The sequence below is a fragment of the Lagenorhynchus albirostris genome, chromosome 1, assembly GCF_949774975.1.
Source record: "Lagenorhynchus albirostris chromosome 1, mLagAlb1.1, whole genome shotgun sequence".
NCBI lineage: Eukaryota > Metazoa > Chordata > Mammalia > Artiodactyla > Delphinidae > Lagenorhynchus > Lagenorhynchus albirostris.
Window position 1 is genome coordinate 148,105,831 of NC_083095.1, and position 72,089 is coordinate 148,177,919.

Below are 72,089 nucleotides of genomic sequence, written 5' to 3' on the forward strand. Positions count from 1 at the left end.
CTAACACAGCAAGATTTGTATTAATAATCCCATTCCCCAAATGCATGAACCCAAATTCCTTTTAGATATTCAGGTTGTTGATAGAAATTTTGTTTGAATTTAAAATGCATTACAAAGCAAGGCCCCCTTTGCCCTCTTATCAGAAAGCGTCTCTAGAGTGGTTTGGATTCTCTGAGTTTCATTAATGGGTGTTTTATATGTCAGAAAGGCAAATATTCTTAATGTAAGTAATTATTCTTTTTTCATCCATCAGCTAAGCAACTCACTTCCAAACATTTCTTTTGCTTGTACATGTGTGTGCCTCTCTCCATCTACTTGAAGAATGTGGGGTTAGGTGATAAGGGAGGAGCAATTTCTTTCTCAGTATAATTAATCAGTCTGCCCCAGGGACCTCTAATGGGTTAGGTTATATCGGACTTTAAAGCATATTTCTCTTCTGTTCTCAGTGGGCATTTCATTTTTATAGAGAGTGAGTTGGACCATTGTTTCCATCCCAATGACACTCAGTGTGAAGTCATTATGTTTTCAAGAGATACATAGGATTGCCTTTCAGGAATCCTTAGGGAGGGGATGTCAAGTAAAATATCAAACAAGTAATGAGAATTTCACAATAAAGTACTGCCCAAGGGGGGAAAATATTTAAAATGGAGTGCTGTCATTGACCCTGTTCTAGTGGTCCAGGCCAAGGGAGACAGTGCTCAGATTTACGGAACCACTCCCAATTGCTCAGAACTAAATATCACGAGGTATTTATTCAGGGATCTTAGCTATGGATATATTTCTTCAGAACATCCACTTCCCTTTTATCTAGTTCTTGGTGCAATGAGCAAGTATCTGACTTACTATTTTATCTCCTGGGTTGACTTACTAGGAGAAAAGTTTCCTTGAGCAAATGATTCAGGCCAGTTATCTTCATAGTTACATCCTCCAGTGTAAGTTAAGGTATACTCTTTTGATGTATTCATGAACATTGTGCTTAGATTCATAGCAACAAGGTCTGAGCCTAATAAATGCAGGGTGAACTGGTAAAATAGTTTTCTTAGCCAATAAATCAGTGAGCCAAACCTGAACCTTGGGCCTTCATCCACGAGTAGCAGAATCCCTTGGAATTTAGATCCAAGCAATCATGGTTTGAGTTCTGTTTATCACTTGGCAGAAAGTTATTTAATCTCAGGATTCTGAATTTTCTCATTTAACAAATGGGGATAATATCAGCACTGAAAGTTTCATATAAGATTAGAGGTAATGTCCTGAAACCATAAAACTCCTAGAGAAAAACTTAGGCGATAAGCTCCTTGACATTTTTCTTAGCAATGATTTTTTGGATTTGACACCAAAAGCAAAAGCAACACAAAAATCAACAAGTGGTACCACCTCAGACTAAAATGCTTCTTCACAGCAAAGGAAACCATCAACAAAATGAAAAGGTGACCTACTGAATGGGAGAAAATATTTGCTAATCATATATCTGATGAGAGATTAATATCCAAAATGTATAAACAACTCAATGGCCCCCAAAAAGGCAGCTTGATTAGAAATGGGCAATGATCTGAATACATATTTTTCCAAAGAAGACACATAGATGGCCAACAGTGACATGAAAAGACGTTCAACATTATTAATCATCAGGCAAATGCAAATCAAAACCACAACGAGATATCTCCTCACACCTGTTAGAATGGCTATTATCAAAAAGACAAGAAACAAGGCTTCCCTGGTGGTGCAGTGGTTGAGAATCTGCCTGCTAATGCAGGGGACACGGGTTCGAGCCCTGGTCTGGGAAGATCCCACATGCCGCAGAGCAACTAGGCCCATGAGCCACAACTACTGAGCCTGCACATCTGGAGCCTGTGCTCCGCAACAAGAGAGGCTGTGATAGTGAGAGGTCTGCGCACCGCGATGAAGGGTGGCCCCCGCTCGCTGCAACTAGAGAAAGCCCTCGCACAGAAACGAAGACCCAACACAGCAAAACTAAATAAATAAATTACTAAACTCCTACCCCCAACATCTTCTTAAAAAAGACAAGAAATAAGTGTTGATGAGGCTATGGAGAAAAGGAAACCTTTGCACACTGTTGCTAGGAATGTAAATTGGTGCAGGCACTATGAAAAACAATGTGTAGATTCCTCAAAAAATTAAAAATAGAACTATCATATGATACAGCAATTCTACTTTGGGTATTTATCCAAAGCAAATGAAAACATTAACTTAAAATGATATATGCACCCCCATGTTCATTGAGGCATTATTTACAATAGTCCAAGATATGGAAACATCCTAAATGTCTGACAGATGAATAGATCAAGAAAATGTGAGATACACACACACAGGAATATTATTCAGCCATAAAAAAGAATGAAATTTTGCCTCTTGCAGCAACATGCATGCACTTAGAGAATATTATGCTTAGTGAAATAAGTCAGAAATACTAATACTGTGCTATCTCACTTATATGTGGAATCTAAAAACAAAACAAAACAAAAACAAGCTCATTAGAAAACAGATTGGTGGTTGCCAGAGGCTGGGGTGTGGGAGGTGGGTGAAGTCAGAAGGTACAAACTTCTAGTTATAAAGTAAATGTTATGGGGACGTACTGTACGACATGACAACTATAGTTAATAGTACTGTATTGCATATTTAAAAGTTGCTAAGAAAGTATCTCTTAAAATTCTCATCACAGGAAAAAAATTCTCTAACTATGTATGGTGACAAATGTTAATTACACTTATCATGATCATTTCACAGTATATACAAATATAGAATCATTATGTTGTACACATGAAATATAATGATATAATGTTGTATGTCAAATATACCTCAATAAAAATATTTTCTAAGAAAATAAAAGATTAGAGGTAATGTATATGAACTATCTGGTATGAGTATTATCAGTCTCTTAATTGTAATATTGTTATGCAATCTATCAAGGAATATCTCTGCTCAGAGTAGAGTCCCCGTCTGCACAGCCAACTTGTATTTCTCTTTTTCACAGCTCTTCTTCTACAACTGAAGTGTAATAATGTATCATTCCTTTCCCTAAAAGTGTCAGTCTGGGTCTTAAAGCAGCAGCAGCAATGGCCACAGAAACTTACATCCCAAGATTTAGGAATGCACACTGTCTCCTAACCAATCTGCTAGACAGTCCTCTGGGCATGTTGGTGTCATTGTATTTTAAAAGGGAAAAAAAATGTGTAGAGACACTTGTGGCAGAAGCCAGTGCAGGAGGCACTGAAGCCATGTTTTCTACTCTGAATTGTCATTGGTTTCTTGAAGGTGGTCCCATACAGTCTGGAAACTAAGAAATTTCAGTTAAAAACTCCTGGATTGAGTAAAATATGTCTTTCTTTGATTAAGCATCTCCTAGATGTGAACCAAAGTGGGTCACTATGTTTGTAAGCTATGGCTCTCTACAGGCTGAAAGTTCCATGCATAAGAGATAGGCTGAACCAACTGGGGAGTGTCAGTAGGGAAAAAATGGGGATAATTTCATAGGCTAATTGTAGACGAGGCAGTTTGCAGCCTATTTTATGGTATCCATTCCCTTAGACCGAGCAACCACTTTTCCAGTTCTGTTGTACATCTTCTGGAGACCATCACAAAGCAGGTGGGATAAAGTTTGATTAGAAAGGTAAATTTCATTTCAATTATTTTTTAGCAGAAATTCAGGTCTGTCATGTGAAAATTGATCTTGTCAAACAGATGTCCTTGCTGATGTGAGCACAGATGTACTCAGAAAATGTAACAGGACTGTTATGGAGTGAATTGTGTTCCCCCCAATTTATGCATTGAAGTTCTAGCCCTCAATGTGACTCAGTTTGGAGGCAGGACCCTTAAAGGTAATTAAGGTTTAGTGAGGTCATAAGCGTTGGGCTGTAATTCACTAGGATTGGTGTCATGATAAGAAGAGGAAAAGCCACCATGAATGCACGTGCATATAAAGAAAAGGCCATACAAGGACATGGGGAGAAGGTGGCCATCTACAAGCCAGGAAGAGAGGTCTCACAGAAAGCAGTCTAAACAAGCATGTGTAGAGTGCTTTTCTGTGTCTCACCACTAGATGATAAAACTTTGTAGGGTAAAGAACAATACCCTTGTGTCATTTCTTTTTTCTTTAAATTGAAGTAGAGTTGATTTACAATTTTGTTAGTTTCATGTATACAGCAAAGTTATACATACATACATATGTATGTATATACATATATGCATTTTATATATATAATATATTTCATATTCTTTTCCCTTATAGGTTATTACAAAATATTGAGTAGAGTTCCCTGTGCTATACAGTAGGTCCTTGTTTATCTATTTTATATACAGTAGTGTGTATATGTTAATCCCAAACTAATTTATTCCTCCCCCACCTTTCCCCTTTGGTAACCATAAGTTTGCTTTCTATGTCTGTGAGTCTATTTCTGTTTTGTAAATAAGTTCATTGGTATTGTTTTTTAGATTCCACATATAAGTGATATCCTATGGTACTTGCCTTTCTCTGTCTGACTGACTTCACTTCCTGTGATAATCTCTAGATCCATCCGTATTGCTGCAAATGGCATTATTTCATTCTTTTTTATAGCTGAGAAGTAATTCATTGTATATATGCACCACATCTTCTTTATCCATTCCTCTGTCGATGGACATTTAGGTTGCTTCCATGTCTTGGCTAATGGAAATAATGCTGCAATGAACGTTGCGGGTGAAGAGCAATCTGATCTTGTGTCCTTTCATGAGACTTGCTTCATAACAGGTGGCTGGGGCTGCTTCATGTTCCCTGGACCCTGTCTCCAAGCCCTTCCTCTTCTCAGTTGTCCTTCGCTGACCTCCTCCTGTCATGATATCTATGTGCTAGGAACTGTGCTAAAGGTTTTCTACATAATACGTCATCTTTTGAATCCTCACAGCTCCATGAGACAATTATTATTATGCTCACATTCTCTCATGTCCTTCCCCTTTCACTTCTAACCTTAAAGGAAAGCACTTAATTTTGGCTCAGAGAGAAGCAGGAGGCTATGAGTTTGAGTGCAAGTCAGAATGCTATCTGCTTTTGGAGCCACTCCACTGGAAATGCTGACAAGAGAAGCCCCTCTCTAGACAAATATGGGGCTGTCTGCATTGTCTCAATTTCCACTTATTTCTTCAGCTCCTCAGGACCAGGTGGGCATTGGCAGAGGTAAGAAGTACCTGACTTTTCTTTCCTAGGCTCAGGAAAGGCAATTATAAGTTGCTTTTGACAGGTTTAAGCAGTTCAGAGGAGCTCTTCTCAGATTTGGGGAATTCCTAAATGTTTTTTTTCTTCTTCTCATTTTTAAACTATGTAAAGTATCCTCAAATTCCCACTTTTCAGGGCTCTGTTCATATAGAATATTTTATCCTGATGTTATATCAGAAGCTGGAAATTTTAAGGCTTATACCGTTCTGTCAGGGCACTCTGAGTAGAACTTAAAAGCTTGGCTTGGAAGTTCTGACATGGATTTGAGAGTTTTCACCCAGTTAATCTATGGAAAGGTGTTCTGCAAAGAGGATTCTGTGATCCCTCAAATGTAGAGTTGCCAGATAAAATACAAGATGTTCAGTTAAATCTGAATTTCAGGTAAACTTCTTGTAATTTTTAGTATAAGTATGGTCCATGTAAGTTGGGACATGCTTATGCTAGAAAATCACTTGTTTTTCTGAAATTCAAATTTAATTGAGCTTTCTGTATTTTTCTTTGTTAAAGCTGTCAAACCGGGCTTCCCTGGTGTCGCAGTGGTTGAGAGCCCGCCTGCCGATGCAGGGGACACAGGTTCGTGCCCCGGTCTGGGAAGATCCCACATGCCGCAGAGCGGCTAGGCCCGTGAGCCATGGCCACTGAGCCTGTGCGTCCGGAGCCTGTGCTCCGCAACGGGAGAGGCCACAACAGTGAGAGGCCCGCATACCGCAAAAAAAAAAAAAAAAAAAAAAGCTGTCTAACCTACCCAAATACTTATGATTAACTGCACAGGTGAAAACTCCAAATGAAGAAAGTGACTTAATATTTTCCAAGGACTATGTTAATATAGTTTCACTGAATCCTTATAATCTAAATAGACATTTCTCCAAAGAAGACATACATATGGCCAAAAAGCACATGAAAAGATGCTCAACATTGTTAATCATTAGAGAAATGCAAATCAAAACTACAGTAAGGTATCACCTCACACTGGTCAGAATGGCCATCATCAAAAAGTCTACAAACAATAAATGCTGGAGAGGGTATGGAGGAAAGGTAACCCTCTTGCACTGTTGGTGGGAATGTAGATTGGTACAGCCACTATAGAGGACAGTATGGAGGTTCCTTAAAAAACTGAAAATAGGACAACCACATCATCCAACATTCCCACTCCTGGGCAAATATCTAGAGAAAACCGTAACTTGAAAAGATACACACACCACAATGTTCATTGCAGCACTCTTTACAATAGCCAAGATATGGAAGCAATCTAAATGACCATTAACAGATGAATGGATAAAAAAGATATGGTGCATATATACAGTAGAATATTACTCAGCAATTAAAAAATGAAATAATGCCGTTTGCAGCAACATGGATGGAACTACAGATTACCATACTAGGTGAATGAAGTCAGACAGAGAAAGATAAATATCATATATCACTTATATGTGGAATCTAAAAACTGATACAAGTGAGCTTATTTACAAAACAGAAAAACAGACTCACAAACTTTGAAAACAAACATGGTTACCAAAGCAGAAAGGTTGGAGAGAGGGATAAATTAGGAGTTTGTGATTAACATATACACACTACTATATATAAAATAGATAATCAACAAGGACCTACTGTATAGCACAGGGAACTCTACTCAATGCTCTGTAATATGTATAACTGAATCACTTTGCTGTACACCTGAAAGTAACATAAGATTGTAAATCAACTATGCTCCAATATAAAATTTAAAAAAACATAATAATCCCTATTTAATAGAAATGAGAAATTAGCCTCAGAGAGTTTAAGAATCTTTCCCCAAATCTCACTACCAGTCAGTGGCAGAGCTGTGAGTGAAAGACAGGTCACCTGGGACTTCCCTGGCAGTCCAGTGGTTGAGACTCTGCGCTCCCACTGCAGGGGCCATGGGTTCTATTCCTGCTCCGGGAATTAAGATCCCACATGCCAAGTGGCAAGAAAGAAAGAGAGAAAGAGAGAAAGAAAGAAAGACAGGTCACCTGACTCCAAAACCCACTGTCATTGCAACACATCTAAGGCATTTAAAATGTGTTAGGAACATGCAGTGACCCTCCCATCTCGATGGAGGGAGCAAATACCTAGAAAGCTGACCTCAGGTGCAGTTCACAAGGTAATTATGGCATTCGAAGCAGACGTAAGCCTCATCATACCAAGTAAGCCTATCAGGTTCTCCAGGGAGGCTGCTCCAAGCCCAGGATTTCATGAATAGCTCTGAAAACAGGCATTGTCTCTTCACTTAGTGAAGAGAGAGTGAAGAAGTCTCAGGACAAAAGGAGGCGGTGGGTTGATGCCACCAAGGGGCCACTTTTGAGGGCTGACCGCACCTGCTTACGTGACCCTGGAAAAGATTGTCAGGCTCACTGCACGGTACTGTAGAGGAAATGGCATCCATTTTATTGAATATTTCATGGCACTCCTCCCAAAACAGAGAGGCAACTGTTTGTTGTACTGTGTTTTGTTTGGTCCTTCTCACCTCATTAATGATGAGTCTATTTAAAAAGAATTTATTACCCTTTCCAAAAGTGGTAGAATTGGCTCTGATTCAAGTCTGTTTTCTCCCTTCTTGTTAACCCAGGGCACAAACTATCTGATCAAAAAGAAAATAATTCAGATAGCACTGGTTGAATGACCTTTCAGCAGAGTTTTACATTCTAAGTGGTCTTACGGCTAAAGCAACCCCAAACAGTACATCATTGGCACCCCTCTCACCACCAGCATCATCACTGGCCCCTGCAACCCCTCTAAGGATAGCATGTGGAGAATATACCATGGTGTTGTCAAATGTTATTGCTGATCTTCTCTCTCTGAAACTTATTTTTCTTAGGTTATGAGGGCTGACACTGAAAACATCTTCAACAGGAAGTAGCTTGCCAATTAGCCACACAGATGAGAATTATCTGGTAACCTTTTGGTTCCTGACAAAACCAACAGACACGATGAGCACTAAATATCTGCCAGGCATTATTCAGCTTCCCTTTTATCTCATTTGATCCTTGCTAGAGATCAGTGGGCAGCAAAATATAGCCTCCTAGCCAAATCTAGCCTGTGACCTGTTTTAGCTCCTAAGATTTTTTTTTTTACACTTTTTAAAGGTCGAAAGAAAAAGGAAAAGAAAGCGAGAGGGAGGAGAAGGAAGAGAAGAAGACTATGTGACAGAGACCATATGTAGTGGCAAGCTTAAAATAGCCGTGATCTGGCCCTTTACAGAATAAGTTTGCTCACTCCTGCTGCAGATCTTACCTGGATCAGAAATCATACAAGTAAATATTCTCAGTATTGGCTATAGTGTGTTGTTATGGGTTGGATTATGTTCCCCACAAAGATATGTTAAAATTCTAACCCTTGATACCTGTGACTGTGATCTTACTTGGAAATGGGGTCATTGCAGATGTGATCAAGCTAAGATGAGGTCATACTGAATTAGGGTGGATCCTAATCCAGTAAGACGACTGTCCTTTATAAGAAGCAGCGAAGAGACACAAACACAGGCACACAGTGGTACCCAGGATTTGTTTCAATCAGCTATGGCAAGACACACAAACATGGAAATGACCATCATAAAGAAAGACATTTATACACACAGTTCCACAGAAGTAGGAGACACAGGATGCCCTACATGTGGAAGCACCTGGATTGTTATGAGATAGAAGGAGCGAGAGAAAAATGTGGGTAGGAGCCTTTATTGTGGTTTCTATAAGAAAGAATGGGTGAGACATGATAACCAGTTTAGGATTAGCTAGTTTCAATAGTTTTAGGGGACTGTTCAGCACAGGGACGGTCCCTAATTGTCTGGTAGCTGGAGCTGGGGTGATTTTGATTAAGGCAGGTAGATAGCGGATTAGTGTGTGGAAGCCCCATACAGGAGGGGCAGTCCCTGCAGGGCTGGCAAGCCCCGCCCCCCGCCGATGTCAAAGCATCAGATACAGAAAAATAAGACCCATTGTTAATATGTCATGTGATGACAGAGACAGAGATTGAAGTGATGCATCTACAAGCCAAGGGACACCTTTGATGTCTGGTAACCACGAGAAGCTAGGAAGAGACAAGGAAGGATTCTACACAGAATCTCAGGAGGTATGGTGCTACTGACATCTTGATTTTAGACTTTTAACCTCCAAACTGACAGAATAAATGTCTGTTGTTTAAGATACCTAATTTGTGGTGTGTTTTTTTTTTAATTTATTTATTAGTTTGTTTTTATTTTTGGCTGTATTGGGTCTTTGTTGCTGCTCATGGGCTTTCTCTAGTTGAGGCAAGCGGGGGCTACTCTTCGTTGCGGTACGTGGGCTTCTCACTGTCTTGGCCTCTCCCACTGCAGAGCACAGGCTCTAGAGCGCAGGCTCAGTTGCTCCGTGGCATGTGGGATCTTCCCAGACCAGGGCCCGAACCCGTGTCCCCTGCATCGACAGGCAGACTCCCAACCACTGCGCCACCAGGGAAGCCCCTTGTGGTGTGTTTTATGGCAGTCCTAGGAAAATAATACGACCATTGAACATAATGTCAGATTTATCTTAGCATGTGAATGTTTACTAACAGGGGACTTTTAAGTGTGTTTGAACTTAGAAATACTTGAAAATAATTTTAAAGACCCTCTGTGACTTTCCAGCTCATGTGAGGTTCACTAGTGTAGCGGAAAGAGAAGTAGAACCCTGGACTTGGCCCCAGGATTTTTGTTTCTAGTAGATCCAGCAGCTGTTATGTACAAGTCTGGCACCATCTGGGCACCCAATTTAATGGATTTTACTTTCTGTAAAATAAAGGGGTTAGATTGGATGAACCTGAGGATCTAGAGAAGTGTATCATTTTATAAGACATAAAAAGATTCCTAGACATAGCCCAAGGCAGAGTGTGGATGGATGTCTTGGTCTGCATTCTCCATGGAGCCTGCGGCCAAGACTTCCCCAGCATCTCTTTATTAGGAAGGAGGAGTGAGGGATGAGGCAGCGAGGCAGCAAGGAGGGCGAGCCAAACTGAGGGTGGGGCACTGGACTAGTAGCCACTAACTGCTCTATCCTGTGATACTGTCATCTTAGAAGTATCCTGTGATACTTGGTCTTAGAACCAAGTCTTGGACAGTGTTAAGGGGGGAAGAAAGGGGAAAAATTCATCTCCTAGCTGCTGCCTCCCAATGAGCAGAACTTCACCCATTAGAGTGCTATGTCCTTGCAGTTCTGAGTTGTAGATGCACCTGAACTGGTGTCACTAGTTGTGGTGCCAAAGGGGCAGCTCTGGCAGAGGAGGCTGGAGGAACAAGGGGAGCACCACCCAAGGTGAAGTCAGCTTGTGCCTGTGGGAAACAAGTTGGGGCCCATGAAAGTCTGGTCACTAGAGCAATGATTGGAACAGGGGACATGTGGGGTGGCTGAAAATGTTGACTAAGTATAAAGGACATATCTGACAATGTGGCTCCTGGAAAACTTAGAGTTAGTATGCTGACTCAGTTACAGCTACTATTATGAATAACAAGCATAACAAACAGCATTTATTGAGCATTTACCATGGGCCGGGAACTGTGCTATGTCTTTTGGATCAATGCTTCTCAAACTGTGGTCAAGGACCAAGTCTATTGCTTTTTGTCCCCAATTCTTTTGTAAAATACAATAAAAATGAATGGCTAAAAATTAGCTGAAATAAAAAGCAAGCATTCAAAATACATGTTCCTTTGAAAAATTATTTGATTCAACAAACATAAAATTTCTTTGTCAAATTTCCATAAAAGTTTATGAGCACTCTCAACCTTTGTATTCATTTCAACATGGACTGCTAAAAATCAGGCTGTGGATTACACTAAGGAATGCCCTTCTCTGTATGCAATATATTGTTTGATTTCTCCACAACCCTATGGGCAAAGTGCTATGATTATCCCCATTTCACAGGTGAGACAACTGAGGCTTATTCATTTTAAGTAACTTATCTAATGTCTCAAAGCTTGTAGGGGGTAAAACCAAGCCAGCCTAACTCTTAAGGCCACACTGTGAACCATTTTCCTGTGCTACCTTCTCCAACTGTTTGAAGAAGGAGAATGGTTTATAGTTTGTAGATTAAAACCTAAAGGGATTCTTTTGATTTTTACCTTTTAGTATTAGTTAACCAAAGTTTGAAGATATGTTTATATACGTTACAAGTACATATGTATACATACGTGTATATATGTATATATACATTTATAGATGAAGATAAATGATTAATACAACCAAACTAATTAACATATGTTCATATATGCATGCATATATATAGATATAGATAGATAGATAGATACACACATATATCCCCTCCTGCATTCATACCTTTTTGGAATATTAAAAATGCATATTTTTTACTTTGTTCTTTATTTCCTGGATAAGTAATACTTTGGAACCTGTGTGATTGTTTAAACTGCTGAGCATTCTGTCTCATACTAAGAGGGAGTTTCAACCCTCCTACATCCTGGGCTGTCCTTCTGAATTTATTTTAGTATGACGTTAGCATCCATCGTCACCACTAATTGCTATTTACTAAGGAATCACATGGTGCCATGTAATCAGAGACACTTGAGAGAGCTTATTCTTTGCTAGGAGGCAGGAGGCAGAAATATGAATTAGCTTCTTTTCATGCATGTGAAGATGCTTGACCATCCTTCCCTACCTCTCAGGAATACTGCCAGTGCAGAATGCCCTGAAACCCTGATCTATCAGTACCAAGTCACATTATAAAGCTGACGCGAATATAAATGATAGAGTACAGTTGACACCTCCTGGTATTAATGTCAAGAGTTCGTGTAGTCACAAAAAAACAAAGGACTAACCACTTCTCTTTTGGGAATCTTGTTCCATCACTCTTCATGCTAGCATTCACCTGCAGAAAAATGAGATTTGGAATTTAGGGTGTATGATTCCCTGGAGGGTGATCAGTACACAACAAAATGTCTTCCCTCTAGAAATCCCTAGATGTTCAGGGTTCAGTCAGTGCCCTTGATTGCTCTCACTCTCTCTGTTTGTTGGTTGGGGTTTTTTTTTGTTGTTGTTGTTCCTAATAATTCCGAGCCTTCTGGCCTTTTCAAATTGCACAGGTTTATCCTACAGGTAAAATGCATGCATATCTGAATGTATAATATATATTTATTGCAGAGTTGTCATCTGTTTAATGGAGTAATTCTTTCTTCTCCATCTTTATTAAGGTATAATTGACAAATAAAAATTGTATATATTTAAGGTATACAACTTGGTGTTTTAATATATGTATACATTGTTAAATGATTAACACAACCAAGCTAACTAACATATCCATTATCTGACTTAGCTACTTTTTTTGTGGTGAGAGCACTTAAGATCTATCCCTCTAGAAATTTCAAGTGTATAATACTGTATTAACTATAAGATCTCCAGAAATTAAGATCTCCAGAACTTATTCACCTTTGTGCCCCTGGAGTAATACTCCCCCCATTTCCTCCACCCCCAGACCCTGACAACCACCATTCTATACCCTACTTCTAAGAATTCGACTATTTTAGATTCCTCATGCAAATGGAATCAGGCAGTGTTTGCCTTTCCGTGTCTGGCTGTTTCACTTAGCATAATGTCTTCCAGGTTCATTCATATTGTCACAAAATGCATTATCTCCTTCTTGTTTAAGGCTAAATAATATTTCAGTGTGTGTGTGTCTGTGTCTGTGTGTATCACATTTTCTTTATTCTTAATTTTTCCAAACACCTTGACTGGATTCTCTTGAAGAGTGATGAAAAGTATCAGACTTAATATGGGGAAATACAGACCTTAGGCCCAATGTACAATGAACTCGTGGTACCATGCACAATGCACAGAAAAGTAAACACTCACAGCACCAGCCTTCATGACAATCATGATGGTAGCTGAAACTGGTTTAGGACTTGCTATGGCCATGCATGTGCTAGGGGCTTTGCATGGATTATCATCAATGGGACCACACACGGCCTCTGAGGTGCCTCAGAAATATAACCAGCCTCCCTTATTCAATGATATAATTACCAAACGTTTCTAGTGGGTGTGCAGTAGGCAACATAAACATTAGGAAATTGGAAAAATATCTTTAATTTATTTAGGTCATGAAGAAGTGTAAAATGAATAAGATTATGGTCTCTGGAGCCAGAGTACTTGGAATCACATTCCAGATCTAGCAAGCACTAGCTGTGTGACCTTGGGCAAGTAACTTAACTACTCTGCACCTGCTTTGCCACATCTATTAAATGGAGAAATAAATGTTTTGGGGGATAAAACAAATTAATAGATGCAAAACGTTTAGAACAATTCTTGGCTTATTGTCATTGCCAAATAAAAGTTAGCTTATAGCTGCATGTCAATGTTTTAGTAAAGAAATGTAGGTCAAATGGGAAATCTTGATTTTACATGTTACACTCTCCTTGCATTGCTGTAATAATCTCTATTTGACCGTTAAGCATTGTTTTTAAACGTACTGCTGCAATCTGTTAATAGTTATATTAACAAAAAATGTTAATATCAAGTATTATTTTTAAATGTACTGCTGCAAACTGTTAATAGTTATATTAACAAAAGATGCTAATATCACATATTTTATGATATTCTATGAAATTATATTTTACAGTGTGATATTTATAATAGTCATTAAAAAGTTGTTTCTGTATTTTTCTTTGTGTGTATAACCTTTATCAGGCTTTGGTAAAAATTAAATACTTATTTCATAAGAAGCATTTGGAACTTTTCCTTCACCTATGGCTATAGAATAATTTAAATAATGTTATTATGATCTACTCTTTAAAGGTTGGTATAATCCCCCTGATTTTTTCTCAGGGTAATTCTCTGATACATTTTATCTGTGTCTATTTTAGAAATTGGACTTATGTTTTATAGCCCTTCTGGAGTAAGATTTAGCAATTTCACTAAAAATATTCCATTTCATAATTATTTTAAAATCTGTTTGCATGAAGTTGCATAGTATCATTTTTATGATTCTTTTAATTTCTCCTTCTCTTGTTACCCCATATTATTTTTATTTTGTGTATTTTTTTGTCTTGATGGGTTAGTGGATAATCTATTGAAATCATCTTGTGCATTGCTAGTTTTACTTCTTTTTAAGACTGATTTCTAAAGTTTTAATTTATTTTTATTGGTCCCTTCTGTTTTCCTTAAGTTCATTTTTTTGTCTTTTCTAATGTCTCACTTCAGATATTTAGTCCTTTGTGTTTAGTGATAAATATAGTGAGGCATATGTGTTTTCTCTGAGCTCTAGATGTCTCCCACATGCTGTTTAGATTTTTATAATTTTCTTGGTAGGCTGTGATTATGCTCTATATATTTTCTTGGTACCAACAATTTATTAAAATATCATTTATAAACTTTCAAGCTGGTGGAGTATTTGTTTTCTGATTGTAGTTAATAGTTTTATTGAATTATAATGACATAAGGCTCTCTGAATATTTATTATTTGGAATTTTATTATGGTTTATTTCATGACTTAATATATAGGCAATTTTTGTGTATGATCTGTCAGCAAAGTATATTCTCTCTTATTGCACAAAGTCTGATAAATATCGATCAGGTCTACTTTTTAAATTGGGTTATTTAGAGATTCTGTACCTTTGCTTATTTTTTGTCTACTTTAACTATCATGAAACAACAGATGAATTCAATTATCTTTCTTTTTTTAATCTTTTTCTATTTGTTTTATTAAAAAATTTTTTATTGAAGTATAGTTGATTTGCAATGTTGTGTTAGTTTCAGGTGTACAGCAAACTGATTCATTTGTATACATATGTGTATATATACACATATATATATATTCTTTTTGATATTCTTTTCCTTTATAGGTTATTACAAAACATTGAGTATAGTTCCCTGTGCTATACAGTAGGTCCTTGTTGGTTATCTATTATATATATATATAGTAATGTGTATATGTTAATCCCAACCTCCTAATTTATCCCTCCCCCACCCTTTTCCCCTTTGGTAAGCATAAGCTTGTTTTCTATGTCTGTGGGTCTATTTCTGTTTTGTAAATAAGTTCATTTATATCTTTTTTCTTTTTTTTTTATATTCCACATTTAAGAGATATCATATGATATTTGTCTTTCTTTGTCTGGCTTACTTCACTTAGTATGATAATCTCTAGGTCCATCCATCAATTATCTTTCTAATAATCTTCTGTTTCTTTACATAGTTGTTATTAGTTACTTGCTATGAGCAATAATAAATTTTAATACACTTATTTTTCTCTTAAATGCCCTATTAGTTTTATTTTTTAAATATTTATTTTTCTATTTTTTTTTGGCTGTGTCAGGTCTTAGCTGCGACACACGGGATCTTTGTTCAGGCGTGCGGGATCTTTTCGTTACAGCGTGCAGTCTGCTTGGGTTTCTCTCTAGTTGTGATGAGAGGGTTTTCTCTCTCTAGCTGTGACGTGTGGGGCTCTAGGGCCTGTGGGCTCTGTAGCTGTGTTATACGGGCTCTGTAGTTTGTGGCATGCGGGCTGTCTTGTTGAGGTGAGTGAGCTCAGTAGTTGTGGTGCACGGGCTTAGTTGCCCTGTGGCATGTGGGATCTTAGTGCCCCAACCTAACCCAGGAGAATCCTTCCTGCATTGGAAGGTAGATTCTTTACCACTGGACCACCAGGGAAGTCCCTCTATTAGCTTTAAATAAAGTTATTTCTAACTCAGTTACTATTGAAATAATCAGTGCGCTTTCTTTACCTCTCACCTTCCTTTTCCTACCAAGTTGTGTCTGTTGGATCACGTCTGCATCATCAGGACATATCACATGTTCTTCCTCTCTCCTATGCCCCTCTGTTTTAGCCTTCCTTTTCCACTCAGATGTACTGAATGTACTGACTACCTACAACTCCTTTGCTCTCCCCTCCCAGTCATTGCTTGTTTCCTTGCAGTTTGTTTCTTTTTTTTTTAACTTTTTATTTTACTTTGGAGTATAGCTGGTTAACTATATTGTGACAGTTTTAGGTGCACAACAAAGCGACTCAGCCATACCTATACATGTATCCGTTCTCCCCCAGACTCCCCTCCCACAGTTTGTTTCTTATTAATTTTGTCAAGAAGGGCTCATGGGTCAATGTTTTCTGAGATTTTTCATGTTGAAAATTGTCTGTGAACTGTACGCATAAAGAAAGTGTAGTTGGATATGAAATCCTTGCCTTACACTTTCTTTCCTTCAGCAACTTGCAGGTGTTGCTCCATTGTTTTCTGTCAATGAATGTCGCTTGCGATACAACTGAAGTCAACTTGATTTTTGTTTCTTTTTGAAAGTGACTTGATCTTTTTGTCTTGCTTGTCACAGGAATTATTCCTTTTATTGAGAAATCAATAATGTCCCTGGAGTAATCACAGTATTAACAATTCTATTGGTATTAACTGTTAACTCTTCCCTGGTATGTCATGTGCCCTTTCAATAGGTATGTTCATAGTCTTTATGTGTCAGGAAGTATTTTTGTATTTTCTATTTGAATATTTGTTTCATTTATAATTTGACTTCTTTCAGGACTTAAAAGATATGCATGTTAGATATCCTTTGTCTGTATTGTATAGTGTATTATTTCTTTCTAAACATTTTAAACATTTATTTTTACGTTTGATTTTTCCTTTCTTCTATGTCTTTACCATGACTCCCTATGTGTTTGTCTCTCTGAAATGCCTTTCAACTTTGTCTTGATTTCTATAATGATTTTATTTTTCCATTTATTTCTTTCCTGAAATTTGCCAGCTCACATTTCAGGTCTCCCTGCTAAATTTGTCTCTTAATTCTTGCATTTTGGCTTCACAATCTTCCTTATAGAGCTTATTATTCTTTAGAATTTTAAAATTTGTGTCAAACTTATTTGGTCATAACTCTTATCTATTCCATGACAAATTAGAGTGTGTGTGTGTGTGTGTGTGTGCGTGTGTGTGCATGCACACATGCATGTGTGTTTTTAGTCTGTGTTTCTCTTTTTCTTCTTTCTGTTTTCTTTTAAATCTTTGTATCAATGCTGTTTTAACTTTTTTTGTTAGTCATCATTGAATAAACTGTATTTTGTGGGCAAGCTATTTTGAAGAGTTTCTTGTAGGAAGGAACCAGGGTACTGTTCTAATGTAGTCAGTTTTCATAATTCAAAGGTTATTTTCTTTGAATTATAAACTTGCAGAAAATATGGCCAACCTCCTTCTCTGAGTCATCTTGCTTCCTTGGCTTCTTTCAACCAAACTTGTCCACGAAGACGTTTTCATCAGCCCAGTTCACCCTTTTCCTACACTTAATATTGCAAATAAGAGAGTCAAGTTATGCACCTCAGGGTTTTGCCCTTCCTTTATAAAGCATGTTTGTGTTGCTACTCTCTAAGATCAATCAAGGCCAAGGGCTCTTACCGCTGAGATCTCTCCTATTACTTCTTTATTCTGCTCTTCTGGCATGGCTTCTCCTCAACATCAGCTGCTTTTTACAATTCGTAGAAGTATTTTGAGGAATTATATTAATATTATATTTCTAGTTTCACTGAACATAGTGTTCAAGGTTTGTGTTCTTTTTTTTTTTTTTCAGTGTCTTTCAGTTGATTTCCTGAAGAAGGAAATCAATAGACTTATTCACACTCAAAGTTCGTACCATACTTTGAGCTTTTTGCAATCCAAGATTCCTACTGTAGACCAGTTAACAATTGACATTCTATAAATGTTTGGTGAGTAGCCCAATGTTGCTGAACAGGTTAGCATAAACAGCAGAATTATTAAGTTAGTGTATATAATGTCTGTTATGTTTATAATTTATGGCATTTTCTTAATTTTTCTAAATATAAATATTTCATAGAAGTATATTTGAATATAAAAATTATGGAATCTTGAGTGATTCTGCATTTTAAAAATCCTCTTCTGAATTTCTTAAGCACGTATAAATCTTTTCTAGATAGTATCATGTATTTTTAATTCATGTTTGAATATTGTTGAGACAAAATGAAGAATCTTATTTTCAACCAAAATAATCAGAATTTTTATCAGTTTAGCAATTAGAGATTGAACTAAAAGCAAGGAAAGTAAGGCTACCTTTCAAGGTCTGACTGTATATAGTGTTTTAATGTTTATTTCTTTGGCATCATATTCTTTCTATAAGAAAATGTGTTGGAAGATTAAGTACACAAAATTTATGCTTGACATGTTATACTTCAACCTGCTGCTAATTAGCACAAATACTCATTCCAGCAAGTGAGATCATTACTTTCCCTTGGTTGTATCTGAGAGATTCTTTGTGATGGAGAAAAAGCCCAGGTGTTTGGCTTCAAATAGGAATTACTACCCAGGTGTCTGTCTTAATAACAACAAAATGCCTGGGCTAAAAATCCAAGAAGAGGAAGGGAACTGCTTCATTCTTTCTATTTTTAATGACATTTACCAATACTTATTAGTAAATAAATTAGTTATCTATTGCTACATAAGAAAATTACCCCAAAACACAGCAGCGTAAAGCAACAAACATTATATGTATAACTGATTCATTTTGTTATAAAGCAGAAACTAACACACAGTTGTAAAGCAATTATACTCCAATAAAGATGTAAAAAAAACCCGAAACAAACAAACAAACATTTCTTATCTCATGTTGTTTCTGAGGGCCAGGAATCTGGGATCAGCTTAGATAGTGGTTCAGGCTCTTTGTCTCTGGGTCTCTTGTGAAGTTTCAGTCAAGCTGTTGCCTGGGGCTGCAGCCACCCCATAGCTTGGCTGGGTGGAAGGATCTTGTTGCAAGCTCACTCAAGTGGCTGTTGGTGGGAGGTCTCAGTTCCTTTCCATGTGGCCTTCTTCATAGGACTGCTCAAAACTTGACAGCTGGTTTCTACTAGAGTTAGTGGAGAAACAGAATGACAGAGACAGAGAGACAGAGAGAGAGAGAGATGGAAACTGCAGTGTCTTTTATAACCCATTCTCAGAAGTGTAATATCATCTCTTCTACCATATTCTAATGGTCAAACAGACCAAATCTGGTACAGCATGGCAAGGCACCGTACAAGAGTATGAATGTCAGGAAAAAGAGATCACTGGGGCCATCTTGGAGGCTGGTAACTACAGGTACTAAACTTGTTCTAGGGAATACACTAAGTATAAGGGACTCATCTATTAATAGAACCATTCATATATCCCTTCACTTAGTTTCATGATCAATAGAACATACATTCAAAATCTACCATGGACCAAGCTCTGTGTTATATACAAGAGATTATAAAGTAAAAACGACAAGACCTCATACTTACATTCTGGCAAGAGAGATAAATATGTAAGACATGACGACGATGTTCCACTTTAGCATAAAAGAGGCTTGAGCCCAATAAGATAGGGGTTTTGTAGAAAGAGAGATTGTTTTTGTTTAGGTAATGTACAGCAAAGTTGAGCAACCAGCACTGTAGTTAGTCTTAAAAAGCAAGCAGGAGTTGAATAAGGTAGGAGTGATTGGCATTTCAGGAGGAAGAGATAGTATGTATGTGGAAGATTTTATTTTCTAAAAATTGGCACAAAATATATCCTATGTTCTCTTCTGCTGTGTGACCTTGACATCTCCCCATTTAGAGGTGGAGTCTGTTTCTTCACCTTCTTAAATCTGAGGGGCCCTGTGACTACTTTCACCAATAAATTATAGTGGAAGTGTTGCATTACCACTTTCTGTCATAGTTCTAAACTAGCTGTACAGTTTCTACCACCTGTTTCTCTGAATCCAGCCCCTATGGAAAAAGTGAAACTTCCTTTAAATATCCATGCTGCAAGAAGCTAAGCCAAGGGAAGAAACCTTGCAGAACCGGAAGCCACATGAGAGAGGCCAAGGAGCTCTGATACACCAGAATGTGAGCAAAGACGCCATTTTGGAAGAAGATTCTCCCACCCCAACCAATGCAGTGTTGATCAGAAATGACCACAAAGTCAAACCATTCCTGAATTCATGACCAAATCATGAGCAAAATAAAAATGGTTGCTTTTAGCCACTGAATTTTGGGGCAGTTGGTTATGCTGCAAGAGATAACTAAAATAATGAGCCTATTGCATTACATGTTCAGTGAGTCCTTTGATGAAGCTAGCTGCTACATTGAAGAGTAAGGCAGGAAAGCATGAGCTGGCACAGAATCCAAAGTATAAAATATTGGGCGTGCTCTCGTGAATGTTGTTTAGGAAAAGGTGGACATTCTGGACTCTTCTGAATGGCAGAGTAATAGAATTCAATTGGTGATTGGAGATAGTCATTCTGAGGAAGATGTGGAAGATGAGCAACAGAGAAGAGAAGCTAGAGGAAAGCAGACCATTTGTATTTTCCCTTGAAACTAACTTTACAGCAATCACGAAGGCAGAAGTATGGAAGTGTTACATCATGAAGGAGAATGGAACATTTACTGATTAGAATTACATCTCTTTGGCTGGTGGAAAGGAGCTAGATAACAATTATTACATATGATTCTTGAATGTCTAGCCATTATCTAAGACAGAAAACACGAGAAGAAGCAAGCGATGTTTAATGAGTTTGGTTTTAGTTGTGTTAAGTTCAAAGTGCCCATGGGACATTTTTTTTTAAGAAGTTGTTGGAGGTAGGAGTTTATTAATTTATTAATTTGTTTTTGCTGTGTTGGGCCTTCGTTTCTGTGCGAGGGCTTTCTCGAGTTGTGGCAAGCAGGGGCCACTCTTCATCGCGGTGCGCGGGCCTCTCACTATCGCGGCCTCTCTTGTTGCGGAGCATAGGCTCCAGACACGCAGTCTCAGTAGTTGTGGCTCACGGGCCTAGTTGCTCCATGGCATGTGGGATCCTCCCAGACCAGGGCTCAAACCCACGTCCCCTGCATTAGCAGGCAGATTCTCAACCACTGCGCCACCAGGGAAGCCCTGCCCATGGAACTTTTAATGATTGCAGTTAAGTCCTAGAAGAGCAATTGTATTTTGCTTTCACTGTACCATAATTTTCACCTTTCTTTCACTCTTCCTAATTATTTTTAATAGAGGGCAGTAATCCAAGAGATGTTCGTTACTACTGAGTTCCTGCTAAAAGCCACACAGATTCTTACACAGTAATAGTCCTAACATCCCACTAACCCAGTTTTCCCATTTAGTTTCTTTTATGATCCCTAATTACAGGCATAAGATCCAGGTAATGACTGGGTTACATTTCCTGCTAGACAAATTATGTACATAATTATAGGCACATGTTCACTGAGATATTGAAGCATCTGATGCTTCTACAGAGAAGATAATTGTCAACTTTTGCACTGTAATTAAGTCTAAATGGGAATCCTAATCATTTTCCAAATGAGCAAACAGTAAGCTAGTTCTGATTGGCTGATTGGCTGTGCCAAGGCAGCAAATGAAACAGGTTTGCTGCCCAGGTTAATTAGTCATCTGTGAATGTCACCACCCTCAGAAACCCCACATTAGATCTGAGCATTAGAGCTAATTAGCAGTACATTGTTGAAACTTTGTATGATTTTTACCTGGCTTGTCTTTGGAATTCAAAATCTCACAGTTCTTTTTTTCCCCTGAATCTGTCTTCTCATAGTGACTCATATCAAGTCATTTGAGTGCTCTACCCACTAGTTCCAGCACAGGCATGAGAAAGCAGATGGAATGAGGATTTAGGGTGAGTCAGAGCTGGATTCAAATCCCACAGAAATTTCATTCTTAGAGTGAAATCTATTTCCTCTTCATCTCTCTCTTTCAGTAGTTCATCTGTAAACTACATGTGATTCATTTTTCTATATAGAACATTAAGATCACTCCAGCAGGTTTCCCCATGCCTCTTTTCAGTCAAACTCCACCCCACCCCTCTAGAGACAAGCATTATGATATTTTTCCATTAGCTTTGCCCATTCTAGAATATCGTGTGAATGTCATAATGTAGACTATAACACTTTTACATAAGGCTTTTTTCAGTCAGCACTATGTGTTTGATGTCCACCCGTGTTGCCATGTCAGTACATCCTTCTTGCCCGAAAAACTAATAAACCTTGATATTTCTGTCACTTCGTATAATAGAAATGTATTTCTCACTCATATCAGAGTACTATATGGATATTCCTGGTTCAAAGACAGCTTTCCCACATGTAGGGAACTTGGTGAACTTGGGCATCTGAAGTTTCACCTTTTCCTATGCCTTGGTACATCTGTATCTGACAGCTGATGCAGAGAAAGGAAAGAGGTCAGACGGTAACCTCCACTGCTTAAAAATCCAGCCCAGAAGTGTCACACATCACTCCTATGCATATACCATTGGTGAGGGCAGACCATGTGGCCATATATGTATACAGATGGGAAGCATCGGCTCTGGGTGGGCAGCCTTGTTCTTGCACTCACTCCACACCATGGAAGGAAGGATGTACTTTTTGATGGAAAGCTAGTTACCTCTGCCACAATGTCTGAACTCCAGTCCCATGACCTGCCATCCCCCTCCCCCAACTAGGCTCTTTACTGAGTATCTCTGTAAGAAGACAAGAAGCACAAACTCTACAAACCAACAAAATAGTGTCCACAGGTGCTACACCTCTTGGCTCTTGAGGTGGAGTCCTATCTCTCCTACTGCAATTGCCTTAAAAACTAGCCTTGTCAATGACCACTTTGCTGCTTCTATGGGCTACCAGGTGGCTGGCAAGGTTCTTTTAAACCTTCTCTTCTCTTTTTTATTCAGATCTTGCTCTCCTCTGCTAATTTTTTCAAATGTTAGCTATGAGAAGCCGTTTGCTTAGGTAAGGATTTGCCTGGTACCCTGAAGCCACTTTCAAGAAAAATTATTTTCTTTTCCAAGTCACTGTTAACAAGGCTCCTGCACATGTATTGAAAGATTTACTATGTGTCTGGTCCTTTGCTAAGGATTTCCACATATATTATCTCAATTAATCTTCAAAATACATTATAAGACATGTATTATTATTTTTATTCTAGGATGTCAGAAACTAAGGTCCAGACGTTAACTAGTGGTGTCCCAAGGTATAGAATTAAAGAATGACCTGGAATTTGAATGTGCATCTTATGACCAGAAAGGAATTTACAGATTATCTGTCTCATTCCTTCCTTTCACAGGTAAGGAAATAGAGGCTTAAAGCACTCAAATGATTTGTCTAGTGTCTGAGAGCTGGAAAGCAGCAGAGCCAGGTAGAGTCTAAAGCTTCTAAATATCTATCACGTGGTTCTATTTTTTTAAACAATAAAATTTTGTCACACATCTAGCTGACCCCTGCACTATGCCTGAATGGATTCCTAGCTGACAGTCATTGGTCAGTGAGCCTCCATTTGGGGTCAACTATCACAATATTTTCAGCTTCCACCTGAATGGTGATGTTATGCCAAACCAGCTATTTTCCTGAAATGATCAAACTTAGTCTGCCTTTGCTGAACACTTTTCTTTTGAAGTCTCCCCAGAACCTGTTTAGCAGAGGCAAAACGCCTTTGCCAATTTATTCCCCCATTCAGTGGTATGAATTCACCGTGTCTTATTATGCATCTGTGAATTGAAAGTGTTTGCTGCCTCAAGGATCAGCCTCTGATATTTCCTTACTAACTTTGCTTTTATCGTCTGTGAAAAAATCAACTTGGCTTAGTACTGATGACTGTGTTGTATTTAGCTGCTGTATATGTTTTCTTCATCACCGCACGTCTTTTATTTACTGTAATAAATGTGGTCGAACAGTGTAGGTTAAGCAACACCTATAGACTGAAAATGAAATACAAAAAAGTTCTGCCTAGAAAATAAAATATTTTTTGAAGGCAACATGTCATTGCTTTTGTGTTTCCCTGGTTGGGGGCCTTGTAAACACCCAGCTGGAGCTCCCTGGGTCCAAACCTGGGATGAGAAATATAAAGTGAGTAGGAATAACAGAGGAAAAGAAATCTATTTGACCACTGAAGAACAATGAAGTACAATCCCATGAACTAGTCAGCAAACACTTTAGGAAGATTGCACTTGCTGGAGTGATATATAATTTGTGGGACGCCACTAATTACAACTTCTATAACATGGCTTTAAATCCTTCCAGAAAAGTACGCTGCTTATTCAAATTGAGGCATTTAAAATCTGTCAAGCTGCCAAAACCTGTTCCCTGAGGTGAATGGCATGCTTCTGTCCTGGGGAGACGGTCGGTTTTACTGCTTATATTGACGATTGGACTTAAGTGTCCCATGGGGATAGTGGAGATGTTGGCCAATACTAAAGTGTAGACTACTAAAATAAAAACCTACATTCTACCTTTATGGATTATACCTGCAGTGGAAAGGACCTGTTCGTTATCTTGAAGGAAAAAAAAAAATTAAATAAATAAATAAGTACCAGAATACCGCCTGCTTCCTAGATGTCAATTAATACATATTTTTTGAATGATAAGTATAGTAGTTACCACTTGATGAGAACATGCCACGTATCCAGCACTTAGTAATGCATTCCTTATAGGGTCCATGAGGCCTTCCACATTCAGGCCAAGCCTGACCTATGTTATTTTCTTAGAGCCCTCTGGGGTTTCTTGGAATTTTTCAGGCCTTCACTCACACTGTATGCTCTCCCCTCTTTGTCCTCTCCCAAATCTCTGCCCCTCGTTTTTTGGCACTCAACTGAAATGTTTGGTAACAGGTGAATCAGGGATTTCCTACTTTGGCAATTGGACATGTCCCCTGAATTTGTATATTGTGACAATTTCCTTCCATGACCCCAGATTATGTTGATGCCATGCTATGGATTCCTAAAACATGCTTCACTTTTTCTTTCATGACACTTAGCACAATTGTAATTGTTTACAGCCTCTTGATAGGAGCCCCAGAAAGAGGTGAAGAACATTCTTGTCTTGCTCATGTTAATATCTTCTTCCCTTGGTTCAATTCCTAGAAGTGTTTAAAAATATTTGCAGAATGAGTGAATCTTTAGTGCATTCTCACATCAATTCCTTAAGGTAGAAGTTATTATCTTTAATTTACACATGAGAATGCTGACGATCAGAGAACAAACCCTCTAAGATCCTTACTGTAATAAATAATAGAGTGTGTCTACCTTACTCCAAAACCCATGCTTTCAAGTCCTATGGAACATGGTCTTATGCTTTAAAAGGAACTCGTACTATGTGTATGTAGGCTATAAAAGTGAAAACAGTACAAAAAATGTAAAGAAAAACTAAGTGAAATTTATATATGAAACTTAAGGTTAGTGGGTGCTTTTAGTGTGCTTAAACTTACATTTTCTACTTTGGAATACCACGGACATTAGATCAAGAACCAGCAGTTCCTGAAGACACATCATGATTTCCTAATGGAAGATGGGAGATTGGGAATGAAATGAAACCAAGCTGTGTTTTCCTATCCAACCCCAGAATTTGAAATCTCTAGGAGTGACCTCACCAATTACCTCAGGACTCAAACCAACCACAAAGAGGGAGAGGTGTGTCAGTCTAATGGGGACAAACAATCACCACAACCCACCTCTACTCTCTTTTTGGTTTGGGCTGTGGCTATTTCAACCACAGGTAATAAAATTATAAACATGTAGAGCCACTTCAAAAGATGACATCCTCTGGAAGACCTATGATGGGTGATTTCACAGCATAGGACATCTGGTTAGCTTTTTATAAGTATTCAGAATGGCTTAGGAAAGCTAAAAACCGGTAGGATAATGTGGCTAAAGCAAATATTGCTATTTTCTGTTCTAGAATGCTTGTGAGCAGAACATGCAGGGAGGGACACCCAGAGGTGCATCAAGAGGTACATAGACTTTGTGGAAGAGGTTCACAGCTTCAAGTGGGTGCCGACTCCTCTGAGAGTTAAAAGTAAGAGAAGTCATTGAATTTTCATTGTCTGACAACTCACCATGCCGTCAATCTCATTAAAAAGGATAAATGAATCTTTATCTGAAACTTAACAATGAGCAAGCTTGTAAGTAGGAAAGTGTGCAGTTGCTCAAGAAGTCAGTTTCTCAGATTTCTAGATCAGAGAGAGAGCCAAAAGAAACACAAAATCCCTGAAGTTTGAACCAGGCTCTCCATGACACTGCCAGCTTTGATGAATTTAATTCTGAACCCCCAGAAGTGGTGTTATCCCAAGACATGGAAGGCATGGCTGAGAGGTGGCTTGAACAACCAGTTAAGCAAGAAGTAGGTTCCAGGGGGATTTGTTGAGCTAAAGATGAGAGGGGTAGAAGAAAAGATGGACAAGCCTGGAAGACTGGGATAAAGTTACAGGAGGAGCATAAACCCCATGGCCATGAACTAATTTTATTCAAGTATTAAATAAGCACGGGTGACACATTCTTATAAACCAGTTTCAGGAATATTGCTAAATCTCAGGAATATGACAAAAGAATTCCACAAGGTAATTAATGCATTATTTCTCTCCATGGCAATCTCTTACTTTAGAGAAGGATTCAGTTGTGTGGAGAGATATTTATATTAGTGTAGAGGTATTCACATGATGACATGGATACACAGCACAGAGAGAGATACCAACTCACAAACTGGAGAATTTCTAAAAGAAGTTATGCAAGCAAAGTGACCCTAGAAGAATATTATTCTGAATGTTAGTTATATAATAATTGGAATAGGCCACAGCTGAAGGTAAGAAAATATCCAGAATGCTATCATAGCAATCCAGGTTCCAATGGGGTAATATTTGAAGAAATAAGATTTGGCATTAGAAACTGACTTTATGAGCGTTCAAGGAGAAATTTACTTTCCTGTCCATTGTCTTGCAGGGCTCACCTTCTCTCATGGTCTACAATCACCTCATAGACTGAGATGCTTAGAGCTATAGCCTGAGTTCTAGTGTTTCACAGAAGTATATATTTGTTCACCACAACTATTTATTAATCATTTATTGTTTTCCAGGAACTAAACTAAGAACTATCAGAAGTGGATAATATAAGGGTATATCTATATCTATCTATCTATCTATCTATATATATATATATTAATACAATATGTACCAATAGTTGTTTGACTTTTTACTTTCCTAAACTTTAGCCTAAATTGGCCAAAGCCTGACAGTATCTAATCTCTTCTGCTATGATGTCATGTTGGGGAATACTGTGATGACGTGAAAAGAGCATGGCCGATCTAGACAATGGGTCTCAAACTGGAGCATATATTAGAATCTTGGAAAGTTAAAACAAGGTTTGCTAGACTCACTCCAGAGCTACTGATTTAGTAATCTGGGGGGGTGGGTAGCCTGAGAATTTCAATTATAACATGTTTTCCAGAAGATGCTGCTAGTCCAGGGACCACATTTTCAGAACCTCTGGAGACAGACTACTTTCCTACATATTTTCTTCCACTACTTTAGCTCAAAGAAGCTACCCTTCCTTTTCAATGCTAATGAAATCAAAGTTGAATTATATATGGTCTGGCTTTCTGCCTAATAGGTGGACTTTATTCTCCATAGGACTGAGCAGGAACCTATTTGATTTCTTTGACTTTGTTTCTTGCTGAGGGGTAGATGTTCATTCAATTGTAGCTGATCTATGAAATGTCATGGTCTCTAGACCCAGGGGAAGAGAGGCAGCCTCTTAGATGAGGGTAGGGAAGTTCAGTCGCAAACTTCCGTTGGGCATTTGCCAGATGACAGTGCTGTACAGTGACCTGGACAGATGTACCCTGGGAAAGACACAGTCTTTATCCAAGGGCTTTATGCCCGACAAGTTCAAAAGGAGCTTTCAATATTTAGAATGTGAAAAAAACTTAGGACAATAGAAAATGTATTCATTATGGAAGAAAGTGAAATTTAAATCTCCAGTTTACCAAAATAACCACGGAAAAGAAAGCTTGCGCCTTCAACCTTAGAATAATCACTAGTGAACTACATGAATCTCTTAGTGCTATTAATCAGGTGATCAGCTAGCTGGGACCAGCGGAGCAGCCTCTCATAGCCAGGCAGTAAGCTCACATAATTGGGGAGCATATAAAGAAAGACTTACTATCTTAGTTTGCATGCATTTGCAATTTGAGGTCAAAACTCCAATGTGTACATTGAGAAGAAAGACATTAATGAGCACAATTTCTTGCAGGACTATTTGGCTTAGAAAAATAGTAGTTTAAGCTCAGTTTAAGTGTGCCTAGGTGATCTCCCTCAGTACAAGTCTGTCTAGATCCAGTAAACCTCATCATGCTCACATATCAGGGAAATCAATCGCTATTCCAACATATATCTGAGGATTCCTTTATTGCATGTGCACAAAACTGAAGCACTGTGGGAGAAGGCACATTGCATTTGGCCAAGCTCTGAGAGAGTGGGGAAAGGATGTGGGGGGACTTTGTATAAGCAAGGTGTCCATTTTAGAAGAGTGTGGATACACAGGTTCCTACTTGAATTGTCCATCTCCAGCCCAGTGCTCGGCACATGAGAAGCAGTTCATAAGTACTTTTGAATGTGGAATTTAGTAGAGAGGTAAAGTGCCAAGATTTGTTGGGTTTTACTCATGAACCTGCAATTCATTTTGGCCTCAAAACATTCCCCAGTAAAAAGGCTATAGTCTTGGCCATTCATGTATATTTCTCTTAACTTTCCATGATAAGTCCTTAGCAAGTGTAAAGTTGTAGAAAATTGAACATTGTGGTATCCTGTGGGGGAACTATCTTAAATAAGACGTCATTTTCCAAGACGCTTAGTGACTCTAAACATCATCAGGCCTAACTGTACAACCTTGCTTTTCCAGATGGTGTATGGATGTGAAAAATTTTACAAGCACTTCTTTTCCAAATAGTGAAGTTTAATATTTTCTTGTTATAAAATGTTGATGCTCCTGCCATTGAAAATAGTGCAATATAAAAAGTTGTTCATCTGTTCTTTGTCAAGAGAAGAAAACAACTTGTTTGGCACCAGACATTGATTTTCCAGCAATATGAGCAATAAAGGGACTAAACTCTTAGAAAAGTGCCAAATTCAACCCCACCTGTCTGATGTTTCCAGACGATCTTGCATATTCAGCTCAGAGTCTGGAAACATTTATAATTTGCAGTTCTTAAGAAACTGATGGAAAGATGAAAGAAGATGTTGATTATTTCTACATTTTATAAGCTATAGGTATATTCAACTCTTAAGTAATTATGAGCAAAATATTTTAACTCTTGGCCTCGATCTACCCAACTATAATGTAGGTAAACCAAACAGCCTGCTTCTCTAAATATTTAACAGGTAATAGTAAGAATGATAATAATAACCCTTCTTTGAATGTTATCATTTTGTACCTGGCAGGAATTATATTAAGACCCTTACTGGAATTAGCTCATTTTATTCTTACTATAAGCCTAAAATACGTTATATAATCTCCACTTAACAGGTAACACAAACTGAGGTGTTTAGCAGATAAACAACTTTCCCAAGTCAATAAAAACAGACCTAAGATCAAAATTTAAGTCTTCTAACTAAAAACTAGTGTCCAAAAACACTTTCTTAAATGATAATTGGACTCTCAAATTAAATATCATTATTCTTCTTTTTACAAAACTTACAGGGTCACATTTGAAGCAATAAAGGATAGATAGGTAGCTAGCTCTAGCTAGCTAGCTAGATAGATAGATAAGGTATAAACACACACACACACACATTTTTTAAAGTTTCAATTCTAACAGGCTATTCTGTTCTTTCCATGACCTAGAATAGATTCTTTCTGTAACTCTGGATAAATGAATCCATTTCATAGCTCAGGGGGAGGGGGAGAAAAAGAAAAAACCTTGGTCACTTTTAGACATAAAATGACTTATTTTCACAATTAATATGTTCAGTGAAATAATAAAAATTCAAACTTTTCCTTCCCCTAGCTAGGAACAAATCCAAGTTTTGTGGGCCTACAGCATATATCTTAGGGGAGGATCTATTTACAAAAGAGGAAACACAACTTCAAAAGTAACATTAAGCACAAAAGAAAATAGTTATTGTGACATCAGCAAGGTGGTGGAGTAGACTAGTATGTTCCAGTTCTTCATTTCCCCAAAGAAACATCAAATAAACAGCTAGAAATTGACTAATAGCTTTATGGAGCCCTGGAAACCATCAGAAATCTACAAAACCAAGCAGATACACAAATTTTACAAAGGCGCATTCAAAATGATAAGAAATCTTGTGGCATTGTTATTCATCATTGCCCCATCTCCTGCTTGGCATGGCATGGCATGGTTGGGAGGAAGTAGACCAATTCTCACTTTCTTCTTGGTTGATAGGACAAAGTGGAATTCCTTTGCAAAATTGTGATCTATCTATGGGTTGCCTGAGGGATCAGTTTCTTTCTCACCTGACTCAGAGCTCAGAACATAGTTTGGATTTCAGGCTGGAAGCTGCAGAAGGCAGTAGTGGACACTGTGGCATGTAAAAGCTGTAGGAAGACTGCAGACACAAGGAAGCCAATCTGCAGAGGTTGGAGGAAGTAACTGTTTTCCAATACACAAATCTAAACAAAAGATAACGGCATACAAAGAAATAAAGAAATATGATCCATTGAAAGAATCAAAATAAATCTCCAGAAACTGACTCTAAGAATTTCTGGATTTGGACTTTAAAGAAAAAGACTTTAAAACAGCCGTCTTCTTCTTCTCCTTTTTTTTTTTATACAGCAGCTTTTTATTCATTATCTATTTTATACATATTAGTGTATATTTGTCAATCCCAATCTCCCAATTCATCCCACCACCACCACCACCATCCCTGCATTCCCCTCTTCCTGTCCATATGCTTGTTCTCTACATCTGTGTCTCTATTTCTGCCTTGCAAAATGGTTCATCTGTACCATTTTTCTAGATTCCACATATATGCATTAATATAGGATATTTGTTTTTCTCTTTCTGGCTCACTTCACTCTGTATGACAGTCTCTAGGTCCATCCACATCTCTACAAATGACCCAGTTTTGTTCCTTTTTATGGCTGAGTAATATTCCATTGTTATATGTACCACATCTTCATTATCCATTCATCTGCCAATGGGCATTTAGGTTGCTTCCATGACCTGGTTATTTTAAATAGTGCTGCAATGCATATTGGGGTGCATGTGTGTTTTGAATTATGGTTTTCTTAGAGTATATGCCCAGTAGTGGGATTGCTGGGTCATATGGTAATTCTATTTTTAGTTTTGTAAGGAACATCCATACTGTTCTCCATAGTGGCTGTATCAATTTACATTCCCACCCACAGTGCAAGAGGGTTCCCTTTTCTCCACACCCTCTACAGCATTTGTTGTTTGTAGATTTTCTGATGATGTCCATTCTAACTGGCATGAGGTGATACCTCATGGTAGTTTTGATTTGCATTTCTCTAAAAATTAGTGATGTTGAGCAGTTTTTCATGTGCCTCTTGTCCATCTGTATGTCTTATTTGGAGAAATGCCTATTTAGGTCTTCTTCCCATTTTTTCATTGGGTTGTTTGTTTTTTAAATGTTGAGCTGCATGAGCTGTTTATGTATTTTAGAAATTAATCCTTTGTCTGTTGATTCATTTGCAAATATTTTGTCTCATTCTGAGGGTTGTCTTTTCATCTTGTTTATAGTTTCCTTTGCTGTGCAAAAGTTTTTAACTTTTGTTAGTTCCCATTTGTTTATTTTGTTTTTATTTCCATTACTGTAGGAGGTGGGTCAAAAAAGATCTTGCTGTGATTTATGTCATAGAGTGTTCTTCCTGTTTTCCTCTAAGAGTTTTATAGTGTCCGGTCTCACATTTAGGTCTTTAATCCATTTTGAGTTTATTTTTGTGTATGGTGTGAGAGAGTGTTCTAATTTCATTCTTTAACATGTAGCTGTCCAGTTTTCCCAGCTCCACTTATTGAAGAGACTCTCTTTTCTCCATTGTATATCCTTGCCTCCTTTGTCATGGATTAATTGAGCATAGGTGTGTGGGTTTACCTCTGGGCTTTCTATCCTGTTCCTTGATTTGTATTTCTGTTTTTGTGCCAGTACCATATTGCCTTGATTACTATAGTTTTGTAGTATAGTCAGAAGTCAGGGAGTCTGATTCCTCCAGCTCTGTTTTTTAACTTCAAGATTGCTTTCACCATTTGGGGTCTTTTGTGTCTCCATACAAATTTTAAGATTTTTGTTCTAGTGCAGTATAAAATGCCAGTGGTAATTTGATAGGGATTGTGTTGAATCTGTAGATTGCTTTGGGGAGTATAGCCATTTTCACAAAACTGATTCTTGCAAACCAAGAACATGGTATATCTCTCCACCTATTTGTGTTATCTTTGATTTCTTTCATCAGTGTCATATAGTTTTATGAGTACAGGTCTTTTACCTCCTTAGGTAGGTTTATGCCTAGGTTTTTTATTCTTTTTGTTGCAGTGGTGAATGGGATTGCTTCCTTAATTTCTCTTTCTGATCTTTCATTGTTAGTGTATAGGAATGCAAGAGATTTCTGTGCATTAGTGTTGTAACCTGCAACTTTACCAGATTCACTGATTAGCTCTAGTAGTTTTCTGGTAGCATCTTTAGGATTCTCTATGTAGAGTATCATGTCATCTGCAAAAAGTGACAGCTTTACTTATTCTTTTCTGATTTGGATTTCTTTTTCTTCTCTGATTGCTGTGGCTAAAACTTCCAAAACTATGTTGAATAATAGTGGTGAGAGTGGACATCCTTGTCCTTTTCCTGATCTTAGTGGAAATGCTTTCAGTTTTTCACCAGTGAGAATGACGTTTGCTGTGGGTTTGTAGTATATGGCCTTTATTATGTTGAGCTAATTTCCCTCTATGCCCACATTCCAGAGAGTTTTTGTCATAAATTGGTGTTGAATTTTGTCAAAAGCTCTTGCTGCATCTCTTGAGAAGATCATATGGTTTTATTTCTTCAGTTTATTAATATGGTGTATCACACTGATTGATTTGCATATACTGAAGAATCCTTGCATCCCTGGGATAAAACCCCCTTGATCATGGTGTATGATCCTTTAATGTGTTGTTGGATTCTGTTTGCTAGTATTTTGTTGTGGATTTTTGCATCTATATTCATCAGTGATATTGGTCTGTAATTTTATTTTTTTGTAGTATCTTTGGTTTTGGTATCAGGGTGATGGTAGCCTCACAAAATGAGTTTGGGAGTGCTCCTTCCTCTACAACTTTTTGGAAGAGTTTGAGAAGGATTGGTGTTAGCTCTTCTTTAAATATTTGATAGAATTCACCTGTGAACCCATCTGGTCCTGGACTTTTGTTTGTTGGAAGATTTTTAATCACAGCTTCAGTTTCATTACTTGTGATTGGTCTGTTCATATTTTCTATTTCTTCCTGGTTCAGTCTTGGAAGGTTATACCTTTCTAAGGATTTGTCCATTTCTTCCAGGTTGCCCACTTTATTGGCATAGAGTTGCTTGTAGTAGTCTTTTATAATGCTTTGTATTTCTACGGTGCCTGTTGTAACTTCTCCTTTTTCATTTCTAATTTTATTGATATGAATCCTCTCCCTCTTTTTCTTGATGAGTCTAGCTAATGGTTTATCAATTTTGTTAATCTTCTCAAAGAACTAGCTTTTAGTTATATGATGTTTGCTACTGTTTTCTTTGTTTCTATTTCATTTATTTCTGCTCTGATCTTTATGATTTCTTTCCTTCTACTAACTTTAGGTGTTGTTTATTCTTCTTTCTCTAGTTCCCTTAGAGGTAAGGTTAGGTTGTTTATTTGAGATGTTTGTTGTTTCTTGAGGTAGGATTGTATTGCTATAAACTTCCCTCTTAGAACTGCTTTTGCTGCATCCCATAGATTTTGGATCATCATGTTTTCATTTTCATATGTCTCTAGGTATTTTTTGATTTCCTCAGTGATCTCTCGGTTATTTAGTAGAGTATTGTTTAACCTCCATGTGTTTGTGTTTTTTACGTTTTTTTCCCTGTAATTTATTTCTAATCTCATAGCATTGTTGTTGGAAAAGATACCTGATACAATTTCAATTTTCTTAAATTTACCAAGGCTTGATTTGTGATCCAAGATGTGATCTCTCCTGGAGAATATTCCATGTGTACTTGAGAAGAAAGTGTAATCTGCAGATTTTGGATGGAATGTCCTAAAAATATCTATTAAATCTATCTGGTCTAATGTGTCATTTAAAGCTTGTGTTTCGTTATTCATTTTCTGTATGGCTGATCTGTCCATTGGTGTAAGTGAGGTGTTAAAGTCCCCCACAATTTTTGTGTTACTGTCAATTTCCTCTTTTATAGTTGTTAGCAGTTGCCTTATGTATTGAGGTGTTCCTATGTTGGGTGCCTATATATTTATAACTGTTATATCTTCTTGGATTGATCCCTTTATCATTATGTAGTGTCCTTCCTTGTCTCTTGTAACAGTCTTTATTTTAAAGTCTATTTTATCTGATATGAGTATTGCTACTCCAGCTTTCTTATGATTTCCATATGCATGGAATATCTTTTTCCATCCCCTCACTTTCAGTGTGTATGTTTCCCTAGGTCTGAAGTGAGTCTCTTGTAGACCTCACATATATGGGTCTTGGGTTTGTATCCAGTCAGCGAGCCTCTTTCTTTTGGTTGGAGCATTTAATCCATTCACGTTTAAGGTAATTATCAATAAGTATGTTTCTATTACCATTTTCTTAATTGTTTTGGGTTTGATTTTGTGGCTCCTCTTCTTTTTTTCTTTTTTCTTTTTTTTTTTTTTTAAGATGAGAATCAGGGTTTATTGGACCTGGAAATGGGTTCAAAGACTTCCAACAGAATCAACATTCTCCTATAACAATGTATAGCATTTAAAATTTTTTTATTGAAGTACAGTTGATTTACAATGTTGTGTTTGTGGCTCCTTTTCTTTTCTTGTGTTTCCCACTTAGAGAATTTCCTTTAGCATTTGTTGTAGAGCTGGTTTGGTGGTGTTGAATTCTCTTAGCTTTTGCTTGTCTGTAAATCTTTTGATTTCTCCATTGAATCTGAATGAGATCCTGGCTGGGTAGAGTAATCTTAGTTGTCAGTTCTTCCCTTTCATCACTTTAAATATATAATGCCATTTCCTTCTGCTTTGTAGAGTTTCTGCTGAGAAATCAACTGTTAACCTTATGGGAGTTCCCTTATATATTATTAGTCATTTTTCCTTTGTTGTTTTTAATAATTTTTCTTTGTCTTTAATTTTTTTCATTGAGTACTATGTGTCTCAGCATGTTTCTCCTTGGGTTTATCCTGCCTGGGACTCTCTGCCCTTCCTGGACTTGGATGTCTATTTCCTTTCCCACATTAGGGAAGCTTTCAACTATAATTTCTTCAAATATTTTCTTGGGTCCTTTCTCTCTCCCTTCTCCTTCTGGGGCCTCTACAATGCGAATTTCGGTGTGGTTGATGTTGTCCCAGAGGTCTCTTAGGTTGTCTTCATTTCTTTTCATTCTTTCTTCTTTATTCTGTTCTGTGGCAGGGAATTCCACCATTCTGTCTTCCAGGTCACTTATCTGTTCTTCTGCCTCAGTCATTCTGCTATTGTTTCCTTCTTGTATATTTTTCATTTCAGGTATTGTATTGATCATCTCTGTTTGTTTGTTCTTTAATTATTCTAGGTGTTTCTCCTTTAATTCTCCTAGGTCTTTGTTCAACATTTTTTGCATCTTCTCGATCTTTGCCTCCATTCTCTTTTGAGTTCCTGGATCACCTTCACTATCATTATTCTGAATTCTTTTTCTGTAAGGTTTCCTATCTCCACTTCATTTAGTGGTTTTTCTGGGGTTTTATCTTGTTCCTTCTTCTGGTACATAGTCCTCTGTCTTTTCATTTTGTCTATCTTTCTGTGAATGTGCTTTATGTTCCACAGGTTGCAGGATTGTAGTTCTTCTTGCTTCTGCTCTCTGGTTGATGAGGCTATCCAAGAGGCTTGTGCAAGCTTCCTGATGTGAGGGACTGGTGGTGGGTATAGCTGTGTGTTGCTCTGGTGGGCAGAGATCAATAAAACTTTAATCTGTGTGCTGATGGTTAAGACTGAGTTCCCTCCCTGTTGGTTGTTTGGCCTGAGGCGACCCAGCACTGGAGGCTACAGGCTCTTTGGTGAGGCCAATGGCAGTCTCTGGAGGGCTCACACTAAGGAGTACTTTTCAGAACTTTTGCTGCCAGTGTCCTTGTCCCTGCAGTGAGCCGCAGCTGCCCCCTGCCTCTGCAGGAGACACTCCAACACTAGCAGGTAGGTCTGGTTCAGTCTCCTATGGAGCCACTGCTCCTTCCCCCAGGTCCTTATGTGCGCATTACTTTGCAGGTGCCCTCCAAGAGTGGAGTCTCTGTTTCACCCAATCCTATATAAGTCCATCTCATTGTGGTTTCTCCTTTGTCTTTGGTTATGGGGTATCTTTCTGGTGAGTTCCAGTGTCTTCCTGTCAATGATTGTTCAGCAGTAAGTGTGACTCCGGTGCTCTCACAAAAGGGAGTGAGTGCATCTCCTTCTACTCTGACATCTTCATCCCAAGTTTCTCAAAACAGCTATCTTAATATGCTTCAAAGAGCCAAAGGAAAGCATAGATAAAGAAGTAAGGAAAACCAGGAAAACAATGTATGAACAAAATAAGAATATCAACAAAGAGTAAAAAAGATTTTTAAAAAATCAAACAGAAATTCTGGAACTGAAAAATCCAGTAACTGAGCTGAAAATTTTACTATAGGTGTTCAGCAGCAGACTCCAAGAGGCAGAAGAAATAGCCAGCAGACTTTAAAACATGCCATTTGAAATTATGAATTCTGAGGGGTAAAAAGAAAAAGAATGAAGAAAAAGGAGAACCTAAGGAATTTGTGAGATAACATCAAATAGACCAATACCTGCATAATGGGAGTCTCAGGTAGAGAAGAGAGAGAGAAAAGGTCATAGAGCATATTTGAAGAGATTGAGAAAATACATGGATACACAAATACAAGATGCTCAAATGGATTTCACCAGGATAAACACAAATATACTCAATTAATCACATTACAATCAAACTTTTGAAAGACAAAGATAAAATCTTGAAAGCAGCAAGAGAAAAGTAATGCATCATGTCACAGAATCCTAAATATGATTACAAATGAATTTATCAGCAGAAATATTACAGGTCAGAAGGTAATGGAAACATACTTACAATGCTTAAAAACAAAATCAGAAACTGTCAACAAAAAATTTCTTATCTGGCAAAACTGTTTTTTGAAAATAAGGGCAAACTTAAGATATTTCCAAATGAGCAAAAGGTAGGATCATCCATTCTACTAGACCTGCCCTAAAAGAAATGCTAAAGAGAGTTCCTCAAGTTGAAATGAAAGGATGCTAGATAGTAACTCAAGGCCTTCTAAAAATATAAAGTACATGGACAAATATAAAAACCCCTATTATTGTACTTTTGGTTGTAACTTCAATTTTTATAAATCTATGTTAATGGGTAGAAGTCTATAAATGTGTAATTGTGACATCAATAACATAAAATAGGGGGAGAGGACTGTTAAAAGGGTAGAGTTCTGTATGTGATTGAATGCACTGCTATCAACTTATGATAGATTGTTTTAACTTTAGGATGTTATATGTAATCCCCATTGTAACCACAAATAAAGTATCTATAAACTATAGACAAAGGGAAATGAAAAAATAATCAAAATGTGTCACTACAAAAAGATCAACTAAACACAAAGGAAGCCAAGTGAGAGGAAATGAGGGACAAAAAAGCTACAAGACATATTGACAGCAAATAACAAAATGGTAAAAGTAAGTACTATCTTATCAGTCATTACTTTAAATGTAAATGGATTTAAATCTGCAATCAAAAGTCATATATTGGCAGAATAAATAAAAAAAAAACCAGTATCCAACTATAAGCCATCTTTAAGAGACTCTCTTTAGATCTATGGCCACATATACACTGAAAATGAAAGAAGGGAACAAGATATTCCATGCAACTTGTAAGTAAAAAAAGAAAAGAGGTGGCTATAATAATATCAGATAAAATAGGGTTAAGTGAAAATTGTTACAAAAGACATAGATGAACATTATATAATTATAAAATCACCAATTCATCAAAAGATATAATAATTGTAAACATATGTCCTTCAAAGAGTAATCAAAATCCTCCCCCAAAAGAAAAGTTTAAGACCATATGGTTTCATTGGTGAATTCTACCAAATATTTAAAGATAAACTAACATGAATCCTCAAATTTTTCCCAAAAATTGAAAAGGAGAGAAAACTTCCCAACATATATTATGAGGCAGCATTACCCTGATACCAAAGCTAGATGAAGATATTATAAGAAAAGTACAGACCAATATCTCTGATGACTATTGATACAAAGATCCTCAACAAAATACCAGCATGTCAAATTCAACAGCACAATAAAAGGATAGTACAAAGACCAAATGGGATTTATTCCTGGAATACAAGTATGATTCAACACATGAAAAGCAATGAATGGGATGCATTATATTAACAGATAAAGAAAATAAAAACAAACAGATAATTATATAAATTGACTAAGAAAAAGCATTTGACAAAATTCAACACTCTTTTACAATAAAACATTCAAAAACCTAGGAATATTAGGAAACTATCTCAGTATAATATAGGTGATATATGAAAAATTCACAGCTAACACCATAGTCACAGATGAAAGACTGAAAATTTTTTCTCTTAGATGAAGAACAAGACAAACCTGCCAATTTTTGCTACTTGTTTTCAACACAAGTACTAGCCAGAGCAATTAGGCAAGAAAAAAAAATGAACACACCCAAATTAGAAAGAAAGAAGTAAAATTATCTCTCTTTGCAGAAGGCAGGCTCTTATATGTAGAAAACCTTAAAGATTCTGCAAATAAAAAAATGTTAGAAACAAAAAACAATTTCAGCAAAGTTGCAGATACAAAATCAACATCAAAAATAAGTTGCATCAATGTACATTAACAATGGACAATACAAAAAGTGAGAAAACATTTCCATTTATATAGCAACAAATAGAATAAAATATTCAGGAATAAACTTAATGTAGGAGATGGAAGTTTTGCACTGAAAACTATAAAACATTAAAACAGATGCAAATAAATGAAAATACATCTTTTATTCATGGGCTGGAAAACTTAATATTGTTAAGATGCAAGACTACATAAAGGGACCTGTATATAGTCAATTACCCTAAAATTCATACAGCCTCTCAAGGCACCCTGAATAGCTAAAACAATAATGAAAAAGAAGAACAAAGGTGGAGGAATCACATTTCCTGATCTCAAAGTTTACTGCAAAGCTATGGTAATTAAAACAATGTGGGATGGCATATAAAACAGTGAAATAGAATAAAGAGCCCAGAAATAAACTCTTTCATATATGGTCAAACAATTTTGACAAGGGTGCTTAAACCTTTCAATAAGGAAAGGACAATCTTTTCAGCAAATGATTTTGGGAAAACTAGATATTCACATACAAAAGAATCAGTGTGGGCCCTTACTTATACCATATGCAAAAATTAACTCAAAATGTATCAATGATCTAAATGTAAGAGCTAGAACTATAAAACTCATAAGAAAACATAGAGGGAATGTTTTATGAGATTGGATTTGTCAATAACATCTTGAATATGATACCAAAAGCACAGGCAACAACAACAAAACAACAATAGATAAATTACACCTTATTGGGATTTAAAAATTTTGTGCATCAATGGGCACTATCAACAGAGTGAAAAGGCAACCTATGAAATGGAAGAAAATATTTTCAAATCATATATATGATAAGGAAATTATATCTAAAATGTGGGAAAAATTCCTATAGCTCAACAATAATAACAACAAAACAACCCAATTCAAAAATGGACAAACACTTGAATAAATGTTTTTTCAATGAAGATATACAAATGACTAATAAGCACACAAAGAGTTTCTCAACATCACTAATCATCAGAGCAATGTAAATCAAAACCAAATTTAAATACCACTTCATACTCATTAGGATGGCCACTATAAAAATAATGAAAAATAACAAATGTTGGCAAGGATATGGAGAAATTAGAACACTTGTGCTTTGCAGGTAGGATTTAAAATCGTGTTACTGCTGCTGCTGTGGGGAAAAGTATGATGATTAGTATAGTATGATGATTTCTTAAAAGTTAAACATAGGAATTCTATATAATCCAGGAATTCCACTTCTAGGTATATACGCAAAAGAAATGAATGAAGGATCTAATAAATATATTTCCAGAGCCATTTTCACAGCAATATTATTCATAAAAGATGAAAGGTGGAAATAACAAATGTCCATTGCAGGATGAATAAGCAAAATATAGTATATGCATACAGTGGAATATTCTTCAGCCATCGACAAGGAGAGAATTCTGACACATGCTACAGCATGAATGAACCTTGAAGACATTACAGTAAGTGAAATTAGTCAATTACAAAAAAGTACAAATATTGTATGATTCCACTTATGAGAATCACATAGAGTAGTCAAATTCATGGAAAGAAAGTAAAATGGTGGTTTCAACATCTGAGGTGACAGGGAAATGGGGAGTTAGTATTTAGTGGATACAAAGTTTTAGTTTTGGAAGATTAAATATTTGTGGAGATGGATAGCATCAATAGTTTCTGAACAATATGAATGTACTTAATAACACAGAATTGTACACTTAAAAATGGTTAAATTTTTATGTTGTATATATTTTATTGCAATAAAATGAGTTTTTAAAAAAGAGTATTTATTTATTTTCTTAGGATTATTATTTTATTTTGAATTTTATTTTATTTATTTTTTTAAACAGCAGGTTCTTATTAGTTATCCATTTTATACATATTAGTGTATACAAGTCAATCCCAATCTCCCAATTCATCACACCACCACCCCACTCCCCACCACTTTCCCCCCTTCATGTCCATACGTTTGTTCTCTACATCTGTGTCTCTATTTCTGCCCTGCAAACTGGTTCATGTGTACCATTTTTTGAGGTTCCACATACATGCATTAATATACAATATTTGTTTTTCTCTTTCTGACTTACTTCACTCTGTATGACAGTCTCTAGATCCATCCATGTCTCTACTAATGACTCAATTTCATTCCTTTTTATGGCTGAATAATATTCCATTGTATATATGTACCACATCTTTATCCATTCGTCTGTCAGTGGTTGCTTCCATGTCCTGGCTATCGTAAATAGTGCTGCAATGAACATTGGGGTGCATGTGTCTTTTTGAATTATGGTTTTCTCTGGGTATATGTCCAGTAGTGGGATTGCTAGGTCATATGGTAATTCTATTTTTAGTTTTTTAAGGAATGTCCATACTGTTCTCCATAGTGGCTGTATCAATTTACATTCCCACCAACAGTGCAAGAGGTTCCCTTTTCTCCACACCCTCTCCAGCATTTGCTATTTGTAGATTTTCTGATGATGCCCATTCTAACTGGCATGAGGTGATACCTCATTGTAGTATTGATTTGCATTTCTCTAATAATTAGTGATGTTGAGCAGCTTTTCATGTGCTTCTTGGTCATCTGTATGTCTTCTTTGGAGAAATGTCTATTTAGGTCTTCTGCCCATTTTTTGATTGGGCTGTTTGTTTTTTTAATATTGAGCTGCATGAGCTGTGAGATTAAACCTTTGTCTGTTGATTCCTTTGCAAATATTTTCTCCCATTCTGAGGGTTGTCTTTTCATCTTGTTTGTAGCTTCCTTTACTTTACAAAAGCTTTTAAGTTTCATTAGGTCTGATTTGTTTATTTTTGTTTTTATTTCCATTACTCTAGGAGGTGGATCAAAAAAGATCTTGCTGTGATTTATGTTTTCCTCTAAGAGTTTTATAGTGTCTGGTCTTACCTTTAGGTCTTTAATCCATTTTGAGTTTATTTTTGTGTACGGTGTTAGGGAGTGTTCTAATTTCATTCTTTAACATGTAGCTGTCCAGTTTTCAAGCCCCACTTATTGAAGACACTGTCTTCTCTCCATTGTATATCCTTGCCTCCTTTGTCATAGATTAGTTGACCATACATCAACTAAGGTGCGTGAGTTTATCTCTGGGCTTTCTATCCTGTTCTTGACCTATATTCCTGTTTTTGTGCCAGTACCATATTGTCTTTATTACTGTAGCTTTGTATTATACTCTGAAGTCAGGTAGTCTGATTCGTCCAGCTGCATTTCTTTCCCTTAAGACCACTTTGGCTATTCGGAGTCTTTTGTGTTTCCATACAAATTTTAAGATGTTTTGTTCTAGTTCTGCAAAAAATGCCATTGGTAATTTCATAGGGATTGCATTGAATCTGTAGATTGCTTTGGGTAGTATACTCATTTTCACAGTACTGATTCTTCCAATTAAGAACACAGTATATTCTCCATCTGTTTGTAACATCTTTAATTTCTTTCAGCAGTGTCTTATAGTTTTCTGCACACAGGTCTTTTGTTTCCCTAAGTAGGTTTATTCCTAGGTATTTTATTCTTTTTTTTTTTTGCAACGGTAAATAGGAGTGTTTCCTTAATTTCTCTTTCAGATTTTTCATCATTAATGTCTGGGAAAGCAAAAGATTTCTGTGCACTAATTTGTATCCTGCATCTTTACCAGATTCATTGATTAGCTCTCATAGTTTTCTGGTGGCATCTTTAGGATTCCCTATGTATAATATCATGTTATCTGCAAAAAGTGACAGTTTTACTTCTTATTTTCCAACTTTTCTTCCTTTTATTTCTTTTTCTTCTCTTATTGCCATGGCTAGGACTTCCAAAACTATGTTGAATAATAGTGGTGAGAGTGGACGTCCTTGTCTTTTTCCTGATCTTAGAGGAAATGCTTTCATTTTTTTCACCATTGAGAATGATGTTTGCTGTAGGTTTGTTTTATATGGCCTTTATTATATTGAGGTAGATTTCCTCTATGCCCACTTTCTGGAGAGATTTTTTTTATCATAAATGGGTGTTGAATTCTGTCAAAAGTTTTTCTGCATCTATTGAGACGATCATATGGTTTTTCTTCTTCAATTTGTTAATATGGTGAATCACATTGATTGATTTGCGTATATTGAAGAATGCTTGCATCCCTGAATAAATCCCACTTGATCATGGTGTATGATCCTTTCAATGTGTTGTTGGATTCTGTTTGCTAGTATTTTGTTGAGAATTTTTGCATCTATATTCATCAGTGATATTGGTCTCTAATTTTCTTTTTTTGTGGTATCTTTTTCTGGTTTTGGTATCAGGGTGATGGTGGTATCATAGAATGAGTTTGGGAGTGTTCCTTCCTCTGCAGTTTTTTGAAAGAGTTTGAGAAGGATTGGTCTTAGCTCTTCTCTAAATGTTTGATAGAATTCACATGTGAAGCCATATGGTCCTGGACTTCTGTTTGTTCGAATATTTTTAATCACAGTTTCAATTGCATTATCTGTGATTTGTCTGTTCATATTTTGTATTTCTTCCTGGTTCAGTCTTGGAAGGTTATACCTTTCTAAGAATTTGTCCATTTCTTCCAGGTTGTCCATTTTATTGGCATAGAGTTGCTGGTAGTAGTCTCTTAGGATGCTTTGTATTTCTGCAGTGTCTGTTGTAACTTCTCCTTTTTCACTTCTAATTTTATTGATTTTAGTCCTCTCCATCTTTTTCTTGATGAGTCTGGCTAATGGTTTATCAACTTTGTTTATCTTCTCAAAGTACCAGCTTTTAGTTTTATTGATTTTTGCTATTGTCTTCTTTGTTTCTATTTCATTTATTTCTGCTCTCATCTTTATGATTTCTTTCCTTCTACTAACTTTGCGTTTTGTTTGTTCTTCTTTCTCTAATTCCTATAGGTGTAAGTTTAGGTTGTTTATTTGAGATGTTTGTTGTTTCTTGAGGTAGGATTGTATTGCTATAAACTTCCCTCTTAGAACTGCTTTTGCTGCATTCCATAGGTTTTGGATCATCGTGTTTTCATTGTCATTTGTCTCTAGGTAGTTTTTGATTTCCTCTTTGATTTCTTGAGTGATCTCTTGGTTATTTAGTAATGTATTGCTTAGCCTCCATGTGTTTGTGTTTTTTATGTTTTTTCCCCTGTAATTGATTTCTAATCTCGTAGCATTGGTGTCAGAAAAGATGCCTGATATGATTTCAATTTTCTTAAATTTACTGAGGCTTGATTTGTGACCCAAGATGTGATAAGATCTTGGGTCACAAGATCTTGTGACCCAAGATTCTGGATAATGATCCATGTGCACTTGAGAAGAAAGTGTAATCTGCTGTTTTTGGATGGAATGTCCGTTAAGTATCAATTAAATCTCTCTGGTCTATTTTGTCATTTAAAGCTTGTGTTTCCTTATTAATCTTCTGTTTGGATGATCTGTCCATTGGTGTATGTGAGGTGTTAAAGTCCCCCACTATTTTTGTGTTACTGTTGATTTCCTCTTTTATAGCTGTTAGCATTTGCCTTATGTATTGATGTGCTCCTATGTTGAGTGCATATATATTTATAATCATTATATCTTCTTCTTAGATTGATCCCTTCATCATTATGTAGTGTCCTTCCTTGTCTCTTGTAACATTCTTTATTTTAAAATCTATTTTATCTGATATGAATATTGCTACTCCAGCTTTCTTTTGATTTCCTTTTGCATGCAATATGTTTTTCTATCCCTCACTCTTAGTCTGTATGTGTCCTTACATCTGGATCTCTTGTAGACAGCATATATATGTTCTTATTTTTTTATCCATTCAGCGAGCCTGTGTCTTTTGGTGGAGAATTTAATCAATTCACGTTTAAGGTAATTATCTATAAGTGTGTTCCTATTAATATTTTCTTAATTGTTTTAGGTTTGTTTTTGTAGGTCCTTGTCTTCTCTTGTGTTTCACACTTAGAGAAGTTCCTTTAGCATTTGTTGTATAGTTGGTTTAGTGGTGCTGAGTTCTCTTAGCTCTTGGTTGTCCGTAGAGCTATTGATTTTTTCATCGAATCTGAATGAGATCCTTGCCAGGTAGAGTAATCTTGGTTGTAGGTTCTTCCCTTCCATCACTTAGTATGTCATGCCTCTCCCTTCTGGCTTGTACAGTTCCTGCTGAGAAATCAGCTATTAACTTTATGGGAGTTCCCTTTTATGTTATGTGTCATTTTTCCCTTGCTGCTTTTAAATTTTTTCTTTGTCTTTAATTTTTGTCAATTTGATTACTATGTGTCTTGGTGTATTTCTCCTTGGGTTTATCTTGCCTGGGACTCTCTGCACTTCCTGGACTTGGGTTGCTATTTCCTTTCCCATTATAAGGAAGTTTTTGACTAAAATCTCTTCAAATATTATCTTGGTTCCTTTCTCTCTGTCTTCTCCTTCTGGCACCCTTTTAATGCGAAGGTTGTTGCTTTTAATGTTGTCCCAGAGGTCTCTTATGTTGTCTTCATTTCTTCTCATTCTTTTTTCTTTATTCTGTTCCACAGCAGTGAATTCCACCATTCTGTCTTCCAGGTCACTGATCCGTTCTTCTGCTTCAGTTATTCTGCTGTTGATTCCTTCCAGTGTACTTTTCATTTCAGTTATAGTATTGTTTATTTCTGTTTGTTTGTTCTTTAATTCTTCTAGATCTTTGTTAAATATTTCTTGCATCTTCTCGATCTTTGCCTCCATTCTTTTTCCAAGGTCCTGGATCATCTTCACTATCATTATTCTGAATTCTTTTTCTGGAAGGTTGCTTATCTCTACTTTATTTAGTTTATTTTTCTTGGTTTTTATTTTGTTCCTTCATCTGGTACATAGCTCTCTGCCTTTTCATCTTGTCTATCTTTCTGTGAATGTGGTTTTTGTTCCACAGGGTGCAGAATGGTAGTTCTTCTTGCTTCTGCTGTCTTCCCTGTGGTGGATGAGGCTATCTAAGAGGCTTGTGAAAGTTTCCTGATGGGAAGGATTCCATTAAGTCATTATTAATAAGAGTTCATATTTATTGAATCCAGCTTCTGTGTAGATCTCTTTATATTGATTATCTAATTTAATCCTTACAACAACTCTTTGAGTTACTTTCTTAGAGAAGATCATGTTAGCTAGGTCTCCAGTATTCTTGCACTCTGTATTCTCAGTAATGTAATTTCCCAGTCCAGTAGAGTTTCATAGCCTTTCCACTGTGGAAACACTAAAGATCTGCTAGTGTCGGAGTGTCTCTTGCAGAAGTGGGGGGTGGCTGTGGCTCACCATGGCAAGAAGGACACTGGCAGCAGAAGTTCTTGGAAGTACTCCTTGCCATTAGCCCTCCAGGAGTTTGCCATTAGTCCCAGCAAAGAGCCTGTAGCCCAAAAGAGTGAGTATTTATTTAAAGTAAGTAATTATCACAAACGATTCCTTGTGGATTAGGGACACTTACCTCCCCAATATCTCTTTAAATGATTTAATAGAAATGCTTATGGAGAATGTGTCCCTGATTGGACAAACATTTATTTCAACTGAGCTCTCTCCCTCTTCTTTTCCCATATGCTGCTTCAGAAAAGTCACATCTCATGCCAGATGTCATGGTTCTAACACTTATGGGATAGATGGCAGGTCTTTCAAGGGCTCTCTCAGCCTCCCAACTGATGTGGGTGAAGGAGCACCACGTATTCTTTTTCTTCAGGAGTGTTGGATGGTGCACTCTTCAAAAAAATTATCTTTGTTTTTTTCAGTTTTAAACTTTTTCAACTCTACATGTGGATGGTCAGTTGGGAAGAGGTTCTCAATGAGAAGTAATATTACTCTCTTGTGTGTGCTTGGAACTATGTAAGGTATATTTTGGGGTTGACATTTTAATCAGGAATTTCTATTGCAGGTTTGCTAGGAAGACGGTGCTAGGATATCAGACTCTTGTAATATGCAGAGCAGTGTTATATAACAAAGACTCTCCCTTTTGAAATGCTTATTACTCTATTAAGAAACACTTTTTTGAGATTACCATTAAGTAGTTTGGCACTTCTGTTTGGGGATAACTAGAAGCTATTGTTTTGTATTCTTGATCTTTGTAGATTCAGACAAAACTGAGACAGAAAGGGCCAATTTTACATCCTATAAAGTGAAAATAGTTAAAACAAGAAGAGAAAAATATCATTGACTCCAAACCATTCATTTTATATAAGAGAAAATTAATAACCCTAGAATCAAGTGGGACTGGTATTAACACTGCTATCACAAAAGACTGGTCCTATTTCAGAGTATGGGATTTCTTATAGCCGTCATCTTCATCATCACATAGCACTTAATAATTTCCTGGGCTGAACAAAATGATTGTGAACAATCCTGAAATGAAAAGAGGTATCAACACTTGCAAATGATCAGAGAGAGCAAAGAATTGGCAGGATCACTAGTGGATGATGAGGTCTACGGGAAAGTTGGAATACATAAATCACTCACCCTAGCCATGTACTCCTTTGCATATACCACTATAGTGGTCCTTACCAGGCTGGGTCAAGACAGAGATATATTATCCTTATTTTTACACCTCTCAACCTACCCTCCAAAGGCCAAAAAAAATAAGACACAGGGAGAATTATTTTCTTAAAATAGATTCTGGCCACTTCAAGCACTAAATATTAGAAAAAAACCAAATACTTGACATAGTATTCATATCTGGAAACAGGCTTCTTACCACAAATACTGCAAAATTTAAAAAAATATAACCACTGGAAACAAAAGGATTCAAACTGACAGCAAGTATTTCTGATGTTTCCTTGAAAGGCCATCTCCATCACAACAAAGATAAATCAGTTTTGTTTGCTCGAGATTTGAAATGTGTGAGTACTGTAAATGGTCAAAGTTATGAGAAGTGTAGCCTCTCAATAAATTTAAAGGAGCAAAAAAAATTTGAAGTAGAATAGACTCAGCAGGTTATATAACAAGTCACATTCAAGAGAGTTACTTCATAACATCTGCTGATATATAACCACAATAATCTACAACCATTACTTTCTCATATCAATTCCTATTAACTGCAATTCTTTTAACAAATCAGTAAGATGCATATTATTTTGCCTACCTTACATATGAGGAAATTGAACCTACTCAAAGGGCATTTTTTTGGAAGCTACTGTATCAGGCAAAATATGAAGTGCTAGAGGAATGAAGAACAAGACATATCTTGTCATAGAATTTTGTAGGGTATTGATAAAAATGGAGGAACAAAGATAAAATACATGAAAACAACTGTATTTCTAAATTAAAAATTTGATGTGTTGTGGTATAAACAAGTGTTTGAGAGAAATAATGGTGACAGATTACTTGATCATAACTCTTAATGCAAACAACAACAAATACACAGCAAAAATTAAAGAAGTTGTACTTATGGTATCAAAGAGCTTGCAAGAGCATAAGGAACTACCAGGATAGATAATAACAAAAAAGAAGAAAGAAAGGAAAGGAAAGGAAAGAAGAGAGGAGAAAATAAAATAAATAAAAAGGAAAATGGGTGGTACATGAAAATGGGTGTTATTTTTGCATGATTTTCATCTCCATTATTCTGTAAAACTGTTAAAACAAAACTAAAAGATCAACTTTCCTATAGATGGAAAACAAAATAAGTCAACCAAAGGGTAGATTTTACATTAGATTAGACACAGTCATAGGGAATGTGTAAGCCAGAAAATAAATTAGAAGAAATCAACTAGAATGGTGCACACAAAACCCCTACAAAGATGCAAAACTTGGAAAACTGTGAAGAGATATAGCACATGCAGTGACATCTAACCTTTTAAAAAAATTGAAGTCCCTGAAGAAAAGAAAATAAATAATGGTGCACCACTCTTTTCCTTAACAAAACAAAGGCATTGATCTACAAATTAAAGAAACACAATGACACGCAAATTAGATTAAAAAAAAGCTCAGCTAGATACATCACAGTGAGAATGCTGAATACTAAGTCAAAGAGATAATCTGAAAAGTACCAGAGAATGTCTTTTTTTTTTTTAAAGGACAGATTACATTTATTGAAGCAGCAGAATTACAGCTGACATTTCAAAGTGTGTTTTTTTCTTTTTCTTTGCAGTACGCGGGCCTCTCACTGTTGCGGCTTCTCGCCCACGGCATGTGGGATCTTCCCAGACTGGGGCACAAACCCGTGTCCCCTGCATCGGCAGGCAGACTCTCAACCACTGCGCCACCAGGGAAGCCCCATAGCTGACATTTCAAAAGCAGCAAGAGTAGTGAGAAAAGACTGGAATAATACATTCAATGATATGTTCAATATATCAATAAAAGAAAATTATAACTAAATTAGAATACTACATTCAGGAAAAAACGCTTTAAAGTGAAGTTGAAATAAAGACATTTGAAACAAATGAAAATATAAGTGAAGTAGACTGTACTAAAATTTTGTTAAGGAAAGTACCTCTGACCAAAAAAAAAAAAAAAGTGTAGTCCTGTTTTAAATGATAGGATGATACGAGTGATGCAGAACAAAACAAGAGAAATGAGGTGGGTGTAAATCTAAATGGAAATTGCTGGTATAAGACAACAATAAGAGATAGCCTCATCCACCAGAAGGCAGAGAGCAGAAGCAAGAAGTACAATCCTACAGCCTGTGAAACAAAAACCATATTCACAGAAAGATGGACAAGATGAAAAGGCAGAGGGCTATGTACCAGATGAAGGAACAAGATAAAACCCAAGAAAAACAACTAAATGAAGTGGAGATAGGCAACATTCCAGAAAAAGAATTCAGAATAATGATAGTGAAGATGATCCAGGACCTCAGAAAAAGAATGGAGGCAAAGATAGAGGAGATGTAAGAAATGTCTAACAAAGACCAAGAAAAAGTAGAGAACAAACACTAGAAGAATTAAAGAACAAACAAACAGAGATAAAAAATACAATAACTGAAATGAAAAATACACTGGAAAGAATCAATAGCGGAATAACTGAGGCAGAAGAACGGATAAATGACCTGGAAGACAGAATGGTGGATTTCACTGCTGCAGAAGAGAATAAAGACAAACAATGAAAAGAAATGAAGACAGCCTAAGAGACCGCTGGGATCACATTAAATGTAATGACATTTGCATTAAAGGGATCCCAGAAGGAGAAGAGACAGAGAAAGGACCTGAGAAAATATTTGAAGAGATTATAGTTAAAATCTTCCCTAACATGGTAAAGGAAATAGCCACCCAAGACCAGGAAATGCAAAGAGTCCCAGGCAGGATAAACCCAAGGAGAAACAAGCTGAGACACATAGTAATCAAACTGACAAAAATTAAAGACAAAGAAAAATTATTGAAAGCAACAAGGTAAAAATGCCAAATAACATACAAGGGAACTTGCATAAAGTTAACAGCTGATTTCTTAGCAGGAACTCTACAAGCCAGAAGGGAGAGGCATGATATATTTAAAGTGATGAAAGGGAAGAACCTACAACCAAGATTACACTACCTGGCAAGGATCTCATTCAGATTTGATGGAGAAATCAAAAGCTCTACAGATAAGCAAAAGCTAAGAGAATTCAGCACACCAAACCAGCTCTACAACAAATGCTAAAGGAACTTCTCTAAGTGGGAAACAAAAGAGAAGAAAAAGATCTACAAAAATAAACTGATAACAATTAAGAAAATGGTAATATGAACATACATATCGATAATTACCTTGAAAGTGAATGGATTAAATGTTCCAACCAAAAGACACAGCCTCACTGAATGGATAGAAAAACAAGACCAATATATATGCTGTCTACAAGAGACCCACTTCAGACCTAGGGACACATACACACTGAAAGTGAGGGGATGGAAAAAGATATTCCATGCATATGGAAATCAAAAGAAAGCTGGAATAGCAATACTCATATCAGATAAAATAGACTTTAGAATAAAGACTGTTACAAGAGACAAGGAAGGACATCACATAATGATGATGGGATCAATACAAGAAGAAGATATAACAATTATAAATATATATGCACTCAACATAGGAGCACCTCAATACATAAGGCAAATGCTAACAGCCATAAAAGAAGAAATCAACAGTAACACAATAATAGTGGGGAACTTTAACACCTCACTTACACCAACGGACAGATCATCCATATAGAAAATTAATAAGGAAAAACAAGCTTTAAGTGACACATTAGACCAGAGAGATTTAATTGATATTCTTAGGACTTTCCATCCAAAATCAGCAGATTACACTTTTTGCTCAAGGATGCACAGAACATCATCCAGGATACATCACATCTTGGGTCACAAATCAAGCTTCAGTAAATTTAAGAAAATTGAAATCTTATCAAGCATCTTTTCTGACCTCAGTGCTATGAGATTAGAAATCAATTACAGGGAAAGAAATGTAAAAAACACAAACACATGGAGGCTAAACAGTACATTACTATATAACCAAGAAATCACTGAAGAAATCAAAAAGGAAATCAAAAACTACCTAGAGACAATTGAGAACTAAAACACAATGATCCAAAACCTATGGGATGCAGCAAAAGCAGTTCTAAGAGGGAAGGTTTTAGCAATACAAACCTACCTCAAAACACAAGAAAAATCTCAAATAAACAATCTACCCTTACACCTAAAGGAACTAGAGAAAGAAGAACAAAAAAACCCCAAAGTTAGCAGAGGAAAAGGAATCATAAAGATTAGAGCAGAAATAAATGAAATAGAAACCAAGAAAACAATAACAAAGATCAATAACACTAAAAGCTGGTTCTTTGAGAAGATAAACAAAATTGATAAACCATTAGCCAGAACCATCAAGAAAAAGAGGGAGAGGACTAAAGTCAATAATATTAGAAATGAAAAAGGAGAAGTTACAACAGACACCGCAGAAATACAAAGCATCCTAAGAGACTACTACAAGCAACTCTATGCCAATAAAATTGACAACCTGGAAGAAATGGACAAATTCTTAGAAACGTATAACCTTTCAAGATTGAACCAGGAAGAAATAGAAAATATGAACAGACCAATCACAAATAATGCAATTGAAACTGTGATTAAAAATATTCGAACAAACAGAAGTCCAGGACCATATGGCTTCACATGTGAATTCTATCAAACATTTAGAGAAGAGCTAAGACCAATCCTTCTCAAACTCTTTCAAAAAACTGCAGAGGAAGGAACACTCCCAAACTCATTCTATGATACCACCATCACCCTGATACCAAAACCAGAAAAAGATACCACAAAAAAAGAAAATTAGAGACCAATATCACTGATGAATATAGATGCAAAAATCCTCAACAAAATACTAACAAACAGAATCCAACAACACATTGAAAGGATCATACACCATGATCAAGTGGGATTTATTCAAGGGATGCAAGCATTCTTCAATATACACAAATCAATCAATGTGATTCACTATATTAACAAATTGAAGGAGAAAAACCATATGATCATCTGAATAGATGCAGAAAACTTTTGACAGATTTCAACACCCATTTATGATAAAAACTCTCCAGAAAGTGGGCATAGAGGGAACCTACCTCAATAAAATAAAGGCCATATAAAACAAATCCACAGCAAACATCATTCTCAATGGTGAAAAAATGAAAGCATTTCCTCTAAGAACAGGAACAAGACAAAGATGTCCACTCTCACCACTATTATTCAACATAGTTTGGAAGTCCTACTCATGGTAATCAGAGGAGAAAAAGAAATAAAAGGATACAAAATTATTGCACAGAAATCACTTGCATTCCTATACACTAATGATGAAAATTCTGACAGAGAATTAAGGAAACATTCCCATTTACCATTGCAACAAAAAGAACAAAATACCTTGGAATAAACCTACCTAGGGAGACAGTAGACCTGTATGCAGAAAACTATAAGACACTGATGAAAGAAATTAAAGTTGATACAAACAGATGGAGAGATATACCATGTTCTTGGATTGGAAGAATCAGTATTTTGAAAATGACTATACTGCCCACAGCAATCTACAGATTCAGTGCAATCCCTATCAACTTACCAATGACATTTTTTGCAGAACTAGAACACAAAATTTTAAAATTTGTATGGAGACACAAAAGACCCCAAATAGGCAAAACATCTTGAGGGAAAAGAACTGAGCTGGAGGAATCAGACTCTCTGACTTTAGGCTATACTAGAAAGCTATAGTAATCACGACAATATGGTACTGGCACAGAAGCAGAAATATTGATCAATGGAACAGGATAGAAAGCCCAGAGATAAACCCATGCACGTATGGTCAACTAATCTATGACAAAGGAGGCAAGGATATACAATGGAGAAAAGATAGTCTCTTCAATAAGTGGTGCTGGGAAAACTGGACAGCTATGTGTAAAAGGATGAAATTAGAACACTCCCTAACACCATACACAAAAATAAACTCAAAATGGATTAAAGATCTAAATGTAAGACTGGACACTATAAAACTCTTAGAGGAAAACATAGGAAGAACACTCTGACATAAATCACAGCAAGATCTTTTTTGGTCCACCTCCTAGAGAAATGGAAATAAAACAGAAATAAACAAATGGGACCTAATGAAACTTAAAAGCTTTTGCAAAGCAAAGGAAACTACAAACAAGACGAAAAGACAACCCTCAGAATGGGAGAAAATATTTTCAAAAGAATCATCAGACAAAGGATTAATATCCAAAATATATAAAAAAAGCTCATGCAGCTCAATATTAAAAAACAAACAACCCAATCCAAAAATGGGCAGAAGACCTAAATAGACATTTCTCCAAAGAAGACATACAGATGGTCAAGAGGCACATGAAAAGCTGCTCAACATCCCTAATTATTAGAGAAATGCAAATCAAAACTACAGTGAGGTATCACCTCATGCCAGTTAGAATGAACATTGTCAGAAAATCTACAAACAACAAATGCTGGAGAGGGTGTGGAGAAGAGGGAACCCTCTTGCACTGTTGGTGGGAATGTAAATTGATACAGCTGCTATGGAGAACAGTATGGACCTTCCTTAAAAATCTAAAAATAGAATTATCATATGACTCAGGAATCCCACTACTGGGCACATACTCAGAGAAAACCATATTACAAAAAGACACAGGTACCCCAATATTCATTGCAGCACTATTTACAATAGCCAGTTCATGGAAGCAACCTAAATGTCCATTGACAGACGAATGGATAAAGAAGCTGTGATACCTATATACAATGGAGTATTACTCAGCTGTAAAACGGAATGATATTGGGTAATTTGTAGAGACATGGATGGATCTAGAGACTGTCATACAGAGTGAAGTAAGTCAGAAAGAGAAAAACAAATATTGTATATTAATGCATATATGTGGAACCTCGAAAAATGGTACACATGAACCAGTTTGCAGGGCAGAAATAGAGACACATATGTAGAGAACAAGTGTATTGACACCAAGGGGGGAAGTGGCAAGGTGGTGGTGGTGGTGTGCTGAATTGGGAGATTGGGATTGACATATACATACTAATATGTATGAAATGGGTAACTAATAAGAACCTGCTGTATAAAAAAATAAAATTCAAAACAAAAATTAGGTACCACACACAAATAAAAGACAACAATAATGTCAGAATATGTTTGCGATTTTATCTTATATTACTCTGATTAAATGAACATTTTTACTTATGGTTATCACCATTCATATTGCTTTTCTGAGAAATGCCTGATCATGACTTTTGCCCATTTTTCTATTTGGTCATTTATCTTTTTTGTGATTTGTCATTTATTTATCTTAAATAGATTATATTATTTTTACTTGTTTCATGCTCCAGTTTGATAAAAGAGCTCTTATTTTCACAAAGTTAAATGTGTCAGTCTTTTTATTATAGTTAAAATTTTTACTTTCATGTTTAAGAATTCTTCTTTATGTCGAGGCTAAGAAGTAAAATTTGGTTTTGTTTTAATTTGTGCCATTAGATAGGAGGGGTTCAGGATGAATCTAGGTTTCTAGTTTGGATAACTGGATGCAAGGTAATTCCATCCACAGAGAAAGAACACACTAAGTGAAGACCATATTTTAGGAAAGGCAAGGACGTTTATAAACTTAGCTCTGGTCATGTTTGGTTTAAAGTGCATTTGAGCCTTGTATGGTTGATACATCAAGAGAGATTGGTTATATGAATCTGGTGCCCATAGGAGATATCAGAGGTAGAGGTGCTACTTATGAATTATTTGTGTGATGGTGGTAAATGAAGCTATAAATATGAATAATCTCACTTAAGAAGAGAGTAGAGCAGTGACTCTCAACTTGAGGAGATTTTGTACCTCCATCCCTCCCCCACTTCCCAGGATACTTAACAATGTCTGGAGACATTTTTGGTTGCCATGACTGGGGGGATGCATCTAGACTATAGAGGTCAGGTATTGTGCTCAACAAAGCACAACACACAATATAGATAGTCCCTTCTCTCCCTCCTAAAATAAATTATCCAGCCTCAAATATCAATAGTGCCAAAGTTGAGAAATTTGGGGGAAGAGAAAAGAGGGCCTTGGCCAAATATTGTGCAGCACTTTGTGGTTGTATAGCAGAATGCAAACTTTCAAATGACACCTAGAAGGAGTAGTCAGTGATTGAGGAGGAAAACCAAGAGTATTAAATCATGGAAGCCAAGAGGAAAATGTTATCAATGGTGTCAAATGCCACTGAGTTCATCTAAGTTGAGGAATACAAAGTATCATTTAGAGAAACAGAATGAAAATGAAGGTTTTTGGTGATGCTGTTCTGTGGAATTATGGGGGCAAGAGAGGAGCAGAAGTCAGATTAGAGTCTGTTGAAGAGTGAGTGGGAGATAATGAAATGAAGTTAGCAAGAATAGGTAGCGTTTTCAAGATATTCGTCTGTGAATGAAAGAAGAGAAGGTATGGAGTGGAGTGAGATTCATTTTTCAAGGGAGAGATTTATGGATATTTAAAAGTCAATAAAGTAGACCCAAAGAAGGAGAAAGGGAGAAATGGATGAGTGATCCTGATAGTACATGAATGAAGATGATGTGTGAGAATTCAAGGCTTGGGGGAAAAGATGACTTTAGGCAGAAGAAGAATGGCTCCCCTAGTGTAACAAGGGAGAAGGAAGGTAGAATGTGTGTATATGCAGGTGTAAGTGTACAGGTTAAAGATGAAGACTTCCAATCTAACAGCTTCAATTTTTACTCTAAAGTAGGAGGCAAGTTCAATTGCTGAGAACTCGAGAAAGAGTGTGGAGTGAGATATCCAGATTGAAGATAGCTTGAAGTATACATTGTGTTTAATAGAAGAGTTGGATGATCAGAGAAGTGTAACAAGGTCACGCATCTTTCTGTCTTCTCTCTCTCTCTCTCTCTCTCTCTCTCTCTCTCTCTCTCTCTCTCTCATCTCTCAGTTTACCAACCTGGAGCACAAATACCTAATACCCAAGTGATATTTGAGTTCCCTCTTAAACATCAACTATAGATGTTTATGACACACAGGACATTATACAGAGGACCTTTCAGTAGAACATTTGTTCTTTGTCTGTTTGTTTTTTCTTCTATTTTAGGACCACATCTCTACACTCAATTTCTAACCTATTTTACAGTGATCAGGAATATGTTCATGCAAATTCTACCTAAACCCTCTCTTTTAGGCTCTCACTGCTTCATAAATTACCTGACAAGAATGAGAATATACTTTTTCAAAAATTCTCTGCTCATTTATACTCCTCAGCAACCAATGGTGTTCTCATGGTCACCACTGAATTATAAGTTTAGTGAGGTCAGGATTGACCTCAGTTCTGATTCCTTTCAACTACAATCTGTGTGAATGAAACTGAGGCACTTAATTAAACCTGAGCCTTTGTTGATTCATCATTAAATGGATATTGTGACAACTGTCTTTCACAGGGATTGTGAAGATTAACTGCCTGTACATTTGAAGTGATCATACTTCCTGGTTCAGGCTAGTTGTCTTGGTGTGATTATTAACCATGTCTCCTTTCATTCCTTTCCCTCCCTCTTTTCACCTAAGTGTCACCCCTTAGGGTCAGTGGTATGTTTATAAATGTTTAGCAGTCGACTCTCCAGGGAGGTAAAAAACTGATTTGCCAATTAACATGGTGAAAATACTCCCACTGTGATCAATTTCAAATTACCAATATGTTTAACTCACAAAGTTCCTGAAAATATATTGGCTCTTATGAGCATGTAAGAGCTGGCTCCAGCCACTACTGAGAATGGTTCTCAATCTTGGCTACACATTGTAAAAACGTATGTAGCTTTAAATATAGCAGATCCCATCCTCAGAGATTCTAATGTACAGGTCTTGCATGAGGCCTCTGTATTAGGATTTTTTAAAGCTTCCCTGATGATTCTGACATACAGCCAATGTTGAGAAACATATCCTGTATCTACCCAGACTTCAATAAGTGATCAATAAATGGTGGTCATTTTCATTGTATGGGATATTCCTGTGATAATTTTCTTTTCAATTACTCTCTATTCTTTAAAAAAATTGTTTTTAATTTATTTGTTTTATTTATTTATTTTTGGCTGCATTGGATCTTCATTGTGGTATGCGGGCTTCTCATTGTGGTGGCTTCTCTTGTTGCAGAGCACAGGCTGTAGGCACGCGGGCTTCAGCAGTTGTGGCTCACAGGCTCGGTAGTTGTGGTGCACCAGCTTAGTTGCTCTGCGGCATGTGGGATCTTCCCGGACCAGGGCTTGAACCTGTGTCCCCTGCATTGGCAGGCAGATTGGCAACCACTACACCACCAGGGAAGTCCACTATCTCTTCTTTTGCTCAGACTTTGATGTAAATGTTAATTTGTAAATTGAAAAGACTACTTGGAAACAGAATTCTGAAAGACTAGTTGATTTCCATTTCAGGTTTTTCTTCCTGGATTATTCCCTAACCTAAAACAAATTTGTTCTTCTTTCATGTGTTATGTTAGTCCCCTATTCTCACTATCCCTCCTTTTCTTACTTTTTAACATTACCCATTCTGCAACTCTCCCCTTGGATGTCTTTCATAGAACTTGTAATATGAGAGCAAGAAAGAAAAAAATATGAAGGTGACCCAGATGAATAGCAGGGTCATGACTGGGATAAGGCACAATGGAGAGTCCATGCCATGGGTACTGAGGGTGAGAAGAAAGCAGTAATTCAACCATAAGCAAGAGAAGGCAAACCACCCTAATGAACTGAGGCCAACTGAAGGGGACAGGGACACCTTGTAATTGATCAGGAAACTTTTGGATATTTAAGAGGATCTAAGCTAGGTGTTAGAAAATGTCTATTGAAAGAAAGAAGAGAGAAGGCAGTCAATGTTTTGCTGACCAGCTCACTGAGGAGAAGTCACAATAAATTCTAAGATAAAAGATTTTCATTTTAAAATACTTAAACCTCCCTTTCTTCACTTTAGAGATAGACAATTTATTATGCTGAATTAGTCCCCACAACATTTTTTCCTTAAGCTTTATAAATTACTTTCCTAGTGGAGACATATTGTCTATAAAATTTTCTGGATATTTCCATAAAATACAGATTTTAGGAAAAAAATGATAAAAGCAGAATACCTTGAAGGTTGGATATATGAGGTCAACAACCCAAGGTTTGGGAGATTTCACATCCCAGGCAGTCAGGGAACCAGCAACATCAGTATCTCCTGTGAACTAGTTAGAGATGCAAATTCTAGAGCCCCACCTTAGACGTACTGAATCAGAATTTTTAAGGAAGAATCTGCATTTTACCTAAACCTTCAGGGGATTCGGGTACATGCTAAAATTGGAGAAATGCAACTTTACACAGTTACAGTGCATTAGGAGACTTCTCTAAAGATCTCTTCATTCAATTGTGAACTACTGACATACTTTAGACAACCACTTACCTGGTTTTCTGAGCCATACTAAGTTATTCCCATCCAAGATAAAGGTATCTCATAGGTAGAAAGCTGTGACATTTGATGCTCTTAAACAAAGAGAAATACTGAGTTATCAGTGTCCTTCCCCCAAAGGCCTGATACTAACTTCTGTCATATTTAGATCTCCACTGCCTTGTCATGGCAACCAAGATATTATTTAAAAACTTCAACCTAGCTTTGCAAACATAAAAAGAACAAAGATATAAATTCTTGAGAAACTTTCTGTGGTATAAACAAGGGAGCCTGGTTTATATCAATAATCAGTATAGGAAAAAACAAGATAAGACAATGACATTTATTATTTATCAGAAATTGGTGATTTAGTTCATTGATTTTGTAATTCAATCTTCCCCACAACATTTGGAGTAGGTATTATTGTTCCCATTGAGCAGGTTAAAAAGTTGAGGTTATGCATAGAGTAATTGGCAGAGCCAAGATGAAAACCCAAGTTGTTCTCTTTCAATGAAACATAATGACTTCATATAGCCCCAGTTAAATTAATACATGAGGCTTTTGAGGGAGAAGCAATTCCAGCTATCGAAACATTGACTCCAGAGTTTAAAAACTGAGTGTGTTTTCATTCTTCTGTTATTCTTCCTTTGTAATGCTGAACACAGCAGGAACCACAAATTATTTCTAGTATGGTCCCCACTCTCAAGCAACAAGTGTTGGTTTAAAATGAACTAGAAGACAATACAAAATAATTGAAACAAGTTCCCAAATGTGTGACACAGATGCAAAGGACTTGGGAAATCTGGAAAGGAGAAAGAGGTCAGTGTGGCCTAAAGGCCTTGAGGCAGGATTTGTGGAGGAAGTAGGAATAAGACAGGGTTTTGGAGCTAAGAAATATTTAGACAGCTGGAGGAAGGCAGGCCCTGAGATCTGCTTCTTGGCTAAGCAGATTTGTAATACAGCAGATCTTGTCCAATCTGGAGATGATGAGATTAGGTGATTATTTCCTTCCTTCCAAGGGGAATTTATTGAAAGGTGGACTCCTGCAACTTCTCAGGATGCAAGATACTGCACAGGTTCCACTTGGACCATTAACAACACACAAGTTAATTCTCTGAGTAGAGAGGTGAGTTAAGATTGTTCAGTGACCATCTTTTGAAAGGAGTCAGAATTACATTTCTTTTGATTCATGTTTCATTCTTAACAGAAATGTAATGTTAGGAAAGCTAACACATTCTGTTTTTCAGTATCAAGTGGACGTCTTCTAGCTGGATCTATTTATCTGTTTTATTTAAAATTTTCCTGCATACCTATGTTATTCTCAGGATAGAAAAATATAGTACAAAGAGCAAGGTCTTTGAAGTCAGGTAGAATTAATAGTAGTCACAGCCATTGACTTTAACTTCTAGTCTGCTAGACACCATGCTGAGTGGAAACTGAGGCTGCAAAGGGTAAGACACTTGTCCCAGAGCACGCCGTGGCAATTCCAGGTTCAAACAGGCTTACTTAAAATCCCTTAACCACTATTCTAACTTCTCAGCATGATTCCAGACAGCAACGTTGGGTGAGCTTAGGCAAGTAAGTCAACTAAGCTTCAGTTTTTTAATCTGGTTGGTGAGACACACGAAACCTTCTCAAATGACTCTGAGGATCATGTGAGAAAATATGGGCAAAGCCCCTCATCCAGTTACCTGCTTACAGATACTTAATTAGGGAGCATCTAATTCTCACGGCATCGTCACCTTCTCCTGCACAGACCAGACAACTAGTTTACCCAGCTGATGCCATCAGAGAATGGCATCTTCTTTGCTTCTAAACTTAGTGGCCCAGAAATAAAGGAAGGGTTGCTCTGACATGTTATTGCCTTGATTTTATTTTACCTCAGGGAGTAAAAAGAATGACTCTCCATTATGGTAATATCAAATGGGGGGGGAATACATTTCCTATGAACTTCCATTTATCTTAGATTCTCAGGATTTCAAGATTTATTCCTAAAATGTGAGCTTTGATATTTTATCAGCCCTTCACACACTTACTCATCAAGGGTCTCTAAAGAACATTCCTCACCAGGAGTTAAGTTATTTTTTAAAAAACTGTATTGCTAATTTTTCACTGTGGGATATAGAAAAGAAAAAGTCCAGTTCTTTTTTCTTTTTAGAGCAGCTGTGTCCCTACACCACTGGCAGCTGCTTTCCAAATTGCCCAGCCATTAAGTAATTATTTCCTCATCATAAGAGCAGCTGGGAGAGATAGCCTCCCTCCCTAATACAACCCCCACTTCCTTCTGCTTCCACCTCCACCCTGCCTTGAGATGGGTCAGTCATATAGAAGTATAGTATTGGTTTTCTTCTTATAATTGAAGGTTGTGACTAAGCATGCTGATTGCTTATTATTTTTCAGCAGCCCTTAAAGTCACCGAAGGGATGACCTAGCAGTGTGAGATGCTAGATCTGGAAGCAACAGGATATATTATCTAGGACACTTCCTTTCTTTTATTGGAAAGGAACTTAAGTTCAGAGAAGTGGTTCGTTCAAGGTCCTACTTAGCAAGTGGCAGAGCTGAGTCTTGGATTCAAGTCTTAACATTTCATTGGAGTGTTTTCTCCACTACTCCATGGAAATGGGTGTGGATCACGAACTTGCTTCACCTTCCTAATAGACATCTACTCTCTGATGTCAGAAGAAATATATACAATGAGTGATGTTTTCTCTTTTTGTAGAAAGGAGGAGGATAATGTTGAGATTTTCCAATCTGCATATACTTTTTTTGGATAATTGACTTATAACATTGTTAGTTTCTGGTATACAACATAATGGTTCGATATTTGTGTACACTATGAAATGATCACCACAACAAACCTAATTAATATCCATCACCACATATAGTTACAATTTTTTTCTTACAATGAGAACTTTTAAGATTTACTCTCTCAGCAACTTTCAAATATACAATACAATATTGTTAACTACAGTCACAATGCTGTACATTACATTGCCATGATTTATTTATTTTATAACTAGAAGCTTATACCTTTTGACCACCTTCACTCATTTTGCTCACTCCCTTCTCCCCACCTCTGGCAACTACCAATCTGTTCTCTGTATCTATGATTCGTTTTGTTATTGTTTTTTTTTTAATTCCACATGTAAGTGAGATCATATAGTATTTGTCTTTCTCTGATGTACTTCATTTAGCACAATAACCTCAAATATATCCACGTCATCCCAAAGAGGATTTTCTTCCTCTTTATGGCTCAATAATATTCCATGGAATATTATATATATTATATACACATATTTATCTATCTATCTATCTATCTATCTATATATATATATACCACATTTTCTTTATTCATCTGTCCATTGATGGGCAGTTAGGATGTTTCCATATATTGGCTATTGTGAATAATGTTGCAATAAATATGGGAGTACAGATATCTTTTTGAGTTAGTGTTTTTTGTTGGTTTTTTTTTTTTTTTTTTTTTTTTTTTGCGTTATGCGGGCCTCTCACTGTTGTGGTCTCTCCCGTTGCGGAGCACAGGCTCCGGACACGCAGGCTCAGTGGCCATGGCTCACGGGCCCAGCCGCTCCATGGCGTATGGGATCCTCCTGGACTGGGGCACGAACCCATGTCCCCTGCATCGGCAGGCGGACTCTCAACCACTGCGCCACCAGGGAAGCCCTGAGTTAGTATTTTAATTTCCCTCAGATTAAATACCCAGAAGTGAAATTGCTGGATAATATGGTAGTTTCATTTTTAACTTTTCACTTGTACTCAAAGGTATCATTAATATCCATATCATCAGCTCACCCCCAAATCCAGTCAAAGTCAAGTAAAGTTCACATTTTACAGGTAAACAGAAAACTTTAGAACATTCTTCCAACCACTTCCAACAACTACTAGCTGCCTGTATTTGGAGTTCAATCAACTTTAATTTCCTCCACTACCAATCCCTTTTTATCTCAATATTTTTACTTCCAAACTCCTTCAAAATAGTGATTTCTCAATGTATGCCAAATATTTCTCATAAAACTGGAAAAAATTTACTAAATCATTTAAAAAAGTAGTGATTTCTCCCTTGGATGCCTTTCACATTGGTCTGATCCAGGGTCCATAGTATGTAGTCCACAGAGCCATGGCATGTATTCTAAGGATCCAGGAGTGGGGACGGCACTTGTTTAGAATGCAGATTCAGGGGCAGAGTCAAGGTGGTGGTGTGGGAAGATGCGGAGTTCATGTCTCCCCACAACTAGGGCACCTGATGGTGGGGGACCTCAACACCCAAGGACATGGGAGGAACCCTCAAGCGAACTGGTAGTAGGTGGTGGGACTCGGTGGGGGGAGGAGAAATGGAGGCAGGACAGGACCAGCAGCCATGAGGGGTGGCTGAGAGTGGGGAGGGGTTCTCATGCCTAGAGGGACCCTCAGGGGCTCATATCAGGGGGGAACATGCCCAGCATTTCCCTTACCCAATCGGGCAGGGAAATCTGCCTGGCTCTCAGGCCAGGTCTTACATCCACAGAGGCCCCCTCCAGGCCGTGCTGGTCCTGGGGGCATAGGAGGGAGGCCAGGGGAGCGCAAGAGAGGCATGTGGGAAGGGCCCTCCAGGACCAGAGGAGTGGGAGAGGAGCACAGGGCATTGGCCCCACCCAGTTGAGCCTGGAAAACCTACTGAGCTCCCTGGCTGGGTCTCCTGCCCTCCAAGGCCACCCCTGCATTGGTCCTGGGGGCATAGGAGGGAGGCAGAGGGAGAGCAGGAGAAGCAGGTGGGAAGGGTCCTCCAGGACTGGAGGAGCAGGAGAGGAATGGAGGATGTTTGCCTCTCCCACTCAAGCCTGGGAAGCCTGTTGGGCTCCCAGGTGGGGTCTTCCACCCTCTGAGAACAGAGGCAGGAGGTATTCCAGGGCCCCTTCTGTTCCGTTGAGCCTAAGCCCCAATCCCCACACCTCCCAGGGCCTTTTCCAGCCCTGTGGGTCCTAAGCATAGGCCCCACCCACCACCCAAACCCCATCCCTGCTGAGGCCCCACCCTCCACAGCCAAGGCCTTTTCTACCTTTCTGTTTTTGTCTCCTCCTCTTTTTTACTATTGTCATTCTGTTTTACCTTCCAGTTGTTGTTTCATCTACATTTTTATTTTTATATTATTTCTAACATACCTGTTAATTTCCTAGTCTAATTTTATTTTTTACTTTGTTATTGTTCTCCTTTATTTTTTTTGCCACTCTGCATGGCTTGCGGGATCTTGGCTCACAAGCCAGGGGTCAGGCTTCAGCCTGTGGTGGGAGCTCTGAGTCTGAACCACTGGACTAACAGAGAACCTCAGACCCCAGGGAATATTCATTGGAGTGAGGTCTCCCAAGGTCCTCATCTTGGCACCAAGACCCAGCTCTACTCAACAGCCTACAAACTCCAGTGTTGGAAGCCTCAGGCCAAACAACCAGTAAATCAGGAAAACAATCCCACTCATAAAAAAAAAAAAAGAGATGTCAAAAAATACGTCACAATGAAGGACCAAGGTAAAAACCTACAAGACCAAATAAATGAAGAGGAAATAGGCAACCTACCTGAAAAAGAATTCAGAGTAATGATAGTAAAGATGATCCAGAATCTCGGAAATAGAATGGAGGCACAGATTGAGAAAATACAAGAAATGTTTAACAAAGATCTAGAAGTATGAAAGAACAAACAAACAGAGGTGAACAACACAATAACTGAAATGAAAAATACACTAGAAGGAATCAATAACAGAATAACTGAGGCAGAAGAATGAATAAGTGAGCTGGAAGACAAAATGGTGGAAATAACTGCCTAGGAGCAGAATAAAGAAAAAAAGAATGAGAAAAATTGAAGACAATCTCAGAGACTAAACTCACCAATGTTCGAATTATAGGGGTCCCAGAAGAAGAAGAGAAAAAGAAAGGGCCTGAGAAAATATTTGAAGAGACAATAGTGTAAAACTTCTCTAACATGGGAAAGGTAATAGTCACCCAAGTCCAGGAAGTACAGAGAGTCCCATACAGGATAAATCCTAGGAGAAACACACCAAGACACATATTAATCAAACTAACAAAAATTAAATTCAAAAAAAATATTAAAAGCAGCAAGGGAAACAAACAATAACATACAATGGAATTCCCATAAGGCTATCAGCTGATTTTTCAGCAGAAACTCTGCAGACCAGAAGGATGTGGCAGGATATACTTAAAGTGACAAAAGAGAAAAATCTACAACCAAGATTGCTCTACCCAGAAAGGATCTCATTCAATTTTGATGGAGAAATCAAAAGCTTTTCAGACAAGCAAAAGCTAAGAGAATTGAGCACCACCAAAACAGCTTTACAACAAATGCTAAAGAAAATTCTCTAAGCGAGAAACACAAGAGAAGAAAAAGACCCACAAAAACAAACCTAAAACAATTAAGAAAATAGTAATAGGAAGGTACATATCAATAATAACCTTGAATGTAAATGGATTAAATGCCCCAACCAAAAGACACAGACTGGATACATGGATACAAAAACAAGACTCATATATATGCTGTCTACAAGAGGCCCACTTCAGACCTATGGACACATACAGACTGAAAGTGAGGGGATGGAAAAAGATATTCCAGCAAAAGGAAATCAAAATAAATCTGGAGTAGCAATACTTATATCAGATAAAATAGACTTTAAAATAAAGACTGTTACAAGAGATAAGGAAGGACACTACATAATGATCAAGGGATCAATCCAAGAAGAAGATATAACAATTATATATGTTTATGCACCCAACATAGGAGCACCTCAATAAATAAGACAAATACTAACAACCATGAAAGGGGAAACTGACAGTAACACAATAATAGTAGGGGACTTAAACACCCCACTTACACCAATGGACAGATCATCAAAACAGAAAATAAATAAGGAAACACAAGCCTTAAATGACACAATAGACCAGATAGACTTAATTGATATTTATAGAACATTCCACCTGAAAGTGGCAGAATATACTTCCTTCTCAAGTGCACATGGAACATTCTCCAGGATAGATCACAACTTGGGTCACAAATCAAGCCTCGGATAATTTAAGAAAATTGAAATTGTATCAAGCATCTTTTCTGACAACAACGCTATGAGATAGAAAATTATTTACAGGAAAATAACTTTAAAAAACACAAATACATGGAGGTTAAACAGTATGCTACTAAATAACCAAGAGATCACTGAAGAAGTCAAAGAAGAAATCTAAAAAATACATAGAAAAAAATGACAACAAAAATGCGACGACCTAAAACGTATGGGATGCAGCAAAAACAGTTCTAAAAGGGAAGTTTATAGCAATTCAATCTCACCTCAAGAAACAAGAAAAATCTCAAATAAACAACCAAAACCTTCAAATTGTTTTGAATCCCAAAAACAATCAAAAGCAACTAGAGAAAGAAGAACAAAGAAAACCCAAAGTCAGTAGAAGGAAAGAAATCATAAAGATCAGAGCAGAAATAAATAAAATAGAAACAAAGAAAATAATAGCAAAGATCAATAAAACTAAAATCTGGTTCTTTGAGAAGATAAATAAAATTGATGAACCCTTACCAGATTCATCAAGAAAAAAAGGGAGAGGATGCAAATCAATAAAATTAGAAATGGAAAATGAGAAATCACAACTGACACCACAGAAATACAAAAGATTATAAGAGACTATTACAAACAACTATATGCCAATAAATGGACACCCACAAAGACATGGACAAGATCTTGGAAAAGTACAATTTTCCAAGACTGAACCAGGAAGAATTAGAAAATATAAACAGACCTATCACAGGTAATGAAATTGAAACTGTAATTAAAAATCTTCCAGCAAAGAAAAGTCCAGGACCAGATGGCTTCACGAGTGAATTCTAACTTTTAGAGAAGAGCTAACACTGATCCTTCTCAAACTCTTCCAAAAAATTGCAGAGGGAGGAACACTCCCAAATTCATTCTATGAAGCCACTATCACCCTGATACCAAAACCAGAAAAAGATATCACCAAAAAAGAAAATTATAGACCATTATCACTGATGAATATAGGTGCAAAAATCCTCAACAAAATACTAGTAAACAGAATCCAACAGCACATTAAAAGGATCATACACCATGATCAAGTTGGATTTACCCCGGACATGCAAAAATTCTTCAAATCAATCAATGTGATACACCATATTAACAAAGTAAGGAATGAAAACCATACAATCATCTCAATAGATGCAGAAAAAGCTTTTGACAAAATTCAGCACCCATTTATGATAAAAACTCTCCAGAAAATGGGCATAGAGGGAACCTACCTCAACATAATGAAGGCCATATATGAGAAACCCATGGCAAACATCATACTCAGTGGTGAAAAACTGAAAGCATTTCCACAAAGATCAGGAACAAGACAAAGATATCCACTCTCACCACTCTTATTCAGAATAGTTTTGGAAGTCCTAGCCACAGCAATCAGAGAAGAAGAAGAAATAAAAGGAATACAAATTGGAAAAGAAGAAGTAAAGCTGTCACTGTTTGCAGATGACATGATACTATACATCAAAAATCCTAAAGATGCCTCCAGAAAACTAGTAGAACTAATCAATGAATTTGGTAAGTTTGCAGAATACAAAATTAATGCACAAAAATCTCTGGCATTCCTATGCACTAACAATGAAATATCAGAAAGAGAAATTAGGGAAACAATACCATTTACCATTGCAACAAAAAGAATAAAATATCTAAGAATAAACCTACCTAAGGAGGTGAAAAACTTGTACTCAGAAAACTATACAGATGGAGAAATATACCATGTTCTTGGATTGGAAGAATCAATATTGTGAAAACGACTATACTACCCAAAGTGATCTACAGATTCAGTGCAATCCCCATCGAACTCCCAATGGCATTCTTTACAGATTTAGAACAAAAAATTTTACAATTTGTATGGAAACACAAAAGACCCCTAATAGCCAAAGCAATCATGAGAAAGAAAAACGGAGCTGGAGGAATCAGGCTCCCAGACTTCAAATTATACTACAAAGCTACAGTAATCAATACATTATGGCACTGGCGCAAAAACAGAAACATAGCTCAATGGTACAGGATAGAGACATGTACCACAATGCTCACTGCAGCACTATTTACAATAGCCAGGACTTGGAAGCAACCTAACTGTCCATCAACAGATGAATAGATAAAGAAGATGTGGCACATATATACAATGGAATATTACTCAGCCATAAAATGAAACAAAATTGAGTTATTTGTAGTGAGGTAGATGGACCTAGAGTCTGTCATACAGAGTGAAGTAAGTCAGAAAGAGAAAAACAAATACCGTATGCTAACACATATATATGGAATCTAAAAAACAAAAAAAAGTTGGTTCTGATGAACCTAGGGGTAGGACAGGAATAAAGATGCAGATGTAGAGAATAGACTTGAGAACACAGGGAGGAGGAAGGGTAAGCTGGGACAAAATGTGAGAGTAGCATTGACATATATACACTACCAAATGTAAAACAGATAGCTAGTGGGAAGCAGCTGCATAGCACAAGGAGATCAGCTCAGTGCTTTATGACCACCTAGAGGGGTGGGTTAGGGAGGGTGGGAGGGAGGCTCAAGAGGGAGGGGATATGGTGATATATGTATGCATATAGCTGATTCACTTTGTTGTACAACAGAAACTAACACAGTATTGTGAAGCAATTATACTCCAATAAAGATCTATTAAAAAGAAAGTGGATAAGGGGGGGACTTCCCTGGTGGTGCAGTGGTGAAGAATCTTCCTGCCAATGCAGGGGACACGGCTTTGATCCCTGGTCCACAAAGATCCCACATGCCATGGAGCAGCTAAGCCCATGCACCACAACTACTGAAGCCCACACACCTAGAGCCCATGCTCCATAACAAGAGAATCCACCAAAATGAGAAGCCCACACACAGCAACAAAGACCCAATGAAGCCAAAAAATAAAATAAAATGCAGATTCCCAGGCCTTTCCCAGACATACTGAATTCTGATTTCTGGGCTGTGGAGGGGACAAGTCAGAAACAGGAATAGGTGTAAATTTTCCCTTCTGCATCTGCCTCCATAACTTCAGGTAACCCACCTAATATATAAACGAGGTACCTTTCATGCTAAAAAGGCAATCAGCTAGATCCAATGGTCCCTCTGCATCTTTGTACAACACTTCTTGACTCACCACTCACTACAAATCCCCAGGTACCTTGAGTGCTTTGGGATCTTACAACTAGTCCTCACAGGGTCTTCTATCAATATTTTGGTTTCTACATGCATGCCCACTCCTAGAAAACACTTGTAGACAGCATCTCTCCATGAGAACATCTCTGCTTTGCCCAAAGTACCTACTCCTGATGGTCTCATAGGTGTGAGAACCCCCAGGTGTTCCAGTGACACTATACTCCCTTCTTCCATCACCACATGGCAAGGTTCATGAAAAAGGATCCTGTCTCCAGCTTGGGGCTGCACATTGTTACTGATCTCAGGTTTTTCACTCTTGGTCCCTGGGTTTCACAAAGTCCCTTGTAAGAATAACTTTCTGGGACTTCCCTCATGGTCCAGTGGGTAAGACTCCATGTTCCTAATGCAGGGAGCCCAGGTTCAATACGTGGTCGGGGAACTAGATCCCACATGCATTCTGCAACTAAGTTCGCATGCCACAACTAAAAGATCCCGCATGCCACAGCAAAGATCCTGTGTGTTGCAACTAAGACCAAGCACAGACAAATAAATAAATAAATATTAAAAAAGAAAAAGGAATAACTTGCTCAGCTTCCATGCCTAGCCCTTCCTCTCTATAGGGCTCTGACTGGAGTCAAGGAGCATGCTTTCCTATTTGCCCATAGCTCAACCTCTGGTCCCAACAAAAAACCACAACCACAAATGTCCGTTTTTGGGTCCCTTTCCCCCACACGTAGAACTCCTCCATACAGATACATGGCTTTTCCATAGACCCAGAACTCAGCGGAAAGTGTGAATCCTAGTTATTGAAATATTCCACTCTATCATCTTCACTTGCAGAGTTTCATTATTTAAAAAATTGCCTTGTGCCTTATATCCCCATTTTATTTATATATATTTACTATTACATACATTTGGGTGAAATGTGGAACAAAATACTAACAGAATAGGAGAAATATAACAGGAACATGTAAAAGGACAGATACAAAGTCAAGAACATGAGCCAATTCTAAGTAACAACAATAAAAGAATAGAGAAATAGAAGCAGAAGTACTGAATAAACATGTGGATAGAATAAGTCAACAAGAAAGCGTGAAAAGAGATGGGGAACAGGCAAAAGCATAATGATAAAATTAGCTAATATTTACTAAGCAATATCAGACCCTGTGCTATGTGCTTTACCTGCAAATCTTAGTTAAGCACCACAAAAACTGTATCAAATTAACACTATCTTGATTTCCATTTTGTATTAGGCAAGTGAATCTCAGTCAGGCTTGGTGCACACAGTTTACTGCTATTAAGATATCAAAATACTGCCATGTTTGATGCCAGTGGTGCTACTTGACACTCTCCTGTATTCCCACTGCTCAAGGCCCGACCCTGGGTCACCTCCCCTTTGACCGCTGTTGGCCCCTTCCCTTCTATGCTTTTCCAGTAACTCAAAGTTTAATGCTCTGCACGGCAGGAATCTTCAGTATCTGCTCCTGGGTTATGCTGCTAACTGGTCATGCCTCACCGATTTTATACATTTTAATCATCAGCCTGACTAGAAGTTAAATTTTCCAGCTGCTATGTGGTAAACTAGGATTTGAACTAAGACAGGCAGATTACTGGCAAAAACAAAAGCCAGATGGAGTATGTTCAACAAAACAATAGAAATGATGAACTGAATTTGTTAAAAAAAATTTTTAAATAGTTGTGTGATGACCATTTTTATTTTTTGAAAAGTCAGAGTGTCAGGTAGGAACTAGGAAATGAACAGCGACCCCTCCCCCATCCTTTTCAGCCAATGAGAAAACAGATTCCATGGTTTTCACAGTCATCACACTGGGTATGCCAAGGCTAGAGACTGTCAGATGTCCCTTCTTTACTCTCTCCAGCCTTACGAGGATTAGGAAATTATTTTCTGTACGGTGTTGATAGTCAATGGCAGAGACTATGATAGTAACATACTAGAAAAAAGAGCAATTGAAATAAATGCAAATGCAGAAGATGTGCTTAAATTAAAGAAATGGCAATAAAAAATTGAGGTAGAAAATATTAAGCCTTAGTTACAGCACCAAACAATTTACATACTTCCCCTCAACCTGAAAATCTAGGTCTTTAAGTGCGAGAAATACATTATGCAGACCTGATAATGAAAATCTGTGTTCCATAATTTGCAACCTCCTGGCTATGTTATGCCAAGTGCATGTTAAACAAGGCATTCTTCACCGTAATTGCACGTGATTTCTCCCCATTCTAATTGCGTTTTGAAAATACATCTTTCTGTCTCACTCATGCACACCCAGATCACTTTGCTTTTCCCCTAAAGCATAGCAGTAAAACACAACAAAACTGATGAGTTTCTATTTTTCTGTGCACCCAGGAATCCTGAATGGAAATATAATGGGGACTGGCAAGCACTTTTTTCTGTGCATCCCATGTCAGATATTAGGATTTCTTACTTGTTTCCAAGGTTAGGATTGCAAAAAACAGAAGCATGACACACAAAGATAAATGTTTAAGACAGTGATTCTCCACCAAGGGTGATTTTGCCCACCCTCCATATATATCTGGCAATATCTGGTGACATTTTTGGTTGTCCAAATGGGAGGAGGCTACTGGCATGTAGTGAGTAAAGACCAGAGATGCTGACAACTATCATACAATGCTCAGGACAGTCCCTCCAAAAAAAGAAATATTCTGCCTCAAATGTTAATAGTAATAGTGTCTAAGTTAAGAAACTCTGGTCTAAGGTATTATTAAAAGCCAATTGGTTAAACTCATCCATCATGACACATTGCTCGTACTCTCGTACACGAAAAGTCAAAGAATTTTATTTGAAAAGACTATTGTTTTATGTGAAGAAAATATATACAGTGTGTCCTTGTCTATGAGAGCCTTAGCTGATTTCTACCAGTGCCCTTGCTACATGAATCGTAGCCCTAGAAATCATGGTGGTCTCCTCTACTTGGAAAGCTGAGATCAGTACTTAAACATGAGTCTGGAGGCCAAGCCAGGGCAAAGATAGCTTAGTGAAGTCAACAACAGAAGGGGGTAGTGGCAGCAAAGTCCTTAGAGAGCGTCAAAAGGAACAGACTGATATCTCAAATTTAAAGGAGCAGGAAAAGTCCAAAGATGGTTGTGTGAGTGGTAAGGCCAAGGGTTCTGAGCATGATCAAACCAGTGT